Below are 72,089 nucleotides of genomic sequence, written 5' to 3'. Positions count from 1 at the left end.
TTGTGTCTTCCAACCAAATAATATTTGCAGTTTTGAAGTGCTCTATTTATTATACAAATCATTATTTGAAACACTATCAAGAGAAATTAAAAAGAGAAAACTCTCAGCTTTTACCACTTACAGAGAAAGAACTTGGGTAGTTCCTCTTCATGTTCCTGGAGTTAAAACATGCTAGTTCTCCTCACACACATTTTGCTGACTCTCACTTCTACCAACCCTTTCTGTTATTTACACCTTCATCTTATTGTCTTTATGAGAGAATTCTCTATAGGCATTTTTGCCCCTTAAGTAAGAATGTAGTATTGAATCACACCAAAATATTAAGGTCAATCTATGCAACCTAAGCCATACTTTTATTTTTAAAATGCAGGTTTAGAAAGACATCCTATGTTTAGAATTAACTGAAATTATTTGAGGCCTTCTGTAAAAAATAGATGGTGCTTTGTATATTTATTTTATTGTATCTATACACATGACTTTGGATTTGTGCTCCATAAATGGAAGTTTTTGAAGACTGATACATGAAAAAAGAAAGTCAAATTCAGAAGAATTTATCAAACCATAGCTAAATCACACAAAGGAGGACATCAATTAAGTTAATGTAATTCAAGCTGGTTTGTGGAGAATGTGCTAAGTTCTATTGGAGAAGGAAAGGCAGTATTTGGCTTACTTTAGAAAACAATAATAAAGAAAGAAAATGTCTCTGTAGTCCTATACACCTTCTGGATTTGAACCCATGTTGACATCCCATCTGTTTGTGACAGGATGTCCTGGGGTGATCAACATGAGCTCCTGTAACTCCTGGAACCCAGATTAAAGGGTAAAACATCTGGCAGATTTCCTTATTAGTTAGTATCATCATATATCACATTCAGAATTATTCATATTAATTTGAATTTTATATATGTACCATTTTATTTTTTGCTTCACAGTACTCAAATCACGTTCTTTTAAAAAACAATCTTTTACTAAAACTCAGTATCTGCAGCAGATTTTCCCATATTATAAATCATTAGTAAATATTTGTCAAGATTGCCTGCTTTGAAACAACCTTTCTTTCTGCACAGTTGTGGGGTATGTTATTTCAAATGAACACACTGTATTTCTTACAGAAGTGAAGAAAGGACATCACTGATTTAGAATGTATTCACTTATAAATTAGTGGAATAAAGAAACTTAGATCATGTTAGCAGTTAGACAATTGTGTTACATTGCATTTTTCATTAACTACTATGCATGAAGTCACTTACTTTCTACTAAGAGAATAAAAAGATGAATGATACAAGGTCCAAAATCAAGGAATTTCTATACCAGTGATTTTGGTGATTAGTACATATAGATTTACTAAAAGGTAAAATAACATGTCAACTTCTAACACTAACAGAAATGTATAAGAAAAATTAGAGGCTAAAAAAGGGTCTCAGAGAAAAAGTTGCATTTCAGTCTCTTTAAAGAGCAGTATATACTAATGGTGAAAATTAAATCAATTATGTCTTGGTAGAAAAGGGGCTCTGTCAACAAGATCCAGGATATGGTGTGAACAAGGAGGTCACTGAAATGTGAGTTTGGGTTTGTGTCAGGGAGGAATGGTGGATGGGACTAGCAAAAGATTGCAGGTAGACTAAGTAGGACCCCTTGAACGTCACCTACACTGTAAAATTAACAGCAATGTTCACGAGTCTGGCGACCCAATAATGACCTTGGGGGACATTCACATTTTCAGAGGAGCCCAAGCAGGCTCATCAGGTAGGTTTCTTTTCCAAGGGTGAGTATGGTTAACTTGGCAAGGTGCTGAGGCGGACCCAGGTTGCAGAGGGCTAAGGAGATAATAATTTTGGTGACAAAGGATTGAACCAGTCTGAGGTGCTGCAGGAGTGCTATAACTATGAGCAAAACATTCTTTTTAGGGTACGCAGCAAATGGCCAATGCCACCATGGTAACTGAATTTCTCCTCCTGGGCTCTCCTGATGCCCGGGATCTGAATTTCCTTTATTTCACAGTATTCCCAATTACCTACCTGGGTACCTTGTTAGGCAACCTTCTCATCATCATTGTCACCACTGCTGACCAGAATCTGCATTCGCCCATGTACTTCTTCCACAGGAACCTGTCCATCTTGGACATGTGCTTCATTTCCATCACTATCCTCAGTGCCTGTGTCAACTCTTTCACTCTCAACTGGGTCATTTCAGTGAATGGCTGTGCAACACAGATCTTCTTGGTCTCTTTGTGCATAGGTAGAGATTTGATTCTCTCTGTCATGGCCTGGGACCGCAATGTGACCATCTGCCAGCGCCTCCAGTACCCCCTCATCATGAACCCTCAGATTTGTGTCTGCATGACCCTGGCTTCCCTGTTCAGTGGTCTGCTGTATGGAGGTGTGACAAGGGAACACATTCTGGCTGTCCATCTACCAGTCAAACGTGGTCCCTCAGTTCTTCTGTGATGTCCCCTATCTGCTGAGGCTCTCCTGCTCTGATACCACCAGCAACAAAGTCCATATTCTTGTTCCTTCTGTGGACATTTGTGGTGGTTGCTTCCTTTTATCACCATGTCATATATTTCCATATTTTCTGCTGTGCTGAAATTTCCCACCAGAGCCCCAGGGAAGGCCTTATCCACCTGCACCCCTCACATCCTCGTGGTGTCCGTCTTCCTCAGTTCTTGCACAGGTGTGTACCTGAGGTCCTCAGCAACCTCTGACACACTACAGATCCTGAATCTCTCTGCCTTTTACACCATGGTTCCTCCCTTCCTGAATCCTCTCATATACATTCTCAGGAACAAACAGGTAAAGGAAGCTGTGAGGAGAGTAATGGGAAGAGAGTTGTTCTCAGGGAAATTATGAAGATGCCTTTCAGCTTCATCCTAATTTCATGGATCATGGTTCTTATTTAGATACAATACTCTTCATGTTTGAACTTTACAAGTTATAGTGTCTACCTTTGTATTACATTGTTAGAAGCTGAGTTATTTCATAAGGTATATTTCTGTGACTTACCATATCATTTCCATGGACCCATAATAGAATGTGTAATTTCATCAATGCATCTTTTAATGATTAAATATAATTCAATGTATTTGCTGAAATCAGTTGTGGTTATATATTTTAAAGAATCATCCCATATATCAATTCCCTATATCAAATACTGACACCAAAGAAAACTCTAGCTATCAAATCTGGAGATAGCTTATTCTTACATAATTTGCTCTTATTCAGAACAGTGTAGAACCTACTTGTAATCACTGTAATCCATAATTGTGTCAATTTACTTACTTTTAAAATATATATAAAAACCAAATCCTAAAGAAATTATAGTCAAAATGTAGAGAATTTAACAGTAATATTTTTCTCCATCTGGACCAGGCAAGAAGAATAGACTCCTTTCTGTGAATTAAAGAGAGGGCAATTGTTAATGCACCCTGTGTCCCAACATTCACAACTTTCCACAGGGAACAGCAGCTTTTTGCTTCTTTGGCCATGAGAGGGGCCAGTCTTTGATTATGTTCATGAATTGATGTCAGCTTTCTAATGGTTTGTCTTCCAGTCTAAGTGAGTGGTCTGAACAATGAACCAGGCGCTAGGTTATTAACCACTGCACAGGAAGTCATGCACTGCTACTGAAAGGTAAAATGATGGATAATCAAGATCCCAAATCAAGGAATTTGCACCAGTGACTTGGGGTGATGAATATATATTGATTGGCTGAAAAGTGGTATACCACGTTGATTATTAACACTCAACAAAATTGGAAGAAAAATTAGAGATTATAAAGAAGGTTTCAGAGGAAAGAATTCCAGTGGAGTCTCCTTTAAAGCCCAATACCTACTAAAGGGAAAAGGAAATTAATACATCACAGTAAAAAGTCAGCAGTGAACAAGAGGGTCCCTCAGGCTGAATGTCATGTGTGTGCCAGGAGGAACAGATTGCAGCTAGACTGACCCCTTGAACTTCACACTCACCACCAAATTAGCAGCAACCTAGCTGAGTCTGACCACCCACCTATTTCTCTGGGAGACACACACACTTCCAGAGGAGCCCAGGCAGGATGAGAAGGAAGGTCTTTTTTTCTAAGAGCATGTGTGGTTAACCTGGCAAGGGGCTGAGGAGGACCCCAGTTGCAGAGGGCTGAGGAGATGAAGATGCAGGTGACTTGGAGTGAACGGGTCTGAACTGCTACAGAAGTGTTCAAACAAACCTTCCTTTTAGGGTTTACAGCTAGTTTCAGTTTGTGGGATTGTAACATGGATAAGAAAGCAATATAATAGAAGGTGTCACCAAGACTAAGGCAAATTATGTGTTAGACAAAAGAAGCTTCAACTTCATGGTGCTGAACATGGAAAAAAAAAATAGAACAAGGTAAAAGTAGAAGTTAGGTCAGTGTCAGCTGGGCTGGGACCAGGAGGTTGAAAAGACCTTATGCTGCTCAGTTGGAGAGGAAAAAGCCTCAGTGGGGGCTGGGACTGGTCTGGCTGAAGTCCTGTGGCCATAAGACAGCATCATGGTTGTCCTGGGGAGCAGCAGTGAGAGTGGGGGACTGCAGGCAAGCCCAAGTGCAGTCAGGTCACCTCAGTTTTCACAACACTGAACCTGTGAGCCTGGGTGGGAAAGTGAATTCTTGAGACACTTTCCAAAAGAGCCCAGTTTTTTTTTTTTTTTGGTGTGTGTGTGTGTTTATGGAGATCTGTTCTCCACCATTATGAATATTTTCCTTTATATTAAAAAAGTAAAAAAGTAATTATTCAATTATTAATTGTGGATATAATGGCAAAATAATGTGGAAATTATATCCAAGGAATAAATTAAAGGTAAATAAATCTGAGAATATTAAAGAATGCACTGTCAGACAGGTGGCCATGCAGGAGAAGAGGGGAAAACCCCTGAAAATGATCCACATGTGAGTCTCAGGTGTCAGGGGAGGCCTGATGGAGAGCTGAGGACATGCCCTACAGGTCACGCCCAGACTCTGGGCTGCAGACCTTCACACCTGCCCTGGGAGGTGCACTTTGCTCAGAAATGAGTAAACATATCAGAAAACCAAGAGTGACTTTCCTCTGCAGGAAAGCAACAGAAATAGAAGAAATACTTTGAACAAGAATATATAAAATAATTGTATTTTTTCAAATAATTGTCATTGTCAATGGATGTTTTTTAACATATGCTAGACAAGTGCTGTATGACTGAGCAACAACCCCAGCCCCAAGCAATTGTATTAATCATGTTTTTATTTTTTCCTTTCTATCTCTCATCTATTTATCTTCCCAGACAACTAGAATTTCCAGCAAATGGCCAATTCCACCATGGTAACTGAATTTCTCCTCCTGGCCTCTCCTGATGGCTGGGATCTGAGTTTCCTCTATTTCACAGTATTCCCAATGACCTACCTGGGTACCTTGTTAGGAAACCTTCTCATTGTCACTGTCACCACTGCTGACCAGCACCTACACACACCCATGTACTTCTTCCTCAGGAACCTGTCCATCTTGGACATGTGCTACATTTCCATCACTGTCCCCAATGCCTGTGTCAACTCTCTCACTGGCAACAGGGCCATTTCAGTGGCTGGCTGTGCAACACAGATTTTCCTGGTCATTTTCTGTGCATGTGTTGAACTTCTGTTTCTCTCCATCATGGCCTGGGACCGCTATGTGGCCATCTGCCAGCCCCTCCAGTACCCCGTCATCATGAACCCTCAGATTTGTGTCCGCATGACCCTGGCTTCCCTGCTCAGTGGTCTGCTGTATGCAGGTGTGCACACTGGGAACACATTCTGGCTGTCCTTCTGCCAGTCAAATGTGGTCCACCAGTTCTTCTGTGACGTCCCCTCTCTGCTGAGGCTCTCCTGCTCTGACACCACCAGCAACATGGTCATTCTTTTTGTTTTGGCTGTGGCAGTTGGTGGTGGTTGCTTTACTTTTATTGCCATGTCATATATTCGCATATTTGCTGCTGTGCTGAAATTTCCCACCAGAGCCCCAGGGAAGGCCTTCTCTACCTGCACCCCTCACATCCTCGTGTTTTCCCTGTTCCTCAGTTCTGGTGCAGGTGTGTACCTGAAGCCTTCAGCAACCTCTGACACACTCCAGGACCTACTTCTCTCTGCCTTTTATACCATGGTACCTCCCTTCTTGAATCCTCTCATCTACAGTCTCAGGAACAAACAGGTAAAGGAAGCTGTGAGGAGAGTAATGCAAAGACAGTTGTTCTCTGGGAAATGATAAAGATTGCATTTCAGAATCATCTTAATTTCATTGATCATGGTTCTTAATTAGATACAATACTCTTTATATTTGAGCTTTACAAGTTACACTGTCTACCGTTCTATTACATCATTAGAAGCTGAGTTATTTTATAAGGTATATTTTTGTAATTTACCATATCATTTCCATGGATCCTTCATAAAATGTGTAACTTTATTAATGTATTTAAAGTATAAATATAATTCACTGTGTTTTCTGAAATCATTTGTAAATATATAAATTTTCATTATATATGAAAAGTACCTGTTTCAGATGCTGTCACAGAGGAAAGATTTACAAATAAAACATGGAGATAACATATAGTCAAATAGCCTGTTCTTGCACAGAGAAATGTAAAGCAGATTTTAACCACTTGGGTAACGGGGCTCTGTTTCTGTAACTGGTGTGACTGGGCTAACTGTGATTGGTTAGGCTTCCCTCTGCTTGACTGCACTGTCCCGCTTCTGTAACCTGGCTTGCTTGCATTGGCTAGACCCCCTGAACATCCCTTTTGCAGTTTTCAGGATTATAAGGAGTGCCCTTGCAATTGTTCTGGGCTGATCAGGGGAACAGCTTTATGTTCTGGTCAGCTGCCACCGGTGTGCTTCAATAAAGGCTTGATCAATTATAAGTGAGTGGTCTGGAAGTCAGTTTATGAAATCCTGGGATGAAGCTTTAACCATAACAATACATAATTGTGTCAGTTTAATTTGAAAACATATGAAAGTCAAATCCTAAAGAACTTTTTACCAAATACTTAGAGATAATCACAATAATATTTTTCTCCATCTGGAATATGAAAAAGGAAGACACTCTTTGTCCATGAAGTAAACAGAGTGATAGTTACCACCCACTTTATCCCACAGTCAAATATGTCCACTAGGGAAGAGCACCTGCCTTCCTCAGGTACATCGGCTGCCAGGATTTTAGTATGTCCACGAGTGACCCAGTGGCAGGGAGCTAATTTGGGGATTGAGTTGAGGTCAGCCTTCTGATTGTTCCTTCCCCAGGGTTTATTCTGTAATGTCTATGGTGATGTGTCATGCCTGATAATGACCAAAGACGGAATGTTTAAGTGTCTGACCTAGAGTGTGTCTTCTGTGGACTCCAAAATTCCCCCCAGTTTCCTGGAATTTGGAAAGCAACCCTGTATCTGTCTTGTGGCCGTCTTTAAGTTGATATTGCTATTGTTTTCAGCAGGGTTGAACCCAAGGGCCCAGCCCCAGCCCTTTTTTTCTATTTAATCACAGAAAACAGGGTCTGGCTAAGTTGTTCAGGTACATTCTAAGTTGCTGAGGCTGGCTTAGAACCTGAGATTCTCATTCCTCAGAGTCCTGAGCCACTGGGATTGCAGATGTACACCCCTGAGCCCGCTTGTGGCAACACATCATCTCACACAGATATTCCTCTCCAATCATTTTAGTGTCTTCCCTGGCATATGCTTTGCTAACCATTAATTATAACTGACATAGGATCAATGTCAAGTTACCTAGGAATGCTTATATTCAAAATGCGCCAAATTTCTTATGCAATATCACAATCATTATATTAAATTCCAAATTTAAAAAAAAACAATTTTGTTTACAAGTACACTAGTAGGAAAAAAATGGAGAAAAGTGTTAATGCATTTATTCCTAAATAAAATAAAAAGCTTAAATAAGTGCAATTAATTATCTAAAGCATTTCTTAATTTGTGCAGACAAGGGAGTACTTGTAATGGGAACCAGTGAGCACCCCAGCACTGGCTGATGCAGAAAGCCTTGATCTGCTGTAACATGATCCACACAAGCTCCGTCCACACACTGTGTCCATATCTTCAGGTCCTCAATGCTCCAATGTTCCCTGCTAGAGTAAAAGGAGTACCCCAGATGAATTCTACACACAATTATATATGCGAACTCCACCTTTACACACATTTCCTCTACAACAAAAGCTTACTGAATCTTAATTCATGAGTTTTTCATGAGTTGAGGTGGCCATGTAAATGAAGTTTAAATTTAATGGATAAAATTGGAAAGATATTGAATTGCAACCACCAGTCCTATTGAGAGTTGTCCATTTGAAACACACTTTTAGACATTTAATTATGTTTTATATTGAAAGGCTGATGGTAAAGGAGACGAAAAAAGGAAATATTGATATAAGGATACCATGATATCTCACATATTACATCAAATAATGCAAAACCCTCTAAGTGTGTGGATGTGGTATGGAAATTCTGCAGAATTTGGCAAAAGCATTTACTTTGGGTACTAGTTGTGAATCCAGGAAACAATGTTTTATAGTAATATTAATTATGTCAAAGTTATATTTTGGTTAGCCAGATTTTCTGAAATATCAGGTCTCCCCTTATAAGGACACTATATTTAGGAGTCCTTGGTAGAGCCTTTTTGTGTGTGTGTTTCTGTTTGTCACTGTTTTATAGAATCAAAACTATGGAAGACAAAGACTTAGCACAGGCAATAGTTAGAAATCTCTTGAGTTTTGAACATGAAGGGGTGCTATCGTTTATCAAATTCTTTTTCTACATCTATTGAGATGATCATATTGATGTGATGGATTACATTTATTGATTCCCAAATGTTGAACCAATTTTGTATTCCTGGGACGAACCCCATTTCATCATGGTGCACTATCTTTTTAATATATTTTTTATTTGATTTGCCAGAATTTTATTGAGAATTTTTACATATATGTTATTAGAGATATTGTTCTAAAGTTTTCTTTCCTTGGTGTGTTTTTGTCTGATTTTGGAATCAGGGTGATATTGGCCTCATAGAATGAGTTTGGAAGTGTTCCCTCTATTTCTATTTCATAAAATAATTTGAGGAGTATTGGTATTAATTCTTCTTTGAAGGTCTTGTAGAATTCAGCTAAGAATCTCTCTAGTCCTGGGCTTTTCTAAGTTGGTAGGTTTTTGATGACATTTTCTATTTCATTACTTGAAACTGATCTCTTTATATTGTGTGTGACCTCCTCCTTCAGTTTGGGTAGGTCATATGTCTCTAGAAATTTGTTAATTTCTTCTATATTTTATATTTTATTGGATTATAAATTTTCAAAATAGTTTCTAATTCTCTTCTGTATTTCAGACATGTCTGTTGTGATATTTCCTTCTTCATCTTGTATTTTAGTAATTTGAATTTTCTCTCCTTTTCTCTTCATTAGCATGGCTAGGGTTTTATCTATTTTTTTTTCAAGGAACCACCAACTTTTTGTTTTGTCAATTTTTCAATTGTTTCTTTTGTTTCGATTTCATTGATTTCAACTATAATTTTAATTATTTCCTGTCTTCCTTTGCTTTTGGTGTTGATTAGTTCTTATTTTTCTAGGGATTTGAGGTGTAATGTTAGGTCATTTATTTGTTGACTTTTTATTCTTTTAATGAATGAGCTCAATGCAATAAATTTTCTCTTAATACTGCCTTCATAGTGTCCCAGAGATTTTGTTATGTTATGTCAGTGTTCTCATTTACCTCTAAGAATTTTTTATTTCATCCTTGATTTCTTCTAGTATCCATTCATCATTCAATTTTGTATTACTTAGTCTCCATTTGTTAAAGAAACTTTAATTTTTTACTTTTTCATTTATTTCTCATTTAATTCCATTGTTATCTGATAGAATTTAGGGTATTATCTCTGCTATTCTTATTGTTGTTGTTTTGTATTTACTAAGAGTTGCTTTGTGGCATAAGATATGGTCTATTTTAGAGAAGGAGCCATGTGTTGCTGAGAAGAAAGTATATTTGCCTGTTGATGGATGGAATATTCTATATATGTCTGTTAAGTCTAAATTATTGATTGTATTATATAGTTTTATAGTTTCTTTATTTAGTTTTTGTTTGGAAGATCTGTCCAATAGTGAGAGAGGTCACCCAGTGTTATTGTGTTATGGTCTATTTGATTCTTGAAATTGAGAAGGGTTTGTTTGATGTATGTAGATGCTCCATTGTTTGGGGCATAAATATTTATAAGTTTTATGTCTTTCTGAATACATAAAACTTATAAATATAAGTTCCCTTGACAAGTATGGACTATCCTTCTTTGTCTCTTCTGACTAGCTTTGGTTTGAAGTCTACTTTTTCTGAGATGAGAATGGAAACTCCTAGGTGTTTGTTGAAATCCATATGATGATAAGTTTTTCCCATCCTTTCACTTTCAGCCTGTGGATGTCTTTGCCCATGGGGTGACTCTCTTGAAGACAGCATATTGTTGGTTCTTGCTTTTTAATCCAATCTGCCACTCTATGTCTTTTGATTGCTGAGTTTAGACTGTTAAGATTCAAGGTTATTATTGAGATGATTTGTTTTCCCTGTCATTTTGACTTACTTCTGGTTTTTAATTTGACTTAGTTTCTCCTTTGGTTAAATATTCCTTTAGTGTAGATCCTCCCTTTACTGGTTTTCACTTTTATTTTCACTTCATCCTCATGGAATATTTTGTTGAGAATATTCTATAGTTTATGCTTTCTAGTTGTGAATTCTTTTAATTTTTATTTGTCATGGAAGGTTTTAATTTCATCTTTAAATCTGAAACCCAAATTTTGTTGGAAATAAAATTCTTGATTGGTACCTAATAATTTTCAGAGCTTGAAATATATTATATTACAGGATGTCTTAGCTTTGAGGGTCTGGGTTGAGAAATCAGTTGAGATTTGAATTGGTTTCCCCCTATATATAATTTGTTTTTTTTTCCTCTCATGGACTTTAAGATTTTATCTTTATTCTATGTGTTAGTCATTCTCATTATAATGTGTCTTGGTGAGGATCTGCTGTAATTTTGTGTATTTGGGGTCTTGTGAGCTTTTTGTATTTGATTTTCCATTTCATTCTTTAGGTTTGGGAAAATTTCTGCTACTATATAATTGAAAAGAGTGTGCATTCCTTTGGTTTGTATTACTGCTTCTTCATCTATTCTGATAACTCTTACATTTGGTCTTTTCATGTTATCCCATAATTCCTGGATGTCCTGTTGATGGTTTCTTACCATCTTCTCTGCATGGTCAACTCTACACTCAAGATTATATATTTTGTCTTCATTGTCCAAGGTTCTGTCTTCCAAATGGTCTAGTCTGTTGGTGATGCTTTCAATTGAGATTATAATTAGGTCTATTGATTACTTCATTTCAAGGATTTTTGCTTTTTTCACAATCTCTAAGTTTTTATTGAAGTGATCTTTTACCTCCTGTATGTGTCCTTTGATTTAACTCCTTATACTATCCTTACATAGGCATTTGTAGGTTCTGGTAAGCAGTGGTGAGAGTGGTTATGAGAAGTTTTCCTAACAAGGTACCCAGGTATGTCATTGGGAATACTGTAAAATAGAGGAAACTCAGATTCCAACCATAAGGAGGACAGAAAAGGACAAATTCAGTTACCCTGGTGAAATTGGCCATTTACTGAAAATTCTCATTTTCCTGAGAAGATAAGGAGATAATAGAGAGGAAGCAAAGAATAATTAATACAATTACTTTACATATTCATTTCCAAAATGTTTTCTTATATTTTGAAATATAAGAAAGGTCACTCTTGGTTTTCTGATATGTTTACTTATTTCTGAACAGAGTGTACCTCCCAGTGCAGGTGTGGAGGTCTGCAGCCCAGGGTCTGGGTGTGACCTGCAGGGCTTGTCCTCAGCTACACCCATAAGTCCTCCCCTGACCTCCTGAGACTCCATGCAGAGCATTTCCAGGGTTGCCCACCTCCTCTCCTGCATGACCACCTCTGAAAGATTTTTCCCTTTGGGTATTTCTTTTGATAGTGCTTAAAATAAGGAAGTATATGGGAAACAGATTACAAGTAAAAATGCAAAGCATTGCTTGGGTTGTAAGTGACAGGAATTAATCATTTTCTAAATCATAGTTTTTTGTATTAGCAATTATGGTTTAGCACTGTTGATCAGTCACTGAGGAATGCTGAGAGGCACTTATCACATCCTGGCCTTCACAATGTGCTTCCAAAGACTACACCACTCTTTTTTAATATATTTACCACTGGACACATATCCTCATCACACCTGATATACCTTTAGTATAAAATGTAAAAAAATTATTAAAAAGGAGGACATAACTGATCAGTAAAAGCTGAGATTGATGAATTCAAAAAGGTTGAGATTGATGAATTTTAAAAGCTTCAATAAAAACTGCATAGAATGTTGCATGTTTTTATTTCCCACAGCTACTGAAAATTATGAATGTATGTCATTTGCATCAATGAATTTTCATCTATCTACCTGTCACCTGCAAAATATTTGGCATTCTGACCCCATGTTTCCTTAATCAGAATATATTTCTTTGTCACCTCTCTAATCTGTGCAGATAATTCTGTATATTTTCTAAGTTTCTGGTAAGTAAAAGAAATTTGAAAAGAAGAATTTCAATCCATAAGAGGCAGCATGACGTGTGCAAACACTGTGCACTCATCACACTCGAGAGGTATTACTACTCAAGTACCTGAAATCCTAGCAGACACTACAATGTTTACAAGACCTGTCTGTGCCTGCTATTCAACACAGATTTAACTCTTAATTCATTCCCTGGGCTAGATGATTCTCTGGATGATATTGCAATTGCTGAGCAAAATAAAAATGAGGTTCAGATGCATTTGAACTCTGCCAAATACTCACTCCTGAGTTCTCTACATGGGAGCAAACTATGTCTCTCCTTGGTGTCTCCCATCAACTGTGTCTGCAGCCAGCATGGATCTGTCCAGCCAGCACAGTGCCATGAGTGATGTGGGAACCTCAATCATCTCTGCTTTGTGTGAACCTGGTGCCTGGCCAGTGAGAGCAGGGTCCCAGGGAGCCCAGAGCTCAGCCTGCAGCGACAGCAGGAGGCCTGAGCACATCACCACGCAGCAACACCTCCAGAGCCCAGGAGAGAGGACATGGACACATGCCAGCATGGACAGTGGATGACACAGTGGAACTCCTCTGCTGGGCATCACCCTAAGTCATTATTGAAAATTGAGTAAAACTGAGGAGAGACTCATGTTTCTCTTTGTGTTTTCATCTCTGCCCTCCTCCACCTCAGTGTGAGTTAGGGGTGTTTATGGGGATCAATTAACACTGAGGGTGGTGGGCAACTCTCACACTCCCCAACATGTAAGTGGGAAACATCTAACACTCTCTGAAGTTCAGCAGCAAAGTCTCTTACTCTGAGATGAAATCCACATGACATAAAATTAACGTTTGTAACAGTTCACAGTTACTATTCAGTGTTATTTACCACACTTCACAATTGCACAACTTTTGACACTATCTTGTCCTGTAGTCCTGTTATTAGTTCAGATGACCCACAGAATCCATTACACACACTGTCCTTATTCCTGCTTGCTGTCAATGGAAAATACTAGGTATATACTGTATCTTTGAATTTATATATTTCTGAAACTTCATATAAATAGACTCATTCAATATATGCTATTTTTTTCTGGTTTAACTTAGCCTAATATTTTCAAAATTGATTTACCGCGTAGCATGTATCATTTGATTATTCCTTTAGGATGAATGACTTGTTGTTCTTGAAGTCAGATTTAAAGTTAGGTAGTCAGTGTAGTTAGGTAAATCAGGTCTAATATCGAGTAAGATCTAAAATGGAGGCCATGTTGAGAATGAATTCTGGGAAAAGTTAAACAACTCTTGGAATGTTAATGAAGTCCTGGAAAAGCTCAAGACCAGAGCCCATGCCAAAGAAGTGTTAATGAACAGCCCCCAGCAAACTTGAAGATGCTGACACAGAAGTCCTTCCTGCCCAGATCACTTCTTTGGCCCACCTGGGGCCTTCCCACCTACATTCCATCACTGAAAACTATAATAAGTGGAGCACATTTCCCTTCAACGTATTCCATCTCTTGGGTCCCCTTCTTCCTCTGGGATAAGACTTTTATGCTGTCCTTTAATAAACTTCTACTTTCCACTCTGACCTTGCCTCAGTGTGCTTCTCTGGTGTTATTCTTCAACATTGGGGAAGCAAGAACTCATCACCTGTCAACAGTGGTAACATTATTATATGTATATGGCAGAAATATTTTAATCAGCATATCCATTTGTGGACATATCCTTCTTCTTTCTCTTAACATAATGTGACTGATTTATTGGTTCTTATATGTTTTGCTATCCTTGATATTTCTGGTTCACATTCTGCATTCTCTATGATGATGTTGAATAATTGTGTCAATCAGCTTTGCATTGTGGTGACCAAAATGCCTTCATAACAAAAAAACAAAGAAACAAAAAACCCACAATAAACAAATACTACGTATGATGAGCCAAAGCATATTTCAGCTCATGGGTTCAGAGTTTTATTCCATAATTGGCCAATTCCATGGCTTTGTGCCCATGGTGAAGGCACATTGGGGAAGGACACAGCAGATGAAAGCTGCTCAATTTATGGCTCCATGGAAGCAAAGACAGGGAAAGGGAAAGGTGATGCAGGAAGATGAATAGTTCCAGGGCTAACTCTGTGTCCCATCTCCTCCAGCAATGTTCCCACATATCTGAAGCTACTACACAGTCACATTATGCAAACCAGAATAGACTAAATAGCTTGTAGCTCTCACCACCCATTATTTGACCTTTGAAATTTCCTGCCTCAACTCCGGAACTTTTGTGAAACACCCTCACATTCCACCCATAACATTCACTGCTGGTCCTTTAATCTCATGTCCATTCCACAACACAAAATCAACTTAGTCCATCTCCAAGGGTCAGTTACAGTGCTGCCAAAAATTCCAAGTCCACATTCTCACCTGAAACTGAAGGCAAATTCAAAGGGCTTATGTTATGCTCGAATTCGGGACCCCCAAAAGACCACCAGAGATCAAGATCGATGTAAGCAGCAAAGAGGTGTTTATTGAAAACTAGCTTGTGCACACAGCAACTGGTGTCACTGAGAGGCCCCAAGCCCAGAGTATGTGCTGAACTACATGGTTTCCCAACACCCCACCATAAACTACTGGGGGTCATCTGGCATCCTAGGTATTTCCCTGTCTCATGCTGATTGGTGGCTGCTAGGGGGTTGCTAGGGGTTCCCACCTAGCCTGACTGAATCAGAAACCTGGCACAGCAGATCTCTCCTGTTATTTGTAGATAAAAAATCAGCAGGGTGGGTATTGGCCTAGGAGTGCTCTGCAGATCTTTCCAAGGTTGTGCCCCCTTCCTTGGACAGGCTTTGCTCTCAGGTAGAGGCTGGCTTTTCACTTGCAAATTCCTGCCTTTTTAAAATTCCCAGTTGCAGAGCCCAAGGGCTCTCCTTTGCTTTGACCATCTTTTCAGATAGCAGTTTTTCCTGGCTAAGAGTTCTTTGTATTGCATCTGTTAATTTCTGGGTATTATTCCAACTTTGGCTTCACCTTCACAACTTCACTTATTACCCTGTTAGGGGCAGCGTGTAGGACCTCATGCCCTGTTATAGTTTGCCTGGCTTCTCAGACACTTTTTTGAAATGATGGTGGAAGCCTCCAGAACCTTTTACCTTGAGCACCCTGCATTCCTGCAGAGCAAGCACCACACAAATGATGATAAAGCCTACTGCCAGATCACACCATTGTTGGGTCCCTGGAATTACTACCATGGTGGTCTCTGATATCTTCCTTGATGAGCATGGAAAGATAATTTCCTGGGCCCCCTGTGCAAGCAGGGTGCCCCTAAGACACTTCTCAAGGGAATTTTCCCTTATATATCTTTGAGTCTGCAAGGTGTGTGGTCTTGCATATTCCTTACATTCCTTCAGTTTCTTTCCTAGTCTCTTTGTGAAATATTTACCATCTGTAAGGGACTGCCATCTCTTTACAACTACACCTTCCTTGGCATTAGTTTTAAATGACCACTTTAAAATTCTGATCAAATCTGGTATCTAACTTTATTAATATAAACAAATTCTTTCTTAAAATGCTATATGTCTATAGTATTGATATAAACATTCTAAAGCCTTTATAAAACTTGGAAAAGTCTATTGCTTCTGGCAAAATATTCTCAGTCTTGGATACTACCTTAAAACACTCTTTAAATTAAGTTACTGTGTCTTTTTGGTAGCTAAACTCTCAAAAGATTTCTAACTATTGGCTGTGCTAAGTCTTTGTCTTCCATAGTTTTGATTCTATAAAGCACTGACAAACAGAAACACAAAAAAAGGCTCTACCAAGGACTCCTAAATATAGTGTCCTTATAAGGGGAGACATGATATTTCAGAAAACCTGGCTTACCAAAATATATCTTTGACATAATTAATATTACTATAAAAAATTGTTCCCTGGATTCACAACTAGTACCCAAAGTAAATGCTTTTGCCAAATTCTGCAGAATTTCTATACCACATCCACACACTTAGAGGGTTTTGCATTATTTGATGTAATATGTGAGATATCATGAAATCCTTATATCAATATTTCCTTTTTTCATCTCCTTTACCATCAGCCTTTCAATATAAAACATAATTAAATGCCCAAAGGTGTGTATCAAATGGACACCTCTCAATAGAACTGGTGGTTGTGATTCAGTTAGTTTTGTTGCAGAGAAAATGCATGTAAAGATGGAGTTGGCAGAATTCATCTTGGGTTCCCTGAAGGTCCTTCTGTTCTAGAAGAGAACATTGTAGCAGTGAGAACCAGAAGCTCTTGGACACAGTGTGTGGGTGGAGCTTGTGTTCTGGTTGGATATATTACAGCAGATCAAGATTACCTGCATCAGCCAGTGCTGGGTATTTCTCTGGTTCCTATTACAAGTATTCCCTTGTTGGCAGACTTTAAGTAATGCCTTAGATAATTAATCACACATATTGAAGATTTTTTATTTTCCTTGGTAATAAATACACTTATGCTTTTCTCCACTTTTATCCTAATAGTGTACTGGTGAACAAAATTGTTTTTTAAAATTTGGAATTTAATATAATGATTGTGATATTGCATAAGCAATTTGGCTCATTTTGTTATATAAGCATTCCTAGGTAACTTGACTTTGAGCCTATGTCAGTTATAATTAATGATTAGCAAAACATATGCCAGGGAGGACACTAAAATGTTTGGAGAGGAATATCTGTGTGAGATGACGTGTTGCCATAAGTGGGCTCAGGGGTGTACACCTGCAATCCCAGTGGCTCAGGATTCTGAGGAATGAGAATTTTAATTTCTAAGCCAGCCTCAGCAACTTAGAATGTACCTGAACAACTTAGCCAGACCCTGTTTTCTGTGATTAAACAGAAAAAGGCCTGGGGCTGGCCCCTTGGGTTCAACCCTGCTGAAAACAACAGCAGAAACAACATAAAGATAGCCACAAGACAGAGACAGGGTTGCTTTCCAAATTCCAGGAAACTGGGGGGAATTTTGGAGTCGACGGAAGACACACTCTTTGGTCAGACACTTACATTCCATCTTTGGTCATTTCATGCAGGACACATCCCCATAGACATTACAGAAGTAAACATTGGGGGAGGAATGATCAGAAGGCTGACCTCAACTCAACCCCCAAATTAGCTCCCTGACACTGGGTCACTCGTGGACATACTAAAATCCTGGCAGCCAAAGTGCCTGAGGAAGGCAGGTGCTCTTCCCCAGAGGACATATTTGACAGAGGGACAAAGGGGGTGGTAACCATCACTCTCTGTTTACTTCATGGACAAAGAGTGTCTTCCTTTTTCATATTCCAGATGGAGAGAAATATTATTGTGATGATCTCTAAGTATTTGGTAAAATCTTCTTTAGGATTTGACTTTCATATTAAACTGACACAATTATGTATCACAGTGCTTAAAATACACTTTCCATTTCTCTCTGCAAGAGCAGACTATTTGACTATGTGTTATCTCCATGTTTTATTTGTAAAGCTTTCCTCTGTGACAGCAACTGAAACAGGTACTGTTTATATATAATGAAACTGTAATGTATATATTTACAAATGATTTCAGAAAACACACTGAATTATATTTATATTTTAAATGCATTAATAAAATTACACATTTCATGAAGGATCCATGGAAATGATATGTTAAATCATAAAAAATGAATTTATGAAATAACCTAGCTTATAATAAGGTGACTTTAGGGTAGGCAGTGTAACCTGTAAAGCCCACATAGGAAGATCCCTTAATCTCATTGACTCCACTCAGTAATATTATGATAACACATCTTTATCATTTCCCTGAGAACAACTGTGTCCCATTACTCTCCCCACAGCATCCTTTACCTGTTTGTTCCTGAGACTGTAGATGAGGGGATTCAGGAAGGGAGGAACCATTGTATAGAAGGCAGAGAGAACCATGTCCTGGAGGGTGTCAGAGGTTGCTGAGGACCTCAGGTACACACCTGAGCCAGAACTAAGGAATAGGGAAAACACGAGGATGTGAGGGGTCCAGGTAGAGAAGGCCTTCCCTGGGGCTCTGGTGGGAAATTTCAGCACAGTAGAAAATATGTGAAAATATGACATGATTATTATACCAAAGGATCCCCCACCAACTGCCACAGCAGAGACAAGAAGGAGGACCATGTTGCTGGTGGTGTCAGAGCAGGAGAGCCTCAGCAGAGAGGGGACATCACAGAAGAACTGGTGGACCACGTTTGACTGGCAGTAGGACAGCCGGAATGTGTTCCCTGTGTGCACACCTGCATACAGCAGACCACTTAGCAGGGAAGCCAAGGTCATGCGGACACAAATCTGAGGGTTCATGATGAGGGGGTACTGCAGGGGCTGGCAGATGGCCACATAGCGGTCCCAGGCCATGATGGAGAGAAACAGAAGTTCAACAAATGCACAGAAAATGACCAAGAAGATCTGTGTTGCACAGCCAGCCACTGAAATGGCCCTGTTGCCAGTGAGAGAGTAGACACAGGCATTGGGGACAGTGATAGAAATGTAACACATGTCCAAGATGGACAGGTTCCTGAGGAAGAAGTACATGGGTGTGTGCAGGTGCTTGTCAGCAGTGGTGACAGTGACAATGAGAAGGTTTCCTAATAAGGTGCCCAGGTAGGTCATTGGGAATACTGTGAAATAGAGGAAACTCAGATCCCAGCCATCAGGAGAGCCCAGGAGGAGAAATTCAGTTACCATGGTGACATTGGCCATTTGCTGGAAATTCTGGTTGTCTGGGAAGATAAAGAGAGAAGAGAAAGGAAGAAAAAAAGAACAGGGTCTGGGTGTGACCTACAGGGCTTGTCCTAAGCTCCCCATCAGACCTTCCTGACCTAATGAGACACCCATGTGGAGCATTTCCAGGGGTTTTCCCCTCTTCTGCATGACCACCTGTCTGACAGTGCATTCTTTAATATTCTCAGATGTATTTACCTTTAATTTATTCCATGAATATAATTTCCACATTATTGTGCCATTGTATTCACCCTTAATAATGCATATAATAATTACTTTCTACTTTTTTAATATATAGGAAACTATTCATAATGGTGGAGAATATATCTCCATGAACACGAAAAAATTGGTCTCATTTGGAAAGCGTCTCAAGAATTCACTTTCCCACCCAGGCTCACAGGTCCAGTGTTGTGAAAACTGAGGTGACCTGACTGCACTTAGACTTGCCTGCAGTCCCCCACTCTCCCTGCTGCTCCCCCAGAACATGCATGGTGCTGTCTTATGGCCACAGGACCTCAGCCAGACCAGTCCCAGCCCCCACTGAGGCTCTTTCCTCTCCCAACTGATCAGGGTTAGGTCTTTTCAACCTCCTGGTACCAGCCCAGCTGACATTGACCTAACTTCTACCTTTACCTTGTTCTATTTTTATTTCATGTTCAGCACCATGAAGTTGAAGCTTCTTTTGTCCAACACATAATTTGCCTTAGTCTTGGTGACACCTTCTATTATATTGATTTCTTATCCACATCACAATCCCACAAACTGAAACTGGCTGTAAACCCTAAAAGGAAGGTTTTGCTCATAGTTTCAACACTTCTTCAGCAGTTCAGATCAGTTCACTCCTGAGTTACCTGCATCTTCATCTTTTCAGCCCTCTGAAAACCATGGTCCTCCTCAGTGCCTTGCCAGGTTAACCACACATGTTCTTAGAAAAAAGACCTTCCTTCTCATTCTGCCTGAGCTCTTCTGGAAGTCTGTGTGTCTTCCAGGGCAATAGGTGGGGTGGTCAGATTCAGGTAGGTTGCTGTTAATTTGGTGGTGAGTGTGAAGTTCAAGCGGTCAGTCTACCTGGAATCTGTTCCTCCTGACACACACCTGACATTCATCCTGAGGGACCCTCTTGTTCACTGCTGACTTTTTTACTGTGATGTATTAATTTCCTTTTCCCTTTAGTAGGTATTGGGCTTTAAAGGAGACTCCACTGGAATCTTTCCTCTGAAACCTTCATAATCTCTAATTTTTCTTCCAATTTTGTTAAGTATTAGAAATCAACATGGTATACAACCTTTCAGCCAATCAATATATATTCATCACCCCAAGTCATTGGTACAAATTCCTTGATTTGGGACCTTGTATTATCCATCATTTTACCTTTCAGTAGCAGTGCATGACTTCCTGTGCAATGGTTAATAACCTAGCACCTGGTGGCATTGTTCAGACTACTCATTTAGATTGGTTTTCTTTATGCCCCTGATTTACAGCTGAAAAGCTCCCAAGCAGGCTCTGCCCAGTCTGCAGTGCTGTAGCACACACAGTGCAGGGTGGTGTGAGGTCAAGTGCACTTGCAAATCGGATGTCTTTAAAGCAGTACTCGCCCAACAAATATTACTAAGGACATAAATATGGTGACAGGTATTTCAGACATTGAGTATTTGAAAAGATAAAAAATATTGGTATTTTAAAATAAATTGGTTACCATTGGAGGACAAATATAATAATACAATATCTAAGGTGTAAATATATATGACAAATTGAGAATGTGATGAGTGATGAGATAATTCCATGTTAAAAACCCAACAGCTTTCCCCACTTCTATACTGACTTCTAGGCACTTCATGGATGATTGCTGACCAACCCCAGCCATTTGTGACAAATATTAGTTGGAAAATCAACTATCTTTTAGGATTTGGAAGCTGACATAGAACCACTTGAGACATTTTCTTTGTTTCACCTTTTTTATACTAATCCATTTACTGTTTTTGTTTTTGCAACAGAATTTAGTAATTTCTCTAGTAAGTATTTTGCATTATATCAACTTATTTTATGTCCTTCTTTGCTTATGTGGTTTAACTACAACTTGAAAACTTCTCTAAATTTAACTTAATTTTCTCATGGGTGAGTCTCCTAGAAAACTTCAGACTATGGATGTAATAGAGTAAATATATGAATCACCACCTAACTTTCATAGGTCCTCAGAGTATTCTGAAGATCTCCAAAATATTATTACTTTATGAACCTAGATTTTGAGAAATAAAAAATAGGCTTTAATTTTTATAGTTTGACCTCCATATTTTTAGAGTGTTCAGAACTACATTCTCCTTTAATGGGTGAAAAATTCTTATTGAAAATCCCTTTGAAAACACAAAAAACATAAATAAAAGAAAAAAACCATGACCAGATATTTTGAGGGTTCAAAAAATAAGTATAAGGAAATGTTAGAAAATGTTTAACGGCGGAAGTATGTAGAGAGACTGCTCCAAGTGCTTCCCTTTGTAAGTGGGGACAGCTTATATTCTATATTCTATAGATATAGCAGTAGAAAATATAGCAAATACTACACTGTTTACAAGACTTCTCTGTGCCTGTTATTCTTGCACAATTAACCAAGCATTTCCTGGGATACCTCACAATATGAATGAGATGAAAATTTGCTGAGCAGCATCAAAATGAGGCTCAGATGAGTTTGAACTCTAATTGCCAAGTACTCACTCCTGAGTTTTGCCCGTTTTTGACCTGGGAGCAGAGCTCTGTCTCTCCTTGGCATCTCCCATCCACTGTGTCTGCAGCCAGATGGGTCAGTCCAGCCAGCTCTGTACCATGTGGGATTTGGGGAGCTCAGTCATCTCTGCTTTATGTGAACCTGATGCCTGGCCAGTGGGAGCAGGGCCCCGGGGAGCCCAGAGCTCAGCCTACAGAGACAGCAGGAGGCCTGAGCACACCACCAGGCAGCAGCCCTCCTGAGCCCAAGAGAGAGGTCCTGGCCATGTGCCAGGGTGGACAGTGGATATCACAGTGGAACTCCTCTGCTGAGCATAGCCCTAAGTCATTATTGGAAATCAAGTAACACTGAGGAGAGACTGATGGTGCTCACTGTGAGTTTTAGTCTCTGCCCTTAGTGGGAGTGAGGGGTGTTTACAAGGGATCAGTTAACATTAAGGGTGGTGGGTAACTCTCTCTCACCCACCCACCTGTAAGTGGGAAACCTCTAACAGTATCTCCAGGTCAGCAGCATCATTTCTTATCCTTGAGATGAAATCCACATGATATAAAGTTAACATTGGTAACAGTCTATGGTTATCAATTCAGTGTTATATACTATATTTCAAAATTGCACAACATCCAACTATATCTTGTTACCAAATATTTCTATTTCTTCAAATGAACCATCTAATATATTACACACACTATATCTGCTTATCATTAATTACAGTCACTGGAAACCACTGTGTATAATCTCCAGTTTTTAATTTATATGTCCTAGACTTTTTGTTTGACTAGAATAATTCAATATGTGTTGCTTTTATGTCTTAACTATTCCTGGTGTTTTCAAAATTAGTCCACATTGTAGCATTTACCACTATTTTATTTCTTTAAGTCAATGGATAAGAGTCCATTATATATTTACACCAGAATTTAAAAAATCCATGTCCACTGATAGATGTTTTTCCCTTCACTCTTTTAACACAATGTGGGATTTGATGGTGATCTTCTATAGGGGCTTCTTTGCATCCTGGGAGAAAGTACACATGAATGTGGTCTATAATCCATCTGATGTGTTGCTGGACTTTTTTGCTAGGTTTTATTGAGAATGTTAGTCTATATTCTGATTAAAGCAATTATTATGTAATCTTCTTTTCTTGTACTTTGTGGTCGCTCTCTTCTCCAGTGAGGAGGTCCACAGAACAGGGTAGAGGAGAATGTGGCTGTGGAGTCACTATTGAAGACCTCCAGAGACCAATCAGGAAACAGGTCTGATTTTATTTGCAGTTACCATGTATATATACTCAGGCAGTAGCCAAGCAGATTACATGCCACCACCAATACAATTTTTGGCCAACTGTCTTTGCAGTGACCAATTGAGGAGCAGGCCTTGGAGTAAGAACAGGGACTGCAACACAGGGCCTCATGCCTTATGCCCAGGTCTGTGCCTATGGGTTAAGAGGTTTGCCGTTCACACACCTTGCATGGGGGATGGTTTGCCACTCAGATGCCCTTAACATATGCCTTGTATGCAGAACTCCATTCATTTGACCCCACATTGTGCTGCCATTTTCCATATTGTCTTTAACTACTCATCCCCAACCTTGTGCCTGTCCTAAAGAAAAAATAAGGAAGAAAATAAATCTGTGTTTATCCAGAAAAAGAGAGAACAAAGACCATGTATCTATAGCCATAGGAATGATGGCAACCTTGGTCTTTAGGCCACTAGGTCTGTGAGATTGAAAGACCCAATAAGCAGGCATGTTACTGTACGGTCCCAGGGGACTCCGAGGCTAGAAAAAGAATACAATGTAAGTGACTTCATCTGCAGTAGAGACAACATTACTTATTATGTCTATACACCTTATTTGACTTTGAGTCCCATGGACAATGAAAAGAAGGGAAATGTCCAGGAACAGGATTCAGTATTTGACTTGGTCACCATTGTATAGCTAAAGGGTGATCCTACATTCCTGAAAATTCAAAAGTTACAAAGGAATCTTTAACCTTTTGTACTTGTATTGGTACAGACCAAACTAAGGTCCAGAGCCCAGCACAGGGAAGGAACTCTGATTATGATGAGCCACAGAGGGAAAGCTAATGAAGGATTGTCACAGAATGACCCGTGAGCATCGTCTCCTTGTCTCATTCATGATCTTCAGCAGACCCTGGGCCAAGGCCAGCAGCCTCCACTCCTTTATGGACATTTCATGTGAGACATAGTGAGCAGGACCTGGCATTGGTCATCAGAGCAATGTAGTTTCTAAAATAAGAACAATCTCAGGTGTACTGATGATCGGTCTAGCTTTCACAGGTTATCTATCATTTCTAGTATAACCTTCCCTATGTCTAGGAAGAAAGTACAAAATGCAAAAAGCATTATAAAAGAATACTAAGTCAGATGCCTAGAAAGAAGTTTAATGGAGAAAGAATGATGTAGATAGATACCTTCTCTTCAATCCATCAGCAGTGTTCCACAAGTGAGGTATCCCAGGTAAAAAGGACTCCTCTGTTTTTATATTTATGAGAAGGAATGATTAGGAAATCAGGAAAGAAAGTTAAGAATAATGAAGAAGAGGAATCTGCTTCTTGGATCCCCAGAGGGGTCCGGGAGTCATAGTGCTCACCATGGAGGGAGAGGAGCTCTATGACCTTCCATGGAATCCTGTCCTTCTTGGCCTTGGACTGTCCCTGGACTATTGGAATTGTTTTTCCTCCCATCCTCAGGACCTCAGAGAGGCCAGCAGCATTGCTCAGGGCAGAGCCAGCTGCAGATTTCTCATGAACACAACACTCATCAAACATTCTCCAGAGTGAGGGGCAAGTGAGTTTGGGGCCTGCCCCTCCTAGGCACAATGGCCTCTGTGGAGGTGGGAGGCCTGTGCTCAGGGCTGGAGCAAATCCAGTTGTCCTGTGGGCTTTTTCTTTAGAGGGATGCATTAAGTCTCTAATCTACAGCAAGCACAGTGTGAAAACAGGGTTTTCTCAGCAAAGGCTGGAGCCATACTGATCCTGGCAGCCAACAGCAGCCCATCTGCTCCATGCATATCCCTGAGCATGCTCAGAGTCATGTCCACCATGCACCCCAGGTATGGTCAGTGGTTTCTGTGTCAAGTTTCTGAGTCCTCAAGAGACCTCCTGGCTGCTCTCCCAAGAGTTTCCTTTTGAATTTATACATTTGTACCCTCTCACATGCAGAGGGACACAGAGAAAAATACCTTTTACTCAGAATGGTCTTTATTATTTATATTTGTGCCTGAGATAAAATGTATTACTGCTAAAATGTGGATGCTGTTTCATAGCTCAGCAGGTAGTCTCATATGTGGAGTAAGTCTTAAATATGTTACTGCTTTCTCTTTTTCTACAGTTCAACCTAATGTCATTTTATGAAGGTTGAATAGAAATAATAGTGTAAATCACAAAATTATTATATTAAAACTTTCATGGGTCTTAATTAAGTGATACCAGGGTAGGCAGTGTAACTTGTAAAGCCCAGATTTGAAGACCTTCATCTAATCATATATCTTAACAGTAAAGTTAGGCAAATGCTGACAGGCAGCTTTATAATTTCCCTGAGAACTACTCTCTTTGCATTTGTGTTTCCACAGCTTCCTTTACCTGCTTGTTCCTGAGACTGTTCCACTTGAAAATGGGGGAAAGGCTGGGCAGGTTGGCACGTACCTGTAATTTCAGTGTGAGGCTGAGGCAGGAGGATCACAAGTTCATGGAAAACCTGGGTAACTAAGCATGGACCTGAGCAACTTAGCAAGACCCTGTCTCAAGAATACCAGTGGCAGTATGTCCATAGCACCTAGGGGAGCTGTTCTTGTGCCCCAGGACCTCTGGCAGGATCCAAAGCCAAAGAGTGATAGACATCTTCTAAATGTCCCAAATCTCAATGAAATCCAAACCAAGATTCAGTAAGAATTTCATTCAGTTTGGCATGGTTTACTACAAAGAATTCTAATGTGAGCACACAAACTGTGGCCTGTTGGTGTATCCTGAGGCAAGCAATATGGTTTAGAATTTTGAATTATACTTTTGTTTGAATTTCTCTTTCTATTCATTTATATTTTCAAATTTATTAATTATATTTTATCTTAATTTTTTTGTCTTCCAAATTAATTATTTCTCTTTTAATATTTTGAATTTTGTCTTATTTAACTCAAGATTTTAAGTAGTCTTTTTCAAATTATTAAACATCTGCAGCAGTTTCTACATTTTAAGTTATTCTTGACATAATTTTATTTTTTCTCTTTTATTTGAAACTCCAAGTTTGCTGACTTACAATGTTAGCTTCAATTTTTGTTTTATATTTCTCCTTGGATACCTCATACATAATATTTGAGTTCTCTTTCACAATAGCATCACCAAATATTACATTTTTCTTTAAAGAAAATTACTTTTATCATCAATTCTGATTCTAATTTTCTATCATGTGAGGCTTTTTCCCCAGGTGCTTAAGCACTTAGATCTTTTTGTCCACCCAGGGACTCCAATTGCTGGGTTTTGTTCATGACCAAAACACTCATGGGTCACTCCAGGGGAACTGGGCTAACTGGGCTGTTCAAAATAACCACACAAGAGATACAAATACCTTTTTCATTGGGGTCACTGTGACAGCTCCTCTGACTTTAAGGGTCCTTAGAAGAGAGAGAGAGAGAGAGAGAGAGAGAGAGAGAGAGAGAGAGAGAGAGAGAGAATGCTCTGAGCACTTTTATTGAGAAGAAGCTATTCAAATGAGGCAAGGGGTCAGGTTTCAGAGGGCTGAGTCTAGCTTCATGATGCCCACTGTCAGCAGGTTGACTGACACCTGGTAGGCCACACCCAAGGGCACAGTAAGATAAGAGGACACACAAAGGCATTTCCATGGAACACTCTATCCTAAACAGGGCAAGGGGTTATATTACAAAGGAACAGGTGAGCATAGCTCCACCCATGGGGCTGTAGCAAGACAATGTCCCTGGAACCCACAAAGGGCAGGGCAGTCTGGCATGGCTGCTGCCAAACGCCTCAATCACTCAGCCAGAAAGTGACTCAGTCACATACAAGGTTGGTCTCCCACAATCATGCTGTTGTTGACTTTCTTCTCACATTTCCTTCAACTTTTTTACATTTGATTATGATGTTTCCTACACTGAAGTATCTTAAACTTAAAAGAAGAATATTTTTATTCCAAGCCATCAAGGTCTATATTCAGAATATTTTTTTGAGATGAGTTTGTACCTCCTACACCTGCTATGTTATGGATGATTCCCAGGATAATTGATGAACTCCACCAAAAACTGTTAGAAATAATAAACAAATTCAAGAAGAAATAAGGATACAAAATAAATACACAAAACAAGTATCATCTCTACAGAGTAATAGCAAAATTGCTACAAAACAAATCAAGAAGTCAATATATTTTAATGGTTTCAAAAGATATCTAAAAATAAATTTAATTGTCTGCTTAGGTTGTCTGGGATGAACCTCTTTGTCTTCATCTTCTACTTTGTCATTAAGCATCCCAACCCTCATATTAAAATGTGATTCTGTCTGATGTAACTTTTCTTTGAATTGTCCAATATCTCTGTTTTTAGTTTTGGAATAATACTTGCAATTAAGGTCAGACAGGCAACAGAGCTGTTTGGCCTTTTTTGGCTTTCTCCTGTCTCTGTTCTGTCTTCACAGCTGTTGCAGGATGGGTTGCAGCAGGCACTCAGTGAACCTGATGTCATTAGTAATAAACCATGCCCTCTTGCAACCTTTAGAAGATATAATCACTAAACCAATTGATCAGTGTTCATGGCAATGAATTTAAACAGTCAAGTGATAACAGTTGAAGAAGTAGGGAATTTATTCACTGAAGACAAGGGAAACATTTAATTCATTTTATTTTATTTTCATTCTTTCAACTTGCCACATCTTGGGACTGGCCACTAATTACTGTGAGGAACAATGCCCTAGAGACAGTTTCTTCTAATCACTTTCTTTCTTTATGGAAAAAAAAAGTTGTTGCCCTTTTACTTCCCAACTGCTACTGTCTGTGCCCTCCTTGTATTTAAACACAGAGATATTCAGTGCTGAGAGAAGTCTCAAGACAGGTAGGTCTGCAGGTGATGCCTGGTCTGGACCCTGCTTTGCCCAGCTCTGTTGCTGACTGGCTTCCTCACTGGTAAGCTGCTGATTTTGTGAGATAGAAAGTAGATATGACAATAGAATAAATAAAACTAGAAAAGGCTCAGAAGTCATAACAGGTCTCAGACTTGAAGGGGATTGAAGCTATGTGCAACTGTGGAGCAGAATATATTAAAAACACACAAATTATCAACCTCAAGAATATCATGTTTGTGTTGTAGATTTTTCATGCTACAGCACACACACACACCCACACACAGGCGCACACACACACACACACACACTCTCACACACACCTGTTTTCACTACTGTTGCAGAAATCTCTTAGCACATTTTCATTTCCACACCACAGCAATGAACTTAAAACACCTCATATTGAGAGGTGTGAAGCGAGGTGGAGGATTATTAAGTGAAGCATCACTGTCAAGCAAGCCTAGTGATTAATTATCACACATTTCTTCACTTTACACGTGCTTGTAAGAATCACAATCAGTCATAGTAAAACTATACCTAGTTAGAATTGAAATGCACACGTTTCTTTATGAAAGATAACTTGATGTAACAGCTGAGGTGTTCTTGAGCCCAAATCTGACAATTCCAGAGGGAGGCAGGAGCAGGGCAGATTCTCCCTCAGCAGATGAGGTAGTTTGGGGCCTTAACCTGGACAATGGTGGCTTTTGGAAAATACCAGTGCAAAATGGCCATTGTTTCAGTGAGATGAAAGAGGGGTCTCAGTGAAGTACTCTGAATATTTAATAAGTTAGGAATTGCATTTGCATTTCATTTTCAACATTTCAAAATCCAATTGATTTAAACTTTAGGTGCAGAAAGTGATATTAGAAAACAAGGACACAAATGCCTTGGTAAAAATTTACCTAAACTATAAAAAAGGCAATGAATGAAATACCAATAAAAATGAAGAAAGAAAAAAAATCACATAGAAGAAGAAAGGATGGTAAACAATATTAAATGCTTTTAATTGGGGATTTGTGTTGTTTATATAATAATCCAAGGCTAAGCATGAAGGCTAAAATATCAAATAAGCTAAAACATATTTAAATATAGGTATAAGCTCAAAGGTTAATTCCTATTATCAGGGAATGAGCACTATTAACTTTAGAAAAATAAACTACATAAATTTAAATAGAATCATAAATATTTTATTTTAGTGAGGAAGAATTCCCAGATGATCCTGAATACAAAATAGATTTGTAATGAAAATGTAAATCACATGCCCACTAGGGCCTTACCATCTTAGTTCTGAATTACAGAGAGGAGATACAGAGGTTATTTATTGGTGGTGTGATGAGTTAGGTAAAAATCAGCCCTGCACGTGGGGCAGGGGGAGGGCATCTCCCATCCCTGCTTGGAAGCTCTGTCATTATAGATTTTGGAAAGAGATGGGTTGCTCTCACAAAAAATGCACTCATGGCAAGAATGGAGGAATTATTTACACCAACATTTTTCTCAGTGTTTAGATAAGAAAAACATGAATAGAAAATACATCCAAAATATGATTAAAATCATTACACAAAGTCTGGCACTAAGATCAAGTAGTATGAAGCTCTGAATCACACTCAAGGATTGACACATATGAAGGAGTTTAAAGACGTGAGGCTGCATGTACAACTGTAATGCTCCTGGACTTGGGATTCTAATCCATATCTGGCATCCTTTATGAAAAACAGTGATGTATATTTACACATCACACCTAATAAAATGTATTATGAAAATAAGAAATCAAACCTCTATAGTAAATATTTTATTGAAGTTACAGTGGGATTACAGTTGATTTTATTGCTTCTTTTTAATGTATCTTTATTTGTAGTATTCACAAAATTCATTTATAAAGAAAGCATATAATCTTTTACAAATATAATTCAATACAATTTTTTTAAAAGTAAACACATAATATCACTGACCTCAACTTACTTTTTCCTTTTGTATGAAGAACCAGAACCTGTTGGAGTCGTTTCAAAAGTCAAATCCCAGCGCATAACCTGCAAGCTCTAGTCCAGTGCCAGAGTCGAGTGCCAGAGTCAGCATAAGTAAGTGGTCACGTGAGACTCGGGGGATAGGGCACCCAGAGGAGGGGGAATTCCTAACACAACACAGTGCAGGTCAGTTCTGAGACATGGTGGGCGCCCCAGGAGAGGGGCAAGTTCAGCTGCGGGCCTGCGGCCTCTGCTCCTGCCCCCTTGCCCTCCCTGCTGGGATCTCAGGCTGTGCCCTGTTCAGTGCTTGGCTTCCAGTCCTTATGGCGCAGCCATCTCCACTTCTAGCCCCCTTCACCACCATCTGCAGTTATGACAGCCTGCCTTGTTTGCTTTTGTAGAACACATTGTTTCAAAAAATGGGATTTGTTCATCAATGTACTTACTTTCTCCATGGACTTCTGAGCTGCACCAAAGCAAGAATTTCATCTCTTGTTCGCAGTATGTCCACCGATCAGAGCAAAGCACCTGGCTCATGAAAATCAATTACTGAAGAACAGTGATAGGTTTCTAGAATGTTCCATAAGATTTTACACTATTTGGCCACATTCAAAGGCTAAATTCCAAATGAACAACTACAATTCCCTTTCACCTAACACAAGTTTTATGTCCTCTGCCTCTCACGTTCCTGATTTCTTTGGAAGATTTCTACATTTCTGGGAAGACAAAAAAAAAAATCAGTATTCTGGTGCTAAGTTCTGTGACCTAGTTAGTTTATTTAACCAATGCCTCTGCCAAACCTTTTCCACCTTGCCAAGTAGAAAAATCTCTCTCTCTCTCTCTCTCTCTCTCTCTCTCTCTCTCTCTCTCTCTCTCTGTTTTGGTACTGGGGATTGGACCCAAGAGCACTTAACCACTGAACCACATACCCAGCTCTTTTTTATTTTTTGTTTGGAGACAGGGACTCACTGAGTTGCTTAACCCTCAAGAAATAGCCAAGGCTGGATTTGAAGTCACCTGAGCTCCCTGCACCCGGTCTATCTCTATTTTTCAGGAATGGTAATTTCTTGATATTTATACGTTATTCCTAGTTGGTTTTTGAGGATTACAATGATGGACATGTATAGGGTAGAATCAAACAGCAGTTATAGTGATTTCAGTTTCACCAGTTCTGGGAATGTCAGCACTTGTTTCTGGAAGGAACCTGTCGCCCCCTTTCTTCTGGAACAGAATCCTCTATGGCAATGGTTGTTGTAGCCATTCATCAGGTAAGAACAGTAATGGGGTTGCTATGCTTGGTTCTTTAATTTAAGTTGCTTAAGGCCAAGGAAGTGGTGCCCAACCCACTTTACACTCCTTAAACATTGGTATCTCTTCTATGCCCAGGTACTGCTTCAATCACTCAGAGAACGGTATTGAAGATTACACTGGGGGCACAGGACTATTGGTTCTGGGATAATCTATAGCCCATGCATTTCTATTAATATCACCAAATAATGCTAAATAATATCTGCTTCTTTTGGAGGAAAACATAGATAAATGAAAGTTAAGCTTTTTCCACTTTTAATTCCATGTATAAGCATGGCTGAGTGTATAATCTGGAAGGAGTGTGTAAGTATTCTAAGGTAACCATGTAAGGTTTTCATCTGGGAATGCAGGGCCTGCAGATTTTACAGAACAGTTACAAGAAGTGTTGCAAAACCACCTTTAAACAGACATTTATAAGAAAGTCATTGCATCCAATTATCCTCTCCAAATAAATGGCAGTAGAGTCTTTCTCCAAATTTCATACACAAAATTTTGCTTACCATTATGTTCGAGCCCCGATGCCAAAAACCACAGGGAGGATCAACCAGAGCTTCCCTGTGGGCTTCGTCCTGCTCGGGATCTCTGAGTGGCCCCAGCTGGAAAGGATGCTCTTCTGGGTTGTGATCCTCTTGTTCTCCATGACCATCCTCGGCAACTCCAGCATCGTCCTGCTGTCCTGCATGGACCCCCATCTCCACACCCCCATGTACTTCTTTCTTGGCAATCTTTCCTTCTTGGATCTCTGCTTAACCACAGCCTCTGTGCCCCAGATGTTGTCCCACCTGTGGGGGGCAGACAAGAGCATCACCTACACAGGGTGTGTCATCCAGCTGAGTGTGTTCCTCTGTGTTGGAGCGACAGAAGGCGTGCTGCTGGTGGAGATGGCCTTTGACCGCTACATTGCTGTCTGCCAGCCCCTGCGCTACACTGTCCTCATGCACCGTCCACTCTGTTGGAAGCTGGTTTTCCTAGCCTGGCTGTCTGGTCTGATAGTGTCTCTGTTCCAATCTTTCACCACCTTCCAGTTGCCCTTCTGCCCCCATCACCTCCTGGATGGCTTTCTGTGTGAGGTGCCTGTCCTCATGCGCCTTGCCTGTGGAGACACCACTGCCAATGAGTGGCAGATGATCATCACAGCTGTCATCTTCACCATGGTCCCTGTGGGGTTGATCCTGGCTTCCTATGGCTGCATAGCTCAGGCTGTGAGAAGCATAAAGTCAGAGGAAGGAAGGAAGAAAGCCATTTCCACCTGCTCCTCTCACCTCCTCATGGTCTTCATGTTTTATGGGACAGTGGCCATGGTGTACACTGACCCTAAGAGCAACTTTGCTTCAAAGAATGGCAAGTTTTTCACCTTCTTCTACACTGTGGTCACACCCTTGTTGAACCCTCTCATCTACACCCTGAGGAACCAAGAGGTACAGGACGCTTGGCTGAGACAGCTGGGAAAGTGGGTGAGCCCAAGGAAAAGCAAATAGTGGAGGATTTGAATCAAAAAGGAAGCTTATTAATGACATGCACACAGTCTCCTAAACAGAATCTCTCTGCAAAAGAGGTGTAAACCCTTTTGCAAACATACTATTTATATGTTAAACTACAATTGATCACACCATTTCTGTTTATTGTGACAAAACTGTGGATGTTTAGTAAGAGCTATTAAGTTTAAGGCTATATATTGTTTGCATTGGGTGCTGTTAATATTGATCTTCTTCTTAAAGGTGAGATATTGAAGACTTTAGGGGACAATATAAGTCTATAGGGTAGAAACTGTGCTGCCTCAGATCCACAGTATGAGAAGCCACATGAACAACATGAAAAAACAAGGGAACAAAGTGCCCCAGAGAAAGAAAGATGCTAGAACAATAGAATCCACTGACGAAACAGTGGAAGAAATATCAGAGAAGTTCAGAATGTGTGTAGTTAAGCTGATCTGTCACATAAAGTATGATGGAAAGAGTGAAATCAGAGGCAAATTTTAGGAGGTAAAATATAACTTCAATAAAGACAGATTATGAAATGAAATCAAACAGAAATTCTATAATCTCTTGGGCTGGGGATGTGGCTCAAGTGGTAGCGTGCTCGCCTGGCATGCATGTGGCCCGGGTTCGATCCTCAGCACCACATACAAACAAAGATGTTGTGTCTGCCGAAAACTAAAAAAAATATGTTAAAAAATTCAAAAAAAAAAAAAAAAGAAAATTCTATAATCTTGAATGCTGAGAGCCACAGCCGAGTTGGAAGGATGCATGGCATTTTTGCCAGAAGGGAGTGGTTGAGAGGTGATGCCAGCGAGCCATTGAGATGATGATGGTTATGTTAAGCTGTGTATTCAATTGTATATTAGACCCCTGATGTTTGCCTCTGGCACCCGCTACTTTGGAGTTCTTGCAGGGATGTCTGGGGAGTTCACATTGGTTGGAGAAGTTCCTTAGGAGGGATTTCTGGTTGGTGGTGTTCCTGGAAGGGCCCTGTGGGTGGCATTCATGGGCGTTTGGGCAATAAAGGAGTTCCTGTTTTGAACCTACAAGTGCCTCATGGCGGCTCGGTTATTTTGTGCCCAGCCAGACTGCGGCACTTGAAAATAAAGTTGACCACAAAGAGATGATGGTAAGAAACCACAAACCAAAATTCCAAGAATTATGGGACAATATGAAAAAACAAAATGTAAGATTTATCAGTATAGAAGAAGGCACAGATATACAAGTCAAAGGAATGCATGATCTTTTCAGTGAAATAATACAGAAAATTTCCTCAAACTGAGAAATGAAATGGAAAGTAAAATACAAGAGTCTTTCAGGATCCCCAAACGAACAAAATTACAACAGACCTACATGAATGCACAAATGCCTAACACAGAGAATTAGGATAAAATTTTAATAGCCGCAAGAGAAAATTATGAGATTACCTATGGGGAAACTATTTTGGATCTCATTTAATTTCTCAACCCACACCCTCAATGCTAGGAGCTCCTGGAACAACATATACCAACTCCAAAAGAAAATGGATGCCAGCAAGAATCTTATATCCAAAACAATTAAGCTTCAGATGTGAAGATAAAATAAAAACTGCCCATGATAAACAAAAGTTAAAATAATACACAACTAGAAAGCCTGCACTACAGAATATTCTCAGCAAAATATACCATGAGGATGAAATAAAAAAAAGTGAAAACCAGCATAGGGCAGAAATACACTAAAGAAAATGCCAATCAAAGGAGAAACTAAATCAAGTTAAAAACTGATAATATGTTGTTCCAGGATATCCTGCCTTTGAGGATCTGGGTTGAAAAATCTGCTGTGATCTGAATTGGTCTTCCTTATATGTAATTTCATTTTTTTTCTCTTGTGGCCTCTAAAATTCTATCCTTGTTCTGTAGGCTGGGCATTTTCATTGTAATGTTTCTTGGTGTAGATATATTGTAATTTTTGTACATTTGGCCTCTTGTATTTGATTTTCTAATTCATTTTTATGCTTGGGAAATTTTCTGCTATTATTTCTTTGAAGAGATTGTGCATTCCTTTGATTTGAATCTCTGAACCTTCCTCTCTCTCAATAAATCTTAAATTTGGTCTTTTGATGGTATCTCATAATTCTTGAGTATTCTGTTCATGGTTTTTTTTTACCATCTTCACTGTGAGGCCAATTTTCAAGATTGTATATTTTTTCTTTATTTTCTGAGGTTCTGTCTTCCAAGTGATCTAGTCTGTTGTTGATGCTCTCTATTGTGTTTTTTATTTGGCTTATTGTTGCTTTCATTTCAAAACTTTCTGTTTGTTTGTTTGTTTTTCAGAATCTCTATCTCTTTCTTGAAGTAATCTCTTGCTACCTGTATTTGCTCTCTTATCTCTTTGTTGGTGTGATTGATGGTTGCATGTATTTTCTCTCTTATCTCTTTGTTGGAGTGATCAATTTTTGCCTGTAACTGCTCACTTAAGTTGTTCTTTAATTCCCAGATCATTTTAGTTATGTATATTCCAAACTCCTTCTCTGATACATCATCTATGGTGCTATCTATGGATTCTATTATTGTAGTATCTTGGTTTGTTGGGGCACTTTCCTCCCTTGTGTTTTCATGATGTCTATGTGACTTCCTCTCTTGCAGCGTAGATCCGATGTATTACAGTTTCTGCCCTATTGTCTTATAATGTCTCTATAGGTTACCAATACCTCACCTTTGAGGGGGAGATCAATATCACAGCATTCACTGTACCCAACATGCAGCCATAGATCAGTTAGCTTCCATTTTTACATTTACACTTTTGTCACTATAATCATAAATGAGTTTGGTTATCTTATACCATAGAGTCAATAGGTTTATGTAATGGTTTGCAGTTTCTAATTGTAGAAGGGGGGCCTGGGGGTTTGGCTGAGATGTTTATGAGGTAGGATGTGAGAGTATGGAGGTATTAGATTATATGACTAATGAGAGGGTAATCATAAGAAGTTTGTTGTTAGAAGGAGAAACAAGAGATAGGTAAACCCATGCAAGACTCCCTGTCACCTCAGCAACAGGATAACTGCTACCAACCCTAGTAGAGATAACTCTGGTGCAACCAGGACCACAGGGACCTTGGTGATATCTTACCAGGTCCTTATTGTTGTCCCTTGATAGAAGCAGTGATATTCCAGTTTCATGGTGATGGCACCCTCAAGCCTATATGTACCCTGATGTAGGGCTGTGGAGCCACACTTTGGTAAAAAAGAAACCTAGCATGGGGTGCCTCTCTCTCTCCAGGTTGCTGGGCCACAGAGCGCTGGAGTGGGCGGAGATCCTGGAACAACACACATACCAAGTTCTAAAAGATAATGGATGCCAATCAAGAATCTTATAGCCAGCAAAATTAAGCTTCATATTTGATGACAAAATAGAAACTTTCCATGATAAACAAAAGCTAAAAGAATTTACACCAAGAAAGCCTGCACTATAGAAAATTCTTGGCAGAATATTCTACAAGGAGGAAATAAAAAACAACAATAAAAATCTGCAAAGGGAAGAACTATAATAAAGGAAACACAAACCAAAGGAGAAACCAAGTCAATTTAAATAAATAAGATTGACCAGAAATACAAATCATGTCTCAATAATAACTCTGAATATTAATGGCCTAAGCTCACCGATCAAAAGTCTTAGACTGGTAGATTAGATTAAAAAAAAAAGACCCAATAATATGTTTCCTTCAAGAGACTCATCTCATAGGAAAAGACATCCACAGACTGAAAATGAAAGTTTGAGGTAAAATGTATTATTCACATGGTCTGTATAAACAAGCAGCGATTTCCATCCTTGTCTCAAACAAAATAACTTCAAGCCAAAGTTAATCAAAAGGAATAAAGATGGACATTTCATACTGCTTAAGGGGAACATACATCAAAAATATATAACAATTATAAATATATATGCCCCCCAAAATGGAGCATTTGTGTTTATCAGTCAAACTGTTCTCAAGTTCAAGAGTCAAATAGACCACAACACAATAAATCTGGGAGACTCTAACACATCTATTTCACCACTGGATAGATCTTTCAAACAAAAGCTGAACAAAGAAACTATAGAATTCAATAATATAATCAATAACTTAGACATAATTGACATATATAGAGTATATTATTCATCAAGGAGTGAATACACTTTCTTCTCAGAAGCACATAGTTCCTTCTTTAAACTAGATTATATATTATGCCACAGAGCAACTCTTAGCAAATACAAAAAAGTAGAGATACTGCCCTGAATTATATCAGATCATAATAGAATAAAATTAGAAATCAATAACAAAATATAAAATAAAAGCTATTTCATCACTTGGAAACTAAATAATATGCAATTGAATTAACAATGGGTTGCAAAAAATATCAAGGAGGAGATTAAAAAATTCTTAGAGGTAAATGAGAACACTGATACAATATATAGAAATCTCTGGGACACTATGAAGGCAGTTCTAAGAGGAAAGTTCATTGCATGGAGTTTATTCCTTCAAATAAGAAAAAGTCAACAAATAAATGACTTAACATTACATCTCAAAGCCCTAGAAAAAGAAGAACACATCATCCCCCCCAAAGCAGTAGAAGATGGTAAATAATTAAAATCAGAGCTGAAATCAATGAAATTTGAACAATTGAAAAAATTGATAAAACCAAAATTGGTTCTTTGAAAAAATAATAAAATTGACAGACCCTTAGCTATGCTGACAAAGAGGAGAGAGAAAACTCAAGTCACTAAAATATGTGATGAAAAAGAAAATATCAGGACAGACACTATAGAACTATAGAAGATAATTAGAAATTATTTTGAAAATTTTTACTCCAATAAAATAGAAAATATTGAAGGCATTCACAAATTTCTAGAGGCTTATGCTATGCCCAAACTAAGTCAGGATGATATAGACAATTTAAACAGATCAATTTTAAGCAAGGAAATAGAGGACACCATCAGAAGCCTACCAACCAAGAAAAGCCCAGGACTAGATGGACACACAGCTGAGTTCTACAAGACCTTTACAGAAGAACTAACACCAATACTCCTCAAAGTATTTAATGAAATAGAAAAAAGGGAACACATTCAAACTCATTCTATGATGCTAATATCACCCGGATTCCAAAACCAGACAAAGATATACCAAAGAAAGAAAACTTCAGATAAATGTCACTAATGAATATAGATGCAAAAATTCTCAATAAAATTCTGGCAAGTTGAATACAAAAACTATTAAAAAGATAGTACACCAAGATCAAGTAGGGTTCATCCCAAGGATGCAAGGTTGGTTTGACATATGGAAATCAATAAATGTAATCATCACATCAATAGGCTCAAAGATAAAAACCATGTGATCATCTCAATTGATGCAGAGGAAACATTTAACAACATACAGCACCTCTTCATGTTCAAAACACTAGAAAAACTAGGGATAACAGGAACATATCTCAGCATTGTAAAACCTATCTATGTTAAGCCCTAGGCCAACATCATTCTAAATGGAAAAAAAATTGAAAGCACTTCCTCTAAAAACTGGAACAAGACAGGGATGCCCTCTTTCACCACTTATATCCAACATAGTTCTTGAAAATCTAGCCAGAGCAATTAGACAGACAAAAGAAATGAAGCCATACAGATAGGAAAAGAAGAACTCAAACTAGCACTATTTGCCAATGATATATGATTCTATACCTAGTAGACCCAAAAAATTCCACCAGAAATTTTCTAAAACTAATAAATAAATTCAGTAAAGTAGCAGGATATAAAATCAACACTCATAAATCCAAGACATTCTGTAGATCAATGACAAATCCTCAGAAAGAGAAACTAGGAAAACCACCCCATTTATGATAGCCTCAAAAAATAATAAAATACTTGAGAATCTACTTAATGAAAGAGGTGAAACATCTGTACAGTAAAAACTACAGAACATTAAAGAAAGAATTTGAAGAAGACCTTAGAATATGGAAAACTCTACCTTGTTCTTAGATAGGCAGAATTAATATTGTCAAAATGATCATACTACCAAAAGCAGTATACAGATTCAATGCAATCCCAATCAAAATACCAATGACTTTCCTCTCAGAAATAGAACAGGCAGTCATGAAATTCATTTGGAAAAATCAGAGACCCAGAATAGTCAAAGTAATCCTTAACAAGTGAAGCTGGTGGCATTACTATTCCAGACCTTAAACTGCACAGTGGTTAATGAACTAATAATGTGTGGTGGCATTGTTGACAACTCACCTAGATTGGCTTCTTCATTCTACTGATTTACAGATGAAGAGCTACTAAGCACGTTCTGCCCTTTCTGCATTTTTGTAGCATACAGAGTAGGCTACCATGAGGTCATTCAAGCCTTGGGCCCCTGTGAAGTTGCAATGTAAGTCTATTTAGATCAGTGCTTGCTCAACAAGTATTACTGAGGATACAAATAGGGCCACAAATATTTCAGATCTTCAGGTTTTGTAAATTAATATAATTTTAAAATAATTGTATTACTATTAGAAGACAAATACAATAATAAAATACATAAAAAGTAAATATATATGACAAGTTCTGAGTATAGTAAGAAAAATTAATTTGAAAAAAATAATTTCAAACCCATAAGTGGCAGGATGAAGAACTATCACATGCAGTACTTGCAAACACTGTGCAGACCTCTCACACACTCCATGCATATTACTATTGAAGCACTAGAAATCATGGCAAATACTACAGTTTTCACAAGACTTCTCTGTGCCTGTTACTTTTGCATAATTAACACTTCACTCCCTGGACTAGCGATAAATGAAGGATGGGATTGCAATTTGCTGAGTGAATAAAAATGAGGCTTCGGATGTATTTGGACTCTACTCTGCCAAGTACTCCCTCCTGAGTGTTTCCTATTCTCTGTTTGTGAACAGAACCCCATCTGTCCTTGGCTTTTCCCATCCACTGTATGTGCAGCCTTGGTGAATCTGTGCAGTCAGCACAATGACATGTGGGATGTGGGGAGCTCAGTCACCACTGCTTTATGTGAACCTGGTACCTGGCCAGTGGAAGCAGGGCCCCTGGAGCCCAGAGCTCAGCCTGCAGAGACAGCAGGGGGTCTGAGCACACCACCAGGCAGCAGCCCTCCTGAGCCCAGGATAGAGGACCTGGTCACTTGCCAGCATGGACAGTGGATGACACATGGGAATTTCTCTGTTGGGCATCGCCCTAAGTCGTTATGGAGAAACTATTGACACTGAGGAGAGACTGATGGTGCTCACTGTGTGTATTTTCATCTCTGCCCTCCTTCACCTCAGTGTGATTGAGGGGTGTTTATGGCAATCAGTTAACACTTAGGGTGGTGAGCAACTCTCACTCACTCCCCTACTTTTTAATTTTTACTTCAAATTAACCCCTTAATTCATTATACACATTGCCCACATTATCCCTAATATCAGTCACTAGAAAACACTACAGATATTCTGTATATTTGAATGTACATATTTTTGAAATTTTATAAAAATAAAATCACTCAGTGTATGGTCTCTATTCTGACTGAAGTTAGCCTAACATCATTGAGATTCATCCACCTTGTAGCATATACCATTTGCTCATTCCTTAAGGATGAATGACATACCATTATATGCATATGCCAGAAATATTTTAGTCAACACATCTACTTGTGGACATATTTTTTTCATTCTCTATTATACTGTGAATGACTTGTTATCATATGTTTTGCCATATTTCACATCTCTGGTGAACACTTTATACTCTATGTGATTATGTAGTAACTGTGTCAGTTTGGCATTGCTGTGAAATTCTGGTTGTCTAGGAAGGTAAAGAGATAAGAGGTGAGAAGCAAAAATGTAATCAATAGAATTGCATTACATACTGGTGTGCATGGTGCTTTCTTTTATTTGGCCATTGCTTCCCTGCAGAGGAAATCTCACTCTTGGTTTTCTGATATGTTTACTCATTTCTGATCAGAGTGCATCTCCCAGTGCAGGTGTGGAGGTCTGCAGCCTAGGGTCTGGGCCTGACCTGTAGGGCTTGTCCTCAGCTCCCCATCAGGCCTCCCCTGACCTCCTGAGACTCCCATGCAGAGCACTTCCAGGGTTGCCCACCTCCTCTCCTCTGTGACCAACTGTTTGACAGTGTGTTCTTTAATTCTCTCTTTAGCTAATTAATAAGTTACTTTTGTCCTCTTCCATAAATACAATTTCAACATTATTTTGCCATTGTATCAACACTTAACAATTTAAATCATGAATAATAATTCACATTATAATTATTTTTTAACATTTCTATGTTGGAATATGTTCATAATCTTGAAGTGCTTAACACCATGAACATGAAAAACTTTCACTCATGGGAAACCATGTAGAATTCAAACTTTCACATTCCAGGCTCACAGGACCAGTTTGTGGAGAACTGAGGTGACCTGACACCACATAGACTCTCCTGCTGTTCCCCATTCACCCTGCTGCTGCCCCAGGAAGGGGATGGTGCTGTCTCCAGGCCACAGGCCTTCAGACCTGGACCCATCCCACCTCTCACTGGGGCTCTCTTTTTCTTTCCAAAAGATCCATGTGAAGACTTTAAAGCCTCCAGATTTATTCCAGCCCAGCTGACATTCTCTTAAATGTTTACTTTTTACCTTAATATGTTTTTACTCTTTTTTCAGCACCATGAAGTTGACAATAATTTGCTTACTTCTTCTTGACACCTACCATTATATTCCTTTCTTCTCAAAGTCATCCTAAGTGTACAAAATGATACTGTTCTCCCTAAGGGAAGGTTTTGCTCATGCTTAAATTACTTCTGCAGTAGCTCAGACCAGTTTAATGTTGAGTCACCTACACAGTCATTTTCTCTGATCTCTGAAAACTGGGTCTTCCTCAGAACCTTGTTAACCACATTCACCCTTAGAAAAATGACCTTCCTACTGAGCCTGCCTGGGCTACACTGGAAATTTTGTGTCATCCAGTGTCAGGGATGGTGGTCAGAATCAGGGAGGTTGATGTTTATTTCACAATGGGCATGAATTTTCCAGTAGTCCCATTCAGTCTACCTGCTTTCTGTTTCTCCCCAGCCTAGTTTCTCCTGGACACAAACCTGAAGTTCACACCTGAGTGACATCCTTGTTCACAGCATGCTCCTTGTACTTTGAGACAGAGTCCCTTTTCTACTTGACATGCTGATTTAATTTTCTCCATTACTGTGTATTGGGCTACACAGGAGGCTCAGGTAAAAATAATTTTTCTGGGAACTCTGTAGAATTTCAAATTTTTTCCACTTTTGTGTATTGTTAAAAATCAGTGTGTTATACTATTTTTTACTAAATCACTATGTAATCAATAATACAATTGTTGGTACAAATTCCTTGATTTGGATATTGTATCATTCATGTTTTTCTCCTTTTAGTAGCAAGTGCATGACTTCCTACACAGTGGTTAGTGAACTAAAGCCTGGTGCCTATGTTGACTAACTACTCACCTGCAATAGCTTTCTGTATTCTACTGATTTACAGATGAAGAGCTCCCAAACACGCTCTGTCCCTTCTACATGGCTGTAGCATACACAGTGCACACTGATGTTAGGTCATGCAAGCCCAGGGGCTTGTGCATTTGCAAGGTAAGGTCTCTTTAAAGCAGAAATTTGTCAACATGTGTTTACCAATGATACAAATATAACTAAAGGTGTTTCAGATCCTGAGGTTTTGGAAAGAAAAAAAGTATTGGTATTTTTATATAATTTGATTAAGATGAAAAAATAATACAATGATACAAGAGTGTAAGAAAGTAAATACATATGACAAGTTCAGAAGATGTTGGGTGATGCGATAAATCCATATTAAAAACCCTTGCAGGTTTTCATTCTTTCATACTGACTTCTGGGCTCTCCAGTAGTCCTTGGTGAAAACCTCTAGACATTTGTGGCAAATATGAGATGGACAATTGAATATGTGTTTGGGATCTGGAGGCTGATGTAGAACTGCAGACATTTTCTTTGTTTCTAGTTTTTTTCTACTAAAACATATACTGTTTTTGTTTCTCCAAAAGAAATTAATTAATTCTCCATGAAGTAGATTGAATTATATCATCTTAATTGATGTTCTTCTTTGCTTATGTGATTTAATTACAACTTAAAAACGTTTTTGAATTGAATTTACTGTTTTCATGGATTAGTCTCATAGAAAAGTTCAGATTATGGATATGATACAATAAATATATGCATCACCATCTAACATTCATAAGCACTCAAAGTATTCCTGCAGAACTACAAAATATGAGTACTTTAGAACCTAGATTCTTTAATCTAAGAAATCATCTTTAGTTTGTTTACCTTGACCTCAATAATTTTAGAGTGTTCAGAACTACATCTTTTTAAAGGGTGAAATGATTATTAAAATTTCCTAATAAAATCCAAAATATGGGGACATAAATAAAGCAAATGTCAGGTAGCATGAGCATCAGGAACAGAAGTAGGAGGAGAAGTTAGCATGGGTTTAATGCCAGAAGTATAAGAGGGACGGCTCCAAGTGCTTTTCTCCTAAAGTAGGGACAGCTGGGAGCTTTCCCTTTTGGTAATTCCCTTGATAGTGCTTAACATGAGGAAAGGTATGGCACACAGATTGCATGAAAATATGCAAAGATTTCTTGAGTTGTAAGATACAGGAATTCATTATTTTCTAAATTATATCTTTCTATATTAGTAATTATGGTAGTGCTATGGATCAGCCATAGAGGAATACTGAGGAGTACTTTATTACATCCTGACCTTCTTAATGTACTTGCAAAGGCTGCACAACTGTATTTTTTATATTTCTACCAATGGACACACATCCTCATCACATCTGATATACCTTTAGTATAAAGTGTGAAAATTATTGAAAAGGAGAATGGATTTGTGATCAGGACAAAAAAGTATGGTTGATAAATTAAAAATGTTTCAATGAAAATTGTATACAATATTAGATGTTTTTATTTCCCATAGCTACTGAAAAATATGTAAGTATGTACTTTGTATTAATGAATTCATTCATCTACCTCCCTGTCACCTGCAATGTATTTGGTACTTGGTCCTTGTTGCCTTAATCTGGATATATTTCTCTGTCATCTCTCAAATCTGTGCAGATAAGTTTGTGCATTTGTGTGTGTGGTAAGTAAAAGTGAATTGAAAAGAAGAATTTTAACCCACAAGAGGCACCATGAAGAACTATCACATGTGGTATTTGCCAACACTGTGCAGATCTCCACCATACTCCAGGTATACTATCAGTGAAGAACAGAAATCATCACAAAAACTACAGTGTTTACAAGACTTCTGTGTGCCAGTTATTCTTTGCAGAATTAATTTTCTGGTCTATATGATAATCTGGATGAGATTGCAGATTGCTGAGCAGGATAAAGATGAGGCTCAGATGCCTTTGGAGTATAATGCCAAGAATTCACTCCTGAATGTATCCTGTTCTCCAGGTGGGAGCAGAACTGAGTCTCTCCTTGGCTTCTCCTATCCACTCTGTCTGCAGTCAGGGTGCATCTGGGTCATCAGCACATGGTATGTAGGATGTGGGGAGCTAGGTCACCTCTGCTTTAAGTGAACCTGGTGCCTGGTCAGTGGTAACAGGGCCCCAGGGAGCCCAGAGCTCAGCCTGCAAAGACAGCAGGAGGCCTGAGCACACCACCAGGCAGCAGCCCTCCTGAGCTCAGGAGAGAGGACCTGGCCATGTACCAGCATGGACAGTGGATGACACTTAGAAACTCCTCTGCTGGACATCACTCTAAGTCATTATTGAGGAATGAGTAACACTGAGGAGAGACTGATGTTTCTCTGTGTGTTTTCATCTCTGCCCTCCTTGACCTCAGTGTGATCTAGGGGTGTTTATGGTGATCAGTTAACATCAAGAGTGGTGGGCAGCTCTCACTCACTCCAAAACCTGAAAGTGGGAAAAATCTAACACTATCTGCCGTTTAGCTGCAAATTTTTTTGTCACGGAGATGAAAGGCACATGTCATGAATTTAGCCTTTGTAACAATTTGTTATTATCAATTCAGTGTTATGTACAAAAATATGCAATTGTACAACATCCAAGTACATCTTATTCCCAAGTATTTGCTTCAGTCTTAATGAAACATCTATCCATTGTCCCAACTTATCTTTACTTACTGTCACTTGAAGGCACTAAGTATAATCTCCATGTTTGAATTTATGTCCTGGAGATTTTGTATAAGTAGATCATTCAGTATGTGATCTTTTTTATGACTTCACTAAGCCTGATATTTTCACAATTGTTTCACATTATAACATCTATTACTATTTTATTCTTTTAGTGGATGAATAAGTTTCCATTATATATTTATATCAGCATTTTTAAAATCCATATATCTACCTATAGCCATTTTGGTCCTTTGTTCTTTTAAATGGTGTGTGATTTGTGAATCATTGTCTGTTGGATTTTGTTGCCTCCTGGGGTACATTCATATATATGGAGTGCTATTGTTTTCATGTGCTGTTGGATTTGGTTTTTAAGTTTTGCTGAGAATGCTTGTATATGCCTTGATCAAGGATATGGGTCTATAATCCTCGTTTTTGGTGGTTTCTGTGTAGTTTTCTGGATCTTATATTAGGAAAATGATGGTTTTGTGGAATGTGACTTGAGGAGTTGAGGTTCATTTCAGTTCCCTGGAGTGGTTTCAGGAGACGTGGTTTCTCTTCTTTTTGAAGGTTTGGTAAAACAGTAGTGAAGCCATGAGCTGCTGGAGGTTTCTTTACTAGGAATCTTTTATTAGTGATTCAAATTTATTGGTCATATTAATGTCTGGGTCTTTTATTTTCTCATAATTGAGTTCAGGTGTGTTACATCTGTCCCATATTTATTCCTTTTGTATAGATTTTCCAATATGTTGGTATGTATTTGTTTATATGAGTTGCTAATAGATCTTATCATTTCTGTAATATTAGTGAAAAGGTCTTCTTTTTATTCTTTGATATTTTATTCATTTGGGTCTTTTTTATTGTTAGCATAGCTAAAGATTTGCTAATTTTGTTTTTATTTTTACAAACAAATTTTTGTTTTCTTGATATTTTCTGTTGATATTTAGTGTTAATTGCTTATTTCTGATTTAATGTTTATCATTTCTTTTCCAACTGCTTTTTACACGTGTGAGTGTCTGTTTTCTATTGTCATGGTAGGGTCTGCGCTTATTCTTTCTGTTTCTTTGATGCAGGCATTTAGTGCAACACCTTCTCCCTTAGTAGTGAATGCCATAGGTTTTTCATGAATGTCACACGTTTTTCCTTGTATTGTTCTATTTTCATTAATAGTCTTAGTAAAATCTGTGTTTTCCAGTGGCTTCTAATATCTCTCATTTAAAGTTAGGGTTAGGGTTAGGTGGGTTGACCATGGAATGCACTTTGCCAATATTTGATGGACAAGTTTGTGCATATGATGTTGGACTAACTCTTGTTCTTGTCAGCAGTATGTGAGTACACTGATTTTTCTCAACTTTAGCTACAAGAGATCCACCAACTGACTTGAAGTTTATGACTAGTCATTGTGCCATTGGATTTGGTATTCTAGGTGTTGCTGAGAATGCTTGTATATGGATCCTTGATCAAGACATATACTCTCTTTTTAAAAATTTGATTTATCCACTTTTAACACAACCCACACTTTCAGTCACACACGTGAGGGGACATTCCTTTCTCCTCACAGTGGTTCAGAGGCTCCCCTTACAGTGGGTATGAAGAAAGGAAAATCCAGTCTACTGTGTATCATGTCTTCTGGGCTCTTACCTCCTCTACTATCTCTTTTGTTCTTTCCACATCTTTTCTCTGCCTGGCCTAGTGTCCCCAAACAGGCCAGGGGAGCTGCAACTCCAGGCTGGGTGGCCTTTTGCCTTCAGCACCTGGTCCAGCTGTGTGCATTGAGGTCCAGAGGGCTGAGTCCATTTTTTTTTTCTGTCTTAATTTCACTCATCAATATTTTGTAATTTTAAGTGCACAGATTGTTCATTTCCTGGGTTAAATTTAGTCTAATTAGTTTATATTTTTTTAAAAATGTGTTCTGTTTTAATTACCAATGACAGTAGAGTGTATTTTGACAGATTTATACAAACATGGAATACATCGTATTCTAATGAGAATCCCAGTCTTTTGAAGCATATACATAGGTTGATGCTACTGTAAATATGATGGTTTTTCTTAATTGATTTTTTGGTAGTACATTAAAATGAACAGAAAAGCCACTGGTGACAAATTTATCAAAATAAAAATTTCTTCTTTATCTCAACCTCTTCTGTAGTTCATTGCATATAAACCCTCTATAGTTGTTCCTCATTAATATCTGAGAATTGGTCATATTATACATTGTTTTTTTTTAAAAAGTTTCCCCTGTGTGTAAGAAGCAGTAGTTAATACCAGTCACTGGGTCCTTCTGTTTAATCACAGGTCATATTCAGAACCAGTTGCTTTGAAGGCTTCAGGGATGCTTGTATTGGCCAGGCACAGTTCCCTACCAGAAGTTCACATCCTGGCACTGTGAGATCCAGCTCAGAACCCTCAATACCAAGGTCACTAGCAGACCCTCCTTTCAGAGGTCTCTTCTGAGCTTTGAGGGGTCATCTCTCCCCTGGTTCCCAGCATTTACCTGATGTGCTACATTTCCAATGGTAGTAACTGTTTATCTCTGAATTTATTCATGGAACTCTTTTTACTTATTTTGCCTTTATTGTTTATTTTTAATTGTACATAAAGATTCACTTTAATATAATTATACACACATGGAACTTAATTTATTCTATTATACTCCTTGGATCCCCTCCTTCCCCTCCTCATTCCCCCGATTCCCCTGTTCTATTTTACTAGTCTACCTTATCCTCATCTGTTTATTTATTTATTTTTAAAATTTATGTTTTCATTGTAGTTGCACACAATACCTTTATTGCATTTATTTATTTTTATGTGGTGCTGAGGATCAAACCCAGGGCCTCACACATGCTAAGTGAACACTCTACCACTGAGCCCCAACCCCAGCCTCTGTTTGTTTATTTTTATTGGAATTTATAGATGCACATAGAGGTGGAATCCACTGTAGTACATTTACACACACTCATGACCCTTTCCTATCCCTTCTCCCTTTCTCTGGATCTTCTTCTTCTATTCCACATATCTTCCCTATGTCTTTATAATATCCAACCCAATTTGCCTCCTTACTTTCCTCTAGATTCTGCATATGAAAGAAATCATTTGACCCTTTATTTTCTGAGTCTGTCTTATTTCATTTAGCATGATGATTTTTTCTCCACCCATTAACCAGAAAATGTCACAGTTTAATTATTTCTTTTAAATGAATAAAACTTTACTGTGTACATATATCACATTTTCCTTATTCATTCATCTGTTTACCATCATCTGGACTAGTTTCATAACTGGATATAGTGAATTGTGCTTCCATAAACTTTGATATGGCTGTAACACTGTAGTTATTGATTTTAGTTCTTTTGCATAAATAATGGGATGGGATAGCTGGGTCATAGGATGCTTCTGCTAATATTGTGAAAATGGCTGTACTACCAGGAGCATTAAACAGATTTAATGCTATTTCAATTAAAATCCCAATGACATTCCTCATAGAACTTGAAAAAGCAATTATAAAATTTATTTGGAAAAAACAAAAGACCCAGAATAGCCAAAGCAATTCTTAGCAAGAAGAGTGAAGCAGGAGACATCCCAATACCAGACCTTAAACTATACTACAGCGCTATAGTAACAAAAATGGCCTGGTCTTGGCACCAAAGGAGACATGTAGACCAATGGTACAGAATAGAAGACACAGAGACAAATGACAAAAACTTCTGCTTTAACAGAGGAACTACTGGGAGACACCTCACATCCCATTAATAACATTTACTGCTGACCCCTCAAACCCCATGTCTGTTTCACAATGCAAAATTAATTTAGTCCATCTCCAAGTGTTTCATAGTCTTTATAATTCCAGCATTGCCCCAAAGTGGAAGTCCAAAATCTTTCCTGAAACTGTAGGTGAACTATTGGCTGTGAACCCCTATAAAACATCAAAAGAAGTTACATACATCCAGTATTCACTAGCAGAGAGTAAATCTTCCAATAGCAAAAGGCAGTAATAGGGGCATATAAAGAATGGATTAGGGATGAGGAAATGCAAAACCCTGTTGAACAAATATGTCCCTCAACTCCGCCTATAATTCCTCATGTAGCATCTAAGACCCTTGACTACAAAAAGATATTTCCAAAGTGCTTAGGTATTCCTGCTCTTTGGCTTTGCCATTTGCAGAGCACAGGCAAATGCTCTATTTTCCTTTAGCTATCTCTGTAGCCAGCAGCTTTTCTTGGCCTGCAGTTCATGCTTTTGGTAACCTCTAATTTCTGGAAATTCCATTCAAATTTTGGCTTCACCTTCAGAGTTTCATCTATCACCTGGTCAGGGGAAGCCTGCAGGGCCTCAGACCTTGCTACAGTATGATTGGCATATGAGGCCTTTTTTAAAGATGGTGGTGAAAGGCAGCATGACCCCTTAACTTGAGCACCCTGCATTCCTGCAGAGCCAGCACAATGCATATAATGCCAAAGTCTGTTGACAGCTTGCGCTACAGTTGGGTACCTGAAATTACTGCTGTGAATATTTCTGAATGTCTTCCTTGCTGAGCAGGAAAAACTCACTTTCTGGGCCCCTGTGCTATTGGGGTGGCCCCAAGGCAGTTTGGAACGGAATTTGTCTTCTACATCCATGAGCGTACAACAGAGGTGGTCTTGCAAATTCCTTACATGTCCTAAGCTGCTTCTGTATTTTGTCAGTTTGAAATAGTTGACATCTCTTAAGGGACTGCAATGACTTTACCACCACACCTTCCTTGGCCCTCATTTTCTCAATGATCATGTTAAAACTCTTATCAAATATGGATTTTAACTCTACTAAAATAAGCAACTGCTTTCTTACAATGGTATATGTCTCTGGTATTAATATGAATATTGTAAAGGCTATTTAAAACATGGAAAAATGTAATGGTTATGGCATAATATTGTCAGTCATGAATATTACCTGAAAGCACTCAGTATATTATGTTACCATAATGTCTTGTTGGTGGCTCTCTTTACAATAGATATTATCACACTATTTATCTTACTATAAAAATTTGTTTCTTTGTACAAAACTTGCACACAAAGTAAAGTTTTTTCTAAATTCTGAAGAAGTTTCATATCACACCCACACACCTACAGTGTTTTTGTGTAATTTGACATAAGATATGAAATATCATGAAGTTATTATATCAATATTTTCTTTTTTGGTTTCCTTTATCACCAAATCTTTCAATATAAAACATCTTATAACATAAGGAAAACATCCAAAGTCTTCATCAAGATAGATACATATCATTAGGGATGGTTTTGCAATTTAATTTCATTCTTAATTCATATATTAAGTATAAACTTTACCCACCTAACTTAACTTAAAAATTGTTGATACAAGTCACCCATAGAGGTTCAATAAGCTATAGTTCTGGAGGAAATGCATGTAAATGTGGGGTTTGCAGAATTCATCTGGGATACTCTGAAGGTCTTTTTGCTCTAGCAGGGAACATTGGAGCAGTGGGAAACAGAAACCATAGACACAGTGTGTGGATGGAGCTTGTGTTCTGTTTGGATCCTGTTAAGCAAGTCAAGGCTTCCTGTAGCAGCCAGTGCTGAGGTGTTCACTGGCTCCTATTACAAGCATTCCCCTATCTGCAAACTTTAAGAAATGCCTTTACTAATCAATCAAATATGTTCAGGCTTTTAAATTTACCTAGGTAATAATTACATAGGTTTTTTTTTTTGCATTTTTTTCCTATTAGTGTACTGCTGAATAAAATTGTTTCTCAAAAGTTAGAATTTGATGTAATTATTTTCATATATATATATATATATATATATATATATATATATATACATGTTTTTTCTCTTTTTGTTATATAAGTATTCCTAGGTAACTTGATATGAGCATATGTCAGCTATAATTAATAGTTGGCAAAGCATACGTCAGTGAGGACAGTAGAATGTTTGGAGAGTAATAACTTTTGTGAGATGATGAAAGATTGCCACAAGACTTGGAAGTGGCCCATCCCTGCAATTCCAGTGCATCAGGAGCTAAGGCAGGAGAAGAAGAGTTTCCAAGCCAGCATCAGGAACATAATGAGACAGTAAACAATTTACTAAGACCCTGTTTCTATATTAAACACATAAAAGTATGAAGATGCTCCCCTGGATTCAATTGCTGCTCTGGGGAAAATAAATAATTAAATAAACTGCCCCAAGGTTTTAGGAAACAAGTACAGAGAGAAGTTAAAAGTCTAGTAAAGTGAGAGAAATTTAAGTGTTCATGGAATCAGACACTGAGGCCAGACAATTACATTGTGGGAGGAAAACTGTCCAAAAGATGACCTGCATTTCAGCCTTGGGGTTTGGTCCCTGACACTGGGTCACTCATGAACAGCTAAGAAAGGTGGGGTCTATTTCCCAGCAGTTGGATTTATTATCAGGACTCAGGGGGTGGTAACAATGGTCCTCTGAATACTTCATGGATGAAGAAATTCTTCTTTTTTAATGTTCTAGATGGAGAGAAATATTATTGTGTTTCTCTCTGGATTTTTGGTCACAAATTCTTTAGGATTTGATTTTTGTATTTTTTTCAAATAATTAATTGACAAAAGTATATATCACAGTTCTTGCAGTGTCAAATATGCAAGAACTGTGATATATACTTTTGTCAATTAATTATTTGAAAAAAATACAAAAATAATAATTCTATATATAGAATAGATTATGGAGTATAAGTTATCTGTAGTTTAAATTGGTAAAATTTTCCTCTTTCACAGTATTTGATATCGGTAAGAGGACATATTGGATGAATTGGATGAATTATATATATATACATCTTTGAGGATACATATATCCTCAAAGAATTTCAGCAAATATGTTGAATTATACTTTTTATTAAATTATGTATTGATAAAAAATACTTGGGAACCAATCTTACAAAGGAGGTAGAAGACCTCTACAATGAAAACAACAAAAAACAAGAAGGAAATTGATGACCTTAGAAAATGAAAAACCTCCCATGATCTTGGATAGGCAGAATTAATGTTGTCAAAATGACCATATTTCCAATATCTTTATACAGATTTAATGCAATTTCTATTAAATCCCATTGTTATTCTTTATAGAAATAGAAAAAAGCAATTTTGAAATGCATTTGGAAAAATAAGAGATCCAGAATAGCAAGAGCAATCCTTAGCAAGAAAAGTAAAGCAGGAAGCATCACAATACAGAAATGTATACTATACTACAGAGCTATAGTAACAAAACAACATGGTTTTGGCACCAAAATACACTTGTAGACCAATGGTTCAGAATACAAGACATAGAGACCAACCCACATAAATATCAATTATCACATACTAAACAATGGTGCCAAAAATATTTCAGATAAAGGATAGCTTTTTAAACAAATAGTACTGTAAAAACTGGAAATCTATATGTGGCAAAATGAAACTAAACCCCCATCTCTCACCCTGCACAAAACTCAACTTAAAGTGGATCAAAGACCTAGGCAGTAGACCCAAGACCTTGTGCCTAGTAGAAGAAAAATTAGAACCACATCTTCATTATGTTGGCTTAGGACATGATTTCCTTAAAAAGATTCCCACAACACCAGAAATAAAATCAAAGATCAATAAATGGGATGATATCAACTAAAACATTTCTTCACAACAAAGGAAAAAATCAAGAACATAAAGAGAGAGCCTACAGAATAGGAGAAAGTCTTTACCACATGTACATGAATGAACACTAATCTCCAGGACATATATATATATATATATATATATATATATATATATATATATATATATATATATATATATATCTTCAAAAAACTTATTACCAAAGCAACAAATAACCCAACCAATAAATAGATTTAGAAACTGAACAGACACTTCACAGAGGAGGATATACTATTGATCAACAAGTATATGAAAAAATTTTCAACATCTCTAGCAATTAGAAAAATGCAAATCAAAACTACTCTAATATTTCATCTCACTCCAGTCAGAAAGGAAATTATCAACAAAAATCAACAATACCTGTTGGTGAGGATGTGGGGGAAAGGTACACTCATAAATTGCTGGTGGGACCAAAAATTGGTGCAACCACTCTGGAAAGCAGTATGGAGATTTCTTAGAAAACTTTGAATGGAACCACCATATGACCCAGCTATCTCACTTCTTGGTTTGTACCCAAAGAACTTAAAGACAACATGCTATAATGACACAGCCGCATCAATGTTTATAGCAGCTCAAGTCACAAGAGCTAAACTATAGAACCAAACTAGATGCCCTTCAACAGATGAATGGACAACAAAAATGTAGTATGTACACAATTGAATATTACTCATCCTCAAAAAATAAAATTATGGCATTCTCGGGTAATGGATGGAGTTGGAGAATATCATGCTAAGTGAAATAAGCCAATCCCCAAACACCAAAGGTTAAATGTTTTCTCTGATATGCAGTTTTGATCCATAAAAGGGGGGAACATAGGGAAGTATGGAGGAACTTTAGATTGAGCAAAAGGGAGTGAGGGGAGGAAGGATGTGGGTGGACAAGGCTGGCAAAATGAGGCAGTCATTATCACCCTATGTACACACATGTATGGTTGCACAAACCGTAAAACTCTGTATCATATACCGCCAGAGAAATAAGAAATTATACTCCAATTAGAATAATGAGTTAAAATGCATTCTGCTGTCATGTATAACAAATTAAAACAAATAATTAAAAATAAAAATGTATATAATGACAAAATTACACATTTTATGAAGTATCCATGGAAAAATATGGTAAATCACAAAATATACCTTATAAAATAAATCAGCTCCTAATGATGTAATCCCAGTGTAGGCAGGGTTAGATGGAAAGCCCAAATGTGAAGAGCTTTATCTAAGAACCACAAACAGGGAAATGAGGATAATCTTGAAATGCAACTTTATCATTTCCCTGAGAACAACTGTCTTTGCATAACTCTCCTCACAGCTTCCTTTACCTGCTTGTTCCTGAGACTGTAGATGAGAGTTCAAGAAGGGAGGAACCATGATGTAAAAGGCAGAGAGAACCATGTCCTGGAGAGTGTCAGAGGTTGCTGAGGACCTCAGGTACACAGCTGTGCCAGAACTGAGGAAGACGGACACCACGAGGATGTGAGGGGTGCAGGTGGAGAAGGCCTTCCCTGGGGCTCTGGTGGGAAATTTCAGCACAGCAGAAAATATGTGAATATATGACATGATTATTATAGCAAAGCAGCCACCACCAACAACTATAATAGAGACAAGAATAAGAATCATGTTGCTGGTGGTGTCAGAGCAGGAGAGCCTCAGCAGAGAGGAGACATCACAGAAGAACTGATAGACCACGTTTGACTGGCAGAATGACAGCCGGAATGTGTTCCCAGTGTGCACACCTGCATACAGCACACCACTGATCAGGGTGGCCAGGGTCATGCGGACACAAATCTGGGGGTTCATGATGAAGAGGTACTGAAGGGGCTGGCAGATGGCCAAATAGCGGTCCCAGGCCATGATGGTAAGAAATAGCATCTCCACATATGCACAAAAAAAGACCAGGAAGGTCTGTGTTGCACAGCCAGCCCCTGAAATGGCCCTGTTGCCAGTGAGAGAGTTGACACAGGCATTGGGGACAGTGACTGAAATGTAGCACATGTCCAAGATGGACAGGTTCCTGAGGAAGAAGTACATGGGTGTGTGCAGGTTCTGGTCAGCAGTGGTGACAGTGACGATGAGAAGGTTCCCTAACAGGGTACCCAGGTAGGTCATTGGGAATACTGTGAAATAGAGGAAACTCAGATCCCAGCCATCAGGAGAGCCCACGAGGAGAAATTCAGTTACCATGGTGGAATTGGCCATTTACTAGAAATTCTGGTTGTTTGAGGTGATGAAGAGTTAAAAAGAGGAAGTAAAAAACCTCATTAATGCAATTAGTTCACACATTCATGTCCAAATAATTTTCTTGTATTTTGTAGTCACTTTCTCTGCATAGAAACATCACTCTTGTTTTTCTGATATGTTTACTCATTTCTGAGCAGAGTGAACCTCCCAGTGCTGGTGTTGAAGTCTGCAGCACAGGGTCTGGGCCTGACCTGCACGGGTTGTGCTCAGCTCCCCATAAGGCCTCCCCTGACCTCCAGAGACTCCATGCAGAGCACTTCCAGGGTTGCCCACCTCCTCGCCTGCATGCCCACCTGTGTGACAGTTCATTGTTTAATGATCTGTAGTTTATTTACCTTCATCCTTCTCCATAGACAAAATTCAATATTATTTTGCCATTATGTCCACACCTAATAATTCAACTTATGCTGTATATTGTATTTTTTTTTGTTTTTTTTAAAGATCTATATATATCATGTGGAGTACTGATCACTACGAACATGAAAACATTTTGCTTATGAGAAAACCATCTCAAGATTTCAAATTTTCCCCTTCCAGCATCACAAGTACAGTGTTGTGGAAAACTGAGGTGACCTGAGTGCCCTTGAACTCTGCTGAAGTCCCCCACTCTCCCTGGTGCTCCCCAGGACAAAGGTGGTGCTGTCTCATGGACACACACCCTCAGCCAGACCTGTTCCAGCTCCTGCTGGGGCTCTTTATTCCTCTCCAGGTGATCAGGGTAAGGTCTTCAGAGCCTCTGGGTCCTCGTCCAGCTGACATTCTCCTAAACCTCTACTCTGTATATTTATATGTTCTCACTCTGTGTTCAGCACCATGAAGTTGAAATTTCCTTTGTCTAGACAATAATTTATACTTTTTTTGTTGACACTTCCATTATTTTTCTTTCATCTCATCATAATTACACAAAAAGTACTGAATATATATGTTAAAAGAATGTTTTTCCCATGGTTAGTTACAACACTTCTACAGCAGCTCAGACCACCCATAGGTGACTCAATCCAGAATCACTCATATTGTCATTTCCTCTGCCCTCTGCAAACCTGGTCCTTCTCAGTACCTTCTAGGTTAACCACACTTACCCTTAGAAAAGTGATCTTCCTATTGAGCCTCCCTGGGTTCCTCTGGAAATGTGTGTCCCCCAGGGTCAGGGGTGGGTAGCCAGACACATGTAGGTTGGTGTTAATTTTACAGTGAGGGTGAAGTTCAAGGAGTCCTACTCTGTCTACCTGAACACTGTCTTGCTTCATCCCCCATTCCTCCCTGACACAAACCTGAGGCTCACTCCCACGTGACCCCCTTGTTTATAGCATACCTTGGAACTTGCTGTCAGAAGCCTTTTCTAACTGTGACATAGTTTGATATACTTTTCTCCATTACTGTGTATTGGGCTTTAAAGAAGGCTCAAATGAAACTTTTCCTCTGGAAACTGCTTTACGATCTTAAACTTTCCCCACTTCTGTACAGTGTTAGAAACAGACATATTGTATTGCCTTGAATTAAATCTGTATGTATTCATCACTCAGATCACTGGTGCAAATTTCTTGATTTGGGACCTTGTATTGTTCATCTTTTTTAGTAGCTTGTGCATGACTTCATTCACAGTGGTAATAAACTAATGCCTGGTGGCTTTGTTGACTGATCACTCCCCTGGACTAGATTTCTTTATGCTACTGACTTACAGATGAAGAGCTCCCAAGCAGGCTCTGCCCCTTCTACACTACTATAGCACACACAGTGCGGGATGGTGGGAGGTCATGCAATCGAAGGTGCCCTGTGCACTTGCAAGGTAAGATGTCTTTATAGCAGTAATTGCTCAAGAAGCATAACCGATGACACAACTATGGCTACAGCTATTTTTGATGGTTAAGTTTTGGAAAGAAGAAAAATATTGGTATTTTCAAGTAAATTGATTACCCTAAGAGAAATAATACAATAATACATTATGTGAAAATATAAATGCATATGACAAATTCAGAAGGTTATGGGTGATGAGACAAATGCATATTAAAAACTTTGCAGGTTTTCATCCTTTTATACTGACTTCCAGACACTACAGGAGTCCTTTCTCACCACCCCTAGACATTTGTGTCAAATATAAGATAAACAAATATGTGCTCAGGATCTGGAAGTTGGCATAAACTACAGAGACTTTTTTTGTTTCCACTTTTTATACTAAACCATGTACTATTTTTATTTTTCCAATAGAACTTAGTAAATTTTCTAGTAATCAGTTTGAATCATATGAATTTAATTGATGTCCTTCATTGCTTATGTGTTTAACTACTTCTTGAAAAATTCTTCTCTATATTTGACTTACTTTTTTCATGTATCAGTCTCACAGGAAACTTCAGATTATGGATATGACAAAATAAATATGGTACCACTACCTTATTTCCTTGGGTCCTCCAAGTATTCTTGTAGATCTCCAAAATGTGATTAATTTCTTCACCTAGATTTTTTTAAAAATAAGAAATAAGCCTTCAATTTTCTAGTTTGACCTCATAATTTTAGCATGTTTAGAACTACATTGTCCTCTAAGGAATTAAATGCTTATTGAAAATTCCCATAAACACCAAAAGTTGGTGACATAAATAAAACAAAGGTCAGGAAACAAAAAGGTCAAGAATAGAATCATAAAGATAAATTAGCATATTTTTAATGCCAGTAATTTGAAGAAGGGCTTCTGCAAATACTTTTGTCTGTTAGTGGAGAAAGCTGGGAGTTTTTCCTTTTGGTACTTCTCTGACAGTTCTTAACTATCAAATAAGTAGATTGCATTAAAAAATGCAGTGGATTGTTTGTGTTATAAAATACAGGTTTTAATTATTTTCTAAATTACATATTTTTATATTAGCAATTATGGTTTAGTTTTATTGATCAGTTACAAAGTGATGCTGAGGAACACTTTAGCACTTCTGACCCTCATACTGTGCTTCCAAAGCTGCATGACCCTATAGTTATATTTTTACCACTAAACTCACATCCTCATTAAATGATATGCTTTCATTCTAAAATGTGAACAATTATTGAAAATGAGAACATATTTGTGATTAGGACAAAAAGGTGAGGTTGATGAATTCAAAATATTTCAATGAAAATTATATACCATATTGGATGTTTTTATTTCCAACAGCTACTGGAAAATATGAATGTATGTAATTTGCATAAATGAATTCATATCTACCTCCCTGTCATCTGCAATGTATTTGGCATTTTGTCCCTGTGCCTTAATCTGAATATATTTCTTTGTCAGCCATCAAAACTGTGCAGATAATTTTGTGCATTTTCTAAGTGTGTGGTAAATAAAAGCTATTTGAATAGAAGAATTTTAAACCAATAAGAAGTAACATGAAGAACTATCACATGTATTACTTGCAAACACTGTGCAGACGTCCAGTCCACTGGAAATCAGAAAATAGTACTGTGTTTACAAGACTTCATTGTTCCTATAATTCTTTTTTTTTTCCTGGGGTGGCTCACAAGCTGGATGAAACTGCAATTTGTTGAGCAGCATGAAAATAAGGCTCAGAAGTGCCTGGACTCTAACTGCCAAGTACTCACACCTGAGTGTCTCCTGTTCTCTGGGGGGAGCAGAACTGCATCTCTCCTTGGTTTTTCCCATCAACTCTGTCTGCAGCCAGGGTGCATGTGTGCAGTCAGCTCAATGCTATGTGGGATGTGGGAGGCTCATTCCCCTCTGCTTTATGTGAACCTGGTGCCTGCCCAGTGGTAGCAGGACCCCAGGGAGCCCAGAGCTCAGCCTGCAGAGACAGCAGGAGGCCTGAGCACACCATCAGGCATCATCCCTCCTGAGCCCAGGAGAGAGGACCCGGCCACATGCCAGCATGGACAGTGGACGAAGCAGTGGAATTCCTCTGCTGGACATCAGTGAGAAATGAGAAACACTGAGGAGAGACTGATGCTTCTCACTGTGTGTTTCCATCTCTGCCCTCCTTCACCTCAGTGTGAATTAGGGGTATTTGGGAGTCAGATAATATTAAGAGTAGTGGGCAACTCTCATTCACTCACCAACCTGTAAATGGGAAACCTCTAACACTATCTGCAGTTTTGCTGCAAAAATTTCTTATCATTGAGATAAAATTCACATGACATCATGTTAACCTTTGTAAAAGTTCATGGTTATCAATTCAGTTTTATCTACCACATTTCAAATTGTGCAACTTCTAAATACATCTTGTTCCCAGATATTTTTATCACTTTCAGTGAAACACTATCCATTGTCCCTACGTAGCCTTACTTACAGTCACTTGAAGACACTAAGTATAATCTCCATGTTTAAATTTATGTCTTGCAGGTTTGGTTGAGTAGAATCATTTAGTATGGGTTCTTTTTTATGACTTGGGTCAGTCAAATGTTTTTCAAATTAATCCACATTGTAGTGTTTATTACAATTTTATTCTTTTAGAGAATGAACATTTTATATATGTATACCAGCAACTTTAAAAGTCTATATATCCTTCTATAAGCATTTGGTCCTTTGTTCTGTTATCATAGTGTGGCATTGCTTGTCATTGTCTTTGAGCTTCTCCCCTTCTGGGAAAGATTCCATATGTACAAAGGGTGCTATCTTTTTGATGTGCTGTTGGAATTCATTTTCTATGTTTTGCTGAGAATGCTTGCATGGGTCTTGATGAAGGATAAGGGTCTGTAATCCTCTTTTTTTGTGATTTTTGTGTAATTTTCTGGATCTTATACTAGGGAAATGATGTTTTTTTTGTGGAATGTGACTTGAGGAGTTGAAATTCATCTCAATTCCCTGGAGTGGTTTCAAGACAGGTGGGGTCAACTCTCTTTGAATGTTTGGTATAGAACAGTAGTGAAGCCATGAGCTATTGGAGGTTTTTATGTTTTTGTTTTTGTTTGTTTTACTCGGAAGTATTTAATACTGATTCAAATTTCTTGGTCATTATGGATGTCCAGGTCATATATTTTCTCATAATTCAGATGTTGTATGCTATATTTGTCCCAAATTTATCCTTTTCTTGTATATTTTACAATATGTTGTGATGTGGTTGTTCAAAAGTGTTGCTAATGATCTTGGCATTTCTGTGACACCAGCTATAAGGTTTCTTTTATTCTGTGATATTTTATTTACCTTGGGTTTTTTTTATTGTTAGTGTAGAAGGTCTAAAGTTCTAAAGGTCTAAAGGTGTGTTGATTTTGTTTGTATTTTCATAAACAACTTTTGCTTTCATTGATACTTTTTGTATTGCTATTTAGTGTTAATTTATTTATTTCTTCTCCAATATCTATCATTGATTTTTCAACTGCTTACTTTAAGTGTCATTTGTGTTTGCTTTTCTACTGTCATTGTAGGATCTGTTCTTAGACTTTCTGCTTTTTTGATGTAGGCATTTAGTATTACACCTTTTCCCTTAGTAGTGCTTCATGAATGTCATAGGTTTTGCTATGTTATGGTTGCATTTTCATTAATAGTTTTAGTAAAATGAATATTTTCTAGTGTCTTCAAATGTCTCTAATTTAAAGTTAGTTTACTTTTTATTTTTGCAAAGGAAGTTGATCATCAGAAAAAAGTCCATAAACAAAAATTTTCCCAGCTTCAGAAGTATGGAAGAATGATCAATCAATATAAAATGGCACGCATTTTCACGCATACAAAATACATACAAAGTACCCAGTTCAGGCAACATTTCTGTGCATTGTTTCAGTATGCATTTATGCCAATATTTGGTGGACAAATTTGTGCATATTATGTTGAGCTAATTTTGTTCTTTTCAGCAATATGTGAGTACACTGATTTCTCTCAACTATAGCTACAAGAGTTTCACCAACTGACCTAAGTATATGGCTAGTCAATATCATTTTACTCTCCTTTGCTATTTATTTAATTTATTCATGTTGAATACGACCCACACCTTCAGTCACCAACCTTGAGGGGACATTCCTCTCTCCTCACAGTGGCTCAGAGACTCCCCTTTCACTGTGAGTCCTCACACTGGGTATTAAAGCAGGAATATCCAATCTACTATGTTGCATATCTTCTGGGATCTTATCTCCTCCACTGTCTCTTTTGCTCTGTCTACAGCTTTTCTCTGCCTGACCCAGGGTCCCTAAACAGACATGAATGCTGCCACTCAAGCTTTGGTGGCCCTTTGCCCTCAGTGCCTGGCCAAGCTGTACACACAGCAGCTCACACCACCTGGTCCAGAGACCTGAGACCATTTTTTAATTTTTTTCTCAATTTCACTCATCAATATTGTGTAGTTTAGGTCCACAGATAGATCACTCTTAGGTTAAATTTTCCATAAATAGTTGATCTATAGTTTAATTTTCTTTAGTTTTGCATGTCAATAGAGTATATTTTGACATATTTATAGAAACATGGAGTACATCTTATTCTAATCAGGATCACAGTATTTTGAAGTGTATACATAGTTTTGATGCTAATGTAAATATGATTTTTTCTTAATTGATTTTTGATAGTACATTATAATGAACAGAAATGCCACTGTAGGCATATTCACCAACACAAAAATTTCTCCTCTATCACACCCTCTTCTGTAATTCAATGAATATCAATCCTCTATAGGTTTTCACCATTAATTTCTGAGAAGGGAGTGTATTAGAGAGTCTCTTTTTACAGTTTCCCCTGTGTGTGATGAACAGTGGTTAATAACAGTCATTGGGTTATTCTTCTTTAACTCAGGTCATATTGAGAACCAGCCTCCTTGAACTCTTCAGGGATACCTGCATTGGCCAGGCACAGTTCCCTACTAGAAGTCCACATCCTGGCACTGCGTGATCCAGCTCAGAACCCCCAATGTCAAGTTCACTAGCAGACCCTCCTTTCAGGAATCTCTTCTGAAGATTTGAGGGGTCATCTCTACATTTCCAAAGGTAGTAACTGCTTATCTCAGAATTACATTAGTGAACATTTTTATTTTATTTACTTATCTTTCTTTTATTAGTGCTTTATAATTGTACATAAAGACTCATTTTCACATAATCATATGTACATTGAACTTATTTTACTCCATTATAGTTCTTGATTTTCCCTCTTTTCTCTCCTCTTCTTCCTTCCCTGATTCCCCATCTTCTATTCGATGGTCTGCCTTATCTTTATTTTTAATTAATGTTTATATTAAATTAATAATTAGTGCTTTACAGATCCACATACAGTTGGAATCCATTGTTGTATATTTATACATGCACATGACCATTTCCCATCCCTCTCCCTTTCTCTGGATCTCCTTCCTCAATTCCACTGGTCTTCCATATATCTTTATGTTATCTAACTCCATTTCCCCCCTTACTTTACTCTGGATTCTGCATTTGGGAGAAAACTTTTGATCCTTGACTTTCTGAGTCTGTCTTATTTTACTTAGCATGGTGTTTTATTCTTCCATCCATTCACCAGAAAATGCCACAATTATTCCTTTTGAATGAATAAAATTTACTGTGTACATATATCACATTTTCTTTATTCATGCATCTGTTGACAACCATCTGAGCTAGTTCCATAACTGCCTATTGTGAACTGTGATTCCATAAACATTGATATGGCTGTATCTCTATGGCATATTGATTTTAGTTCTTTTGGATAAATACCAAGAAATGGTAAAGCTGGGTTATATGATGATCCCATTCCTAGAATTTCCATACTGCTGCCTACAATGTTTATATTAATTTGCAGTCCCACCAACAATTTACTAGGGTCCTTTCCTCCCCATATACCTGCCCACATTTATTATTTTTATTCTTGACAGTTGCCATTCTGACTAGTATGAGATGAAATCTGTATGTAATTTTGACTTGCATTTCCTTGATTGCTAGAGATGTTGAACATTTTTTCATATATTTGCTGGCCATTTGTATTTCTTTTCTAAATAAATATGTTTAGTTCTTTTAATTTTTACTGGGTTATTTGATTTTTTGGTGTTCAGATTGTTTACTTCTTTATATATTCCAGATATAAATTTCTTGTCAGAAGAATAGCTGACACGGATTTTCTCTCACTCTGAAGTTGTGCTCTCTTCACACTCTTTATCATTTCCTTGGCTGTGCAGAAGCTTTATAATTTAATGCTACCTCACTGATCATTGGTTTTATTTCTTGAGCTTCAGGGGTCTTGCTAAGGAAGTCAGTGGATGCACCAATACTTGCTGACCCTATGCATTCTTCTAGAAGTTGCACGTTTCTGACTGGATTTCTACATCTTCAATCCATTTTGATCTGACTATTGTGCAGGGTGGGATATAAGGACATAATTTTATTCTTCTACATGTGGATACTCAGTTTTCCCAGCACCATGTTTACAAAGCGATTATTTCTCCAACATATATTTTTGACCCCTTTGTCAAGAGTCAGGCGACTTTGCATGGGTTTGTCTCTGCATCTACTTTCAGTTCCATTGGACTTCATGTTTATTTTAGTGCCATAACCATGACCTTTTTGTTACCATAGCTCTAAATCTATTTATTCTATTTATGTGGTGTATTGCATTTACTAATTTGCATTTATTAAGCCACCCATGTATCCCTGGGATAAAATAACTTGATCATGATTTATTATTTTCTTCATGTATTTTTAAATGTGTTTTCTGAAAAAGATTAGGAATTTTTGCATCTATGTTCATCAGGGACATTGGTCTGTAGATTTCCTTCCTTGAAATATCTTTGTCTGGTTTTGGAATCAGGGTTATACTGCTTTAATAGAATGTAATTGGAAGTTTTCCCACTCTTCAATTTCATGAAATAATTTGATAAAGACTAATCCTAGTTCTTCTTTAAAGTCCTAAATGGTCTTTTATATCTTATAGGTGCCCTCCTAATTACTTTGATCTTCTTTTAAGTTATTGAATATTTTAATAATCAGATTTTTATAATCTTTTTCTGGAATTCCATTTACGTCTTTATCTGTGGGATCCTTTGTTGCTGTGTTGTGAGTTTGGGAGGAAGTTCTCTTGCACCTTTCCTCAAGTTTTTGAAGGTTTGAAATGTGCACTTCACTTGACTTGGACTCGTTCCTCAATTAAATGTGTGTCTTTTGTGGGTAGTTATCATTTTCTTTCTAGGGACCTCTCTCTGTCTTTGCTGAAGGAGTCAATGTCCAGGATTTGTACCCATTTTTCTTCTCTGTTTCTTTGTGCCCAGACCCTTGTTGTTGTTGTTTTCTCCTATATTCAATGTATGGAAGCATTTCTGAGGCTGTGGTAGGTCTAGTTCATGTGTAGAGTGAAGTTTGGTGATACTTGGCTGGGTTTTGAGTATTGCTTGGCAGCAAGATCTCTTCTTTGTGAACTTGAAGTGTCCCAACCACTTCCAGCCCCTAATTTCCTCCCTGTCAGGGCCCAGCATTCTCCACATGGATCTTCCAGCACAGCAGAGAAACCTGGGCTTCCTGAGCACAGTAGAGGAACCTGGAAGTGTACCTGAAGAATGGCCAGGGACTCTTTAAATTGTTTGCAATCCTTATCGACCTGGAAACAAGTCTCCATATTAAATTATCTTGGATAAAATGCCTAATGTCCATTTCTCTCTTCCTGACAAGATACAAATGGATACACAGCTCTGTGTCAATCAAAATCCAGCTCCCCACTTTCCTTCCTCCCAGCTTTTCAGAATGAGCTCAGGCTACTCCTCCCTTGTAAATTCCTCCCTTCAGGTTTACTCATCCTAACTCCTCTGGATTGGATTTATCTCCTATTGACCCATAATGTGAGTTCCTATCAGTCCCTATCTTCCTAGCAATCCCATTTCAAGCATGAGTTTACAGTCACAGCCAAGCCCTCACATAATCAGAAGTCTGTTGTGGATCAGGCATTGACAAAAACTGTAAAATTCACTTTCTCAACACAAGAATCCTTATTGGGCTGCACCTGGGTAGAGTCCTGTGTGGTAGCTACTGAACCACAACTTCACGTGGCTCAGATGGGTCTGAATCGTAGCCCTGCATCTGCAGCAAATATGCCAGCCTACTCAGTGCGTGGGCGGGGCCTGAAGGGAATGGGCGGCAGGGGGAGGGGTTAGGGATGTGGCCCCAGCCTGGCCATATTGGACGGCCATGGCTGGGAGCGAAGGAAGCCAAGTCTCCCCATCTAGCTTTTCCAAAAGATGTGGCGTCTTCCTTCCTATTCCACCTGGTTATGGTGCTCCTGAACTTGGACTAAGAAATGCTCCAGTAGATCTGGAAATTGCGCAGCGCACATCACAAACATCACTCTTTTCAGAGCCCCAAAGTCCTCCCAAATTTTGATTATAACTGTAAATGAAGTCACATCAGGGTAAGGATGGCTTTGTGACCATGGAGAGCCGGTACCACCCGATCACTGACCAATGATGGTGTTTGTAACCAACAGATTTTCTGAGTTACCTATAGAAACACAACAGCAACAAGCAAGACAAGGAGAAAAACCAAAAATGAGACCAGACCCAGGAAGCCTTCTGCAGGTGAGGAGAGTGTCCATCGGAAGCTTGCCTTGTCTTTATTCAGAGTTTTGTCAAATGATAAATCACTGAAGCTGGGTGCCCGTCTGTCACTTGCTTCTAATGGAGTTTCCTGAGTGTTTTGTTTAAAGGCTGCAGAGCTGCTGCCCCTCCCTGGGCTATGGAGGATACAATAGGGGGGGTAGATGGGCAGCCAAGAGCAGCTGCCTGGTGCAGAGCTGCTGGGGCCATAAACTGTGGCACATATACAGGACAATGCTGATGAATTTCTGAAGACTGAGTGTGGATTGGCATGAAGAGATATTCTGAGCCTTAAACCTGAGAGATTCTCCAGGGACCTGGTTGGCCAGTGCAGTTGACCTCAAGCAACTGTCCAGCTGTGGAAGCAGATTTGCTTTTCTTCTCCTTTTAGAATAATATTTTTGATGCCAGTTTTCTTCCTTTTTAGAGAAGTTTAACATTTAAACAAGAAAAGGCTGTAATGAAAAGGAATTTGAAAATTGACTAGCTTGCATCCTGGAGACGCTCCTTAATGAGGAAGTGTGTATGTTTCAGTATTTTTTCTCTGGATATTGGGTTGTGTTGTAGTCACCCAGAGCTGTTGAACACTTAGAGGCAGTTATCTCTCATGTATCATAGTGCTATTGTGACTGGCATAATAAAGGAGAGCATAACAGTCACCTAAATGGAATGCCATTGTGACATAAGCTGCACAGGCATCAGGCAGCTTGCCTGTGATGGTGACAGTAGGTGCTGTCACTGCCCACATCTGTAGTTTTGTTAAATCTATCATTATTTGAGGGGATGACCAAAAAGTGGTGTGTTAGTCAGTTTTTCATTGCTGTGACCAAAATACCCAACAAGAATAAGTTAGAGAGGGTAATGTTCAGTTTGGTCTCTGGTTTTAGAGGTTCAGTACATGGTGGACCAGTTCCATGCTTTGGGCCATGATCATAGGGTATGGTGGAGAAAAGCTGCTAAGCTCATGACAGCCACATAGCAGAGGGAGTTAGGGGGAGAGTCTTCAGGGAAGATATATCTTTCCATTCAAACTAGGATGGTCTGATTAGATCTCAGCTCTCCTGATCCAATCATTTCACAGCTTCCTGCCGTAACACAGGGGAATATCTCCCATTTTGCAGAACTGGAGATCAGCGAAGCCTCTGTGTTCATGATGAGTAAGCACATACCAGCCTCCATACATAGTGAACTACCACCTAGCTGGGTTCCAAGCAGGATATAACATGACTCATCAGTGTGTCCTTATATCTAAGCAACTGTGCTTCAGCCAATCCTAGGCCTAAGCCTGTCCAGTGATGCAGAAATGAGGCCAAGGCCAGGCCTCATCCACTGGGGACTCCCTGCATGCCATTTCCTCTCTTCCTGGTTGTGAGGCCTGGGGCACCTTAGCAATGTCCTTCTGTGTGGAATGCTGGCCAGTGCTAGGACCTTTGTCTCTCTGCAATAAACTTTGTTACATTATACTGGTCTCAGTTTATCTTTATCAATTTTGATGTGGTCAACAGGACTTGACATAGAGCTTCCAGTGAATGCAGGAGCCCTAGATGACAACACCAGGAACCTCCAGAGTCCATTGGGTCCAGAGATCTCTCACAACAGCTAGAAAGATAACACAAAGTTCAGGTGAACATTGCATTACCCAAGGAACCATTTGATTATCTGCAGAAGTTCGCATTAGAATGTTACTAGAGTTTTCAGTACTTCCATTTCCATGTCTGGAAAGTCTGTGTACAAATACCATGTAATATTTTAGTCTAATTAAATAGCTATATGAGAGTGAAAGTATACAGGGTAGTCTGGGGGAGCCCTTGGAATAAACTTCTGCTTGTTGGTGACATTGTTTCTTCAGCTTGCTTAGTTCATGCCTGTGCCTTCAGAGTAGGAGAATTGGATGAATCACAGTGTTAATATGCATATTCTATAGATCTTATTACTAAATTAATAGTAAGCAGCATTCTTACTTGTCTCTCCTAGTAAATAGTCAGTTGATTCATAAATATAGAATGCCCAGGAATTAGGATGTACTAAAACAGGAACATTATTATTTTTGTCATTATTTTGCTCTACATTTTTATTTCATAATGAACAAAACCATGTGCTTTTCAATTGAAAATCAGTTAATACAAAGATTATTGATGATTTATGACATCATGAAATTAACAATCCATATCATATTAGCTAGAACACAAGTTGGCACAATTTTTAAGAAGTCAAGCAACATGTGTAAGTAGGTTATCACAATATTGATTAAAATTCCACTTTTAGAAACTTAGAAAAGAACCAACAAGTATAAAGTGTGGGCTTTGTGAATTGCAGTTATTGTAGTGAAATCTGAAAGTAATTTTTGTAACAATCAACAGTGAAGGAATTTGATAAGTTAGGATCCAGTAAGTTATATAATTGTTCCAATGAAGTTGATGCATATTTAGAAACTGTAATGTAATAACTATTTAAAATGAATTACAAATGACAAAGAAATTTCTTTATTTACTTGTAAATATGATAAAGGAAATATAGAGCTCAGTGCCTTCTTGTTTGTGTTATGGGTTAGGCTATATGGACAATGACCAAACAGACTCCAGTTTACCTTAAGACTCCATGTCATGTTAGAAATGCCTCTCCCATGGAAGCACTCTGCCTCTGTACCTATCAATAGTTGCTTAGCAAAGCAAGTTTGCAACATAAATTGGCAATTCTTATACAATTTGAAATTGTTCTCTCTTTGGTTCCCATTTTTCATGGGCAGTGTACCCTGTCAGAGATTGATTGTCTAGACATTAGTAACCAGTCCCTAAATTGTACTCAACTAGGGTCATTTTGAACCATTTCCCTTGTGCTTGCTTGCTGCTATGCCAACCTGGAAAGTCCCATGGGAAATACCAATGTACCCATTGCATTGTCTCGCTACCTGCTCAATGTAGCTTCTGTGCCACTGCTTGCTTGCAGCTACATCAACTCAGATGTAGTTTTGGCACTTTTTGCCTTTAAAGAACTTGAAATGCTCAGGCTTGGGGCTGTTCCTTGCAGAAAAAGTTATGGGTGCTGTAGGGAGCAGTTGCTGGCTGGCCAGGTAAATAAACACTCTTCAATTTGAACAAAATGGACTTGTTATGTTTTCTGAGTGGTCTTCCCCATAACAGTTTGTGCACATGTAGATAAAAGAGCTATATCTGCATATTACCTGTATACTAGCTATGTGGAAGGAAATGGAGACACCTAATTAGTTACATGGAGGTGTGCATAGAAATGTACACAGGCTGCTTTATATTTTCTCTATCTCTTATCTTCTGTTTACCATTTTGGACAATATGAAACAGGTTTCTCAGTAAAAATTAATTAAATTCATTGTGTTTGAGGACAAACTAAAAAAATTTTAAAAAGGTTACATGGTTTGCTAATTTGGGAAGACATTCAAAAATTGTATTGGAAAAAAATTATAATCCGTGCCATGCACGTTAAGTTCTCAAATACATCAAAAAATTCAGGTTCATAATTTTACCTTGTTGTTGGTGAGATTTCCTTCATTTTGTGAGGTTCTGCATCACTAATGTCCAGGAAGAAGGGAGGCCCCTGAAGAGATGACCGCTCTCAGCGCTCTGGAGTTAGCTGGTTCATGCCTCACCACCTGAGATCAAGTGTTATTGTCTACATCAGGGTTATTTCATCTAATGGAAAAGAGTGAAGAAACATTATGCATGGCAGTGTCACAGCTGTGACTACTATGCTATGTGGAGATGGCTGATTCTCCTCCCTCTCCATCTGCAAGGCCTCTGTGACTGGCTTCATTCTACCCCAGAGTTGAGAGGCTGAGGTTGTGGAAGTTTCACTTCCCACATGTGAGTAGCTATGCCAAACTCTGCCCACCATGATAACAATGGGTAGTACCCACTCCATGTTCTGGGGTGAAGGGAGGAAGCACACATTACTTTATTTGGTATGTTTGTATTTCATCCACATGCAATTCTAGTTGCTCCAGTTAGAACAGTGAAGTAAACAGCACAGTCTTTCCTCCTGGAGCCTGGAGGAAAGATATCACAAAAGATAGCGTAAGTAGCTGGGATAGAAGTATTCTATTATTGTAATTTTATAAAATCCCATAAAACTGGGAAATTGTGAATTGGTAAGTAATTTTAGAAAAAAGTTTCTGAGAAAATAAATTAGAGTTATTGACTCACTCAAACACTTTTTATTTACCAAGGTAGAGGTCATTAGGAAGGAGAGGAACTTCCTGTTAATTTTTGATGTGTCTGAATAAAACTGCCATGTGCTATGTGTTCTACACTTTGCAGGGTAGGGTGGTATGTTTCTATTCCATAAGCAACCACGTGAAGTGAGCAGCAGTGCTGGGAAATGCCCAGTGATAGACATCCCCATGCATGCTCACACTCACACATGTGCATGTTCACCCACACAGGGATGTGCTTTGCTTTATCTCTGGAGAAAATATCTGTCACTTGCCCATTTTTAATCAGGCTCATTGTGATTGAATATAGAAGTCACTTACATCTAGAATAAAATTCTGTATCAGATGCAGATTTCTCTTTCCCATCCCACAGGCAGATTGCCTTTCCAATCTTACAATATTTTTTATATGCAGAGGGTTTTAAGTTTGATGTAGTTTTCATTTTTTTTCCTCTGCATTTAGGTTCAGATTCATGAAACTGTGATCATGTCCTGAGTCCTGGAGCTTTATCACAGGTCTTTCTTGTAGGAGTTCAATGGATTTAAGGCTCACATTTAGGCCTTTGTGCATTTTGAGCTAAGATCAGGTGTGGTATAGAGGCCCAAGTCACTCTTTTGCGGAGGTCCCTGTACCATGCAATGGAGAAGCCTGACTCCCTATTGGGTAATCTCAGCATCCTTGTTTAAAATCTCCAGGCCCAGAGTGGAAGGGCTGCTGTGAGGCTGGACCTTCTGCTGTTTGCACTGTGTGAGGGATGCAGGTGCTGTCATAAATAATCTCCCTCTTGTATGTTTGGAAACCTCAGTGTGAGACCTTTAATTTTGCTCATTTTTCTTCAAGACTATTTTAGCTTTTCAGGACAGTTTTATTCTATATGAATTTTATAATACTTTTTTGTTTCTGAAAGAAAAAGATGAATAAAAAAATTTTGAGAATGATTCATTGAATCTGTAGAGTATTTTAGAAACTAAAGTTATTTTAATAACATTAAGACTTCTTATCCACAGGCATGGAACATTATTCTACTTATGTATAACTTTAATTTATTTGGACAATGATTTTATTATACTTTCATGTAAAAATCATTAAGATTTGATTAAATGTACTTTATCCTTCTTGATACATAATTGAATGAGATCACTTTTTTAATTTCCTTTTGTGATTTGTTATTGTTAATGCAAATTATAAAATTTTGAGTGTTGAGTTTGTATCTTTAGACTTCTTGGAATTAATTGTCCGTTCCAACAAATTTTTTGGTAAATTTTCAGGGTTTTTTTACATGTAAAATGTTGTCATCTCTAAACATATTTTAAGTTCTTTTAAAATTTCAATCCTTACACCTGATATATATATAATTAAAGGTAACATTTTAGCAGCACATTTGTGATATATGCAAACAATTTCCCTAATTTTTGTTGTTTCTTCATTTGAGGCAATTTCTTGTCATAGGTTCATAATTTTATTTATCAGACTTCTTTATATCAAACTGCATACAGTTGAACTTTCTTCGCAGATTCTGTGTTTGTGAGTTTGCTTTTTGTGATTTACCCACAAATGTGACCCCAGACTCTCTACTTGCAGCCCTTAACGACCACTCCTAAAATTCAAGAACAGTGCACTATTTTAGTTACCCCAATGAATAATCCTGGTTTAGGAAGGATGCAGCAGGACTCTGCCTTCTTCTTCTTCTTTGGGCTCTCAGTTCATACACCAGTGTCCTCTCTCTCTGTCAAGGTCCTGGCTCTCTGCTCTAGTTACTATGCTCTTGGTGCTTTGCTGTCCAGAAGGCCACCCATGTGTGGTGTTCACCTACATTCCAGTGTCCATGAGCACTATTAGGTTCTGATGTGTCTTACAATTAGATGAGCTTTATGTGGCCTGCATCACAACGCTGACAGTGATGAGGTGCATTGAACAGCAGGTCCTCTCCCAGAAACATGCACAGAACAGGGTATGTGTGTAGTTGGTTGGTGAAAAGGCTGTGATCAGTTGCAATCAGAGTTCTCAGGGCCTAAACTGCATTTCTCATGATGGCAACGGCGCAGTGTTTATGAATCCAGCATTTGCAGTGACTTTGTAGAACTGTGAGGAGTTAGAATTGATTGTTTCTCTTTGAGGGTGTAGTTGAGGCCTGGTACAGTGGTGCACGCCTGTGATCCCAGTGACTTTAGAGCCTAAGGCAGGATGATCAAAAGTTCTAGGCCAGTCTGGCAATGGAGCAAGACCCTGCCTCAAGGTCAAAAATTAAAATGGCAGTGAACGTAGTTCAGTGGTGAAACACACCTCGGTTGAGCTGTAGGAAAAAGGAAACAAAAAGAGTGCTGTTAAAAAGAATATTCAGAGTGGTATTTTTTCCATCTAATAGATGTATAATGAAACAACAAAATTTGCTTACATTTACTATATAAATATGCCCTTGTTGAAAATTTGTCAACCTGATTACATATATTTAGAATATTTCTGACCTGTCTACTCTGTTCCATTTGCTTGGGTTACTGGTTTTATGCCAGTGCTATCCTGTAGATTGCAATGGCTTTGTAAAAATACCTTAAATGATAAAGTGGAATGCCTCCAACTTTGTTTTTCTTTCCCATTA

General features: G+C 38.4%; 3 protein-coding genes and 1 pseudogene across 3 annotated transcripts; 2 read left to right on the top strand and 2 right to left on the bottom strand.

The window, feature by feature from the left end:
* The first annotated feature begins 5,287 nt into the window (after positions 1–5,287).
* LOC143387088 (olfactory receptor 14C36-like) lies at positions 5,288–6,220 on the top strand. Its single transcript, XM_076841737.1, has one exon. It carries the CDS (start codon positions 5,288–5,290, stop codon positions 6,218–6,220), a length of 933 nt encoding a protein of 310 aa, XP_076697852.1.
* Positions 6,221–18,345: 12,125 nt separating this feature from the next.
* On the bottom strand, positions 18,346–19,281 carry LOC143387087 (olfactory receptor 14C36-like). The gene has a single exon (XM_076841736.2). It carries the CDS (start codon positions 19,279–19,281, stop codon positions 18,346–18,348), a length of 936 nt encoding a protein of 311 aa, XP_076697851.2.
* Positions 19,282–31,897: 12,616 nt separating this feature from the next.
* Positions 31,898–32,857, top strand: LOC143387086 (olfactory receptor 2H1-like). The gene has a single exon (XM_076841735.1). The coding sequence runs from the start codon at positions 31,898–31,900 to the stop codon at positions 32,855–32,857; it is 960 nt and encodes a 319-aa protein (XP_076697850.1).
* Positions 32,858–45,655: 12,798 nt separating this feature from the next.
* On the bottom strand, positions 45,656–54,820 carry LOC143387085 (olfactory receptor 14C36-like; annotated as a pseudogene).
* Between the last annotated feature and the right edge of the window lie 17,269 nt (positions 54,821–72,089).

This window comes from Callospermophilus lateralis (assembly GCF_048772815.1).
Source record: "Callospermophilus lateralis isolate mCalLat2 chromosome 5 unlocalized genomic scaffold, mCalLat2.hap1 SUPER_5_unloc_1, whole genome shotgun sequence".
In the NCBI taxonomy this organism is placed as follows: Eukaryota; Metazoa; Chordata; class Mammalia; order Rodentia; family Sciuridae; genus Callospermophilus; species Callospermophilus lateralis.
This window is presented reverse-complemented; position numbering and strand designations above follow the sequence as displayed.

Excerpts from the sequence above, each read along its gene's own strand:
- LOC143387088 (XM_076841737.1), top strand. The coding sequence starts at position 5,288 with ATGGCCAATTCCACCATGGTAACTGAATTTCTCCTCCTGGCCTCTCCT.
- LOC143387087 (XM_076841736.2), bottom strand. The coding sequence starts at position 19,281 with ATGGTAACTGAATTTCTCCTCCTGGGCTCTCCTGATGGCTGGGATCTG.
- LOC143387086 (XM_076841735.1), top strand. The coding sequence starts at position 31,898 with ATGCCAAAAACCACAGGGAGGATCAACCAGAGCTTCCCTGTGGGCTTC.